At 34.3% G+C, this 72089-nt stretch overlaps 2 protein-coding genes and 2 pseudogenes across 2 annotated transcripts; all 4 read left to right on the forward strand.

Annotated features, from left to right (window-relative positions):
- Nucleotides 1–17685: 17685 nt before the first annotated feature.
- Nucleotides 17686–20772, forward strand: LOC120125995 (annotated as a pseudogene).
- Nucleotides 20773–22232: 1460 nt separating this feature from the next.
- Nucleotides 22233–24200, forward strand: LOC120126042 (annotated as a pseudogene).
- A 6162-nt stretch (nucleotides 24201–30362) lies between these two features.
- LOC120125945 (uncharacterized protein At2g34460, chloroplastic-like) lies at nucleotides 30363–32369 on the forward strand. Its single transcript, XM_039144261.1, has 5 exons — nucleotides 30363–30503; nucleotides 30604–30816; nucleotides 30932–31051; nucleotides 31748–32020; nucleotides 32170–32369. The coding sequence occupies exons 1-5, from the start codon at nucleotides 30396–30398 to the stop codon at nucleotides 32332–32334; spliced, it is 879 nt and encodes a 292-aa protein (XP_039000192.1). The 5' UTR covers nucleotides 30363–30395; the 3' UTR covers nucleotides 32335–32369.
- Nucleotides 32370–47211: 14842 nt separating this feature from the next.
- LOC120126031 (OVARIAN TUMOR DOMAIN-containing deubiquitinating enzyme 3-like) lies at nucleotides 47212–62742 on the forward strand. The gene is made up of 8 exons (XM_039144334.1): nucleotides 47212–47296; nucleotides 47392–47548; nucleotides 47647–47734; nucleotides 48346–48409; nucleotides 61607–61712; nucleotides 61825–61879; nucleotides 62052–62105; nucleotides 62525–62742. Exons 1-8 carry the CDS (start codon nucleotides 47275–47277, stop codon nucleotides 62666–62668), a joined length of 690 nt encoding a protein of 229 aa, XP_039000265.1. The 5' UTR covers nucleotides 47212–47274; the 3' UTR covers nucleotides 62669–62742.
- Nucleotides 62743–72089: the final 9347 nt, after the last annotated feature.

Genomic DNA, 72089 nt, shown 5'->3' on the forward strand with positions numbered 1-72089 from the left:
CTATATCTTTCTGAGAATCGGCATCTAGTTTCCATTGATAACGTTCAGCTTCAAGTTCCTTAACTCTCTGTTTCAGCTCATTATTCACAGCTTCAAACTCTGCCTTGACTATCTCAATTTCAGAAGGGACAGGCCTGAGATGTTCTTCCATGGTCCGGGTGTCTTCACAGTCTGGCTTCGGGATGCTATCATTCTTTCTCAATCTTCGCCACTCCATATAATCCGGAGTAAGCATATCCCTGGCAGCCACGACATCCATCCGGGATACTTTCTTCCATGACTCGGCTGCCTCTTTGATCATCTTCTTATAACTGTCACCGTGATACACAAACTCTGATATAGATAATCCATATATTGCTGGGATAAATTGACGTGCCCATACTGTCTAAGTGCCAACAACGGAGCATACCCAACTGCACCCCAAAGTCCAAGTAAGGTCATAGTTTCAGAATCCCCAAATCAGAAAAGAACGTCACTGAGGAACAACCATGGGGCTCTCCAAGTAATATCCTGGTCATGAAGATGAGTGAAGACCTTCATCCATTCTTCATTCGAAGCGCCTTCATGCCATTTCATAGTGATGAACTCTCCCAATGGTGAATAGGTAGTGCTGAATCGGCGGTAGGCAACCCCGTTAGTCTTCCAGAAGTGGCTATGAATCCAGACTTGAAGGAGCTGAACACATCCAATGAACCTTCCTCCACCAGTTCTTCTGCAATGATTAAGAGACCGAAAGGTCTCGGCTAAGATGGTCGGCGCTGGGTTGACTCACCTTGGAAGTTGTTTAAATAGTTCTACTACGGCTGCGTCGATGCACCCCAAGGTCTTCGGAAAGATAATCAAATTGTACAGACCCAGTGCAAAAAGATCTATAGTCTTCCATTCATCAGGGTGGTTCTTCATTAGTTGCTTTATATGGATCCACTCGATTCATTCCCCGCTACCTTTGTGTCGGAGTCGATCAGTCACCCATTTTTCATCAACCCCTACAATCTTGGCCAGTTCGTTCTTCAAAGGCTGACCCTTGATATGTTTGATATATGCATTCTATAGTTTGATGCTTTCGCAGTGCAGTAGTGTGGTATACTCTTCGATAGTGGGCACCATGTCCTCCCGCTTAAAGGTGAAGCAACTATATCCCGGGTTCCAGAATTGAATCAGTGCTCGGAGCAGGGGCTCATCAGTCTTGAGATGAAGTAAGAGGGCAATATCACCATATCGTTGGCTGAACTTCTGCTTTCTGTCATTCTTCCAACTGTCACAAATGTTTCGCAACTCTTGGACATCATTCTGTTTCAGGCTGACAGAGGCATAGCTAACCAGCTCTGACACGTAGTTCCCCTGAAGACTGTCTCCCTTCTCTTTCTGAGTCATCTCGGACCATAGTCGTGCCTCGGCTCTCTTAATCTCTTGTATTACAACACCTTTGTCTATTAATTCAGATTATTTTGTGTGTAACAAATGCTTTTTAAGGATCAATAGCCTCTTGTTATGATACAAATGCTAAAAAAACAAACACAAAGGCAAAAATGTTAGTAAAATAAATAAATAAATGACGAAAGGAAAAAAAAAGACATGGTTAAGGTAAAAATATCCTAGGTTTTGGAAATGTGGTTTCGGGGTAGGCTCTAATTCTCCATGGTCTCCCAGTTTAGGTTCTAAAAACGGTACCTGAGTTCTCCTTGCCGGTGCCCCATTGGGCTTGCTGGTGCCCCCTTGGGCTTGCCAGACCCTTAGTCCTAAACCCATCAGAGGCTTGTGTGGACTAAGTTAAACTCGAGGGGACACATTCCCTTATACCCGCACGGTGAATAAATTCACACGAAGACATAAGGTATATGAATCCCGTAGGCTACTTGCTAGGCCCGCACGGTGAATAAATTCACACGAAGGCGTCGCTTTCACCCCCACTTAAAGCAGGGTTTGGAGCTCGGGTTTAGAGCCTTAGATGAAAAATCTTTAAGGGCTGAAATCATTAAAAAGCGGTCAGTACAACTATATACTCGAAAATATAATCAAAAGTAAGTAATAAGGATCGAAATGTTACCTTAAAATTTAAACTTACCCTTTTCATTAAAAAGACAACTGGAAATTACCTTAGCCTGACTCACTTACCTGTCTCCCCATTGGAGTCGCCAAGCTATCGGAATCGTCTTTCGATTGGGCCCCGAAATTGGGCTTCAACTTGAAAAAAGTGGATTGGAGTCGCCACCGATCATTTATTTAAAACAAATGGGTTGATCGGATACCCTATTTCTTACCTGATCTGCGTCTTTCCAAAGATGTGTCAGGTTCGGGAGTCAGTTACGGTCAAGGAAGGATTAGCACCCTTGAACCGTCCTTTCGGTACTACGTAATTTCCAATTGTCTTTGATTAAGAAAATTGCAAGTTAAATTAAAAGGTAAAATTTGATCCGAATTACTTACCCTTAATGAGTTTACGGAAATACCCTTAAAAAATAAGATTTTAAAAGAAAATAATAATAATAAAAGAAAGTAACAAAACTAAAGAGTAAACCAAGGAAATAAATGAAACCAATAATAATAAACATAAAATAATTGGATGAAAAAAAAATTAAATTGAATAAAATAAAATAAATGAAGATAAAATATATATACAAAAAGAATAAAAAAAAAGGTAAAGTGTTTTTTTTAAAAAATAATAATAATAAGAGCAAAGAAACTAAAAATATAATGAAAATAAATAAATATTATAAATAAAATAATAAAAAATATATATAAAAATATAAAAATGTATGTATAATATAATAAAATACTAAATAGTAATAATAATAATAAATAAATGAAAAATAAATATACACATAATATTAACTAAAAAAATAGTAATCATAGAAATATAAAATAAAATAAAGTAAGAATATATATATATAACGTTAGGAAAATATAGTAAAAAAACATAGTAAATAAGTAAACATAGATAAAAAAATAATAATAGGAAAATAATATAATATAACGCAAAGAAAAATGAAAACAAATTATAATAAATAAATAAATAAAATATAATTAAATATATACATATATACATATAAATAATAAGGGTTAAATTAAAATAAAAAATAAATTAGGGGTCAAAATTAAAAGCCAATCGAAGAAAAAACGACAAAACACGCGGATCCACATGACCCATTTATAAAAATCCGAATAGTTTTTCAAAAACACAAGCCTCGGGGACTAGATCTACAAAAATAGATCTTGAAAACACCCCCGTTCATCGGCCAAAAACACTTCTCTCAGTTTTCTTTCGAAATCAAAACACATCAAAGGTAAGGAAAAATAACATGCGAAGGTATGAACTTTACCTTTCAAAATATAAATGCTTCGAAAAATGGCTACGAGTTGCTTGTAATTTCGTATATCCTCATCCGAATGTGTTACAATTGTGAGTTACAATGACTATTTATAATGCTTGTGGATCCTATCTTTAGGAGTTTAAATAATAGTAGAACTCTATCATATTTTTAGGACTTTGAATCCTAGCAAAATTATATCCTATTTTTAGGAGTTTGAATCCTAGTAGGACGAAAAGGTGTGTTGACAGAGTTAATACCGAAGTTATCTGGTTAAGAAATTACCAAAATGTCTTTGAGAGGTAAAATAGTTCGAGTTGACCTTAAATGAGAAAATACTTTGAGGATTCATACTTAACTTGATAAATTACAAATTTAATTGTTAAAATCCTATCTTTATACAGAAAATTCCTAATAACCTGTTGGTAACTTCTAAGGAGACAATTAACCTGAAAATCTCCGAGTTAAGAATAGATTATCGAGGATGCTCATTTGTCAGAATTGTTTGAAAGGTTTGGAAAAGATGATACGTTTAAATTAAATAATAAGATCATATGGAAGGAAAGGATTGAAATACACCATATTTGTAAAATGACCAAAATACCCCTGTAATGGAAATGACCCAAGAATATCACTAAGCTCAGGAATGATTGGATATCCTCGAGCTCTGTAATGAATGGAATAAAACTGAACACCAAAATAACCAAAATACCCTTATGTCCTATACTAAGTAAATGTCTTGGATTAATTAAAGAATCCAAATAAGCATAGGTATTGGACTACCTTTAAAAGTTATGGAACACAACTTAAGTGAGTTGATCAATCTTAATGATATATCAGTACCTGAACGACATAGATATTTCTTGAATGCGTGTTCGTATTCTCAAGTATGGCTCAATGATAATTTTGGAAGTATTCAGCTCAGCTCAACTCTATATTGTATTCAGTAATAAGAATTGGATATTTGTTTGACAAATCAACCACGAAAATCGAATTGAGCTGAACGGAAGTACAATATGTATACAAAATTCAGAAAACGTCTCAATTACTATGGAAAATTCTGAAGTTACCGTAATAGACTTGATTGTTAAATGAAATAAGTAACCTTAATGACTGAGGATTAAATAAGTGATTTGGATGAGTCTGGAAACGTTAATAAACATACATGATGTAATGTTCTTATGGGTCATGAAATACAAATAAAGCATGTCAGCATTTCATGATATCGTGGAAGCATGGAAACGAAATTAAGAGCATTAGAATATCTGTTAGTTTCCTTAAGATCTATTCAGCGATGATTCCGAAGATGATCTATGGATAATAATTTTTTGTATTAAAAAGCAAATACCCTGGAAGGAGAATGAATTTACCAATCGAAAAGCATTAGTTCTGGGAGATATTCATATGGAGTTGTTTGATAATGAAATCAATCGACATAGATTGTAAATGTCCTGAACCTTCATTTCTTTCTTATCAGCTCAAGTCATATTCTGATTAACTGATGATTATGTCAGTTATTGAACTCTTCCTATAGTGATTCTAAATTTTGAAATTCTATCGGCAAACTGAAGATCCGTGTTTCTCTGCCTGTTAAGATTATCCAGTACCTTTGAATAATATCTGTAAACTCTGGTGAGTTCCCTAATCACATGAATATTTTATCTGATTTTCGATTTGAATTCTATTATGATACCTGACCTGGATTCTGATATGATACTGACATGGATTCTGATATGTTACATGATTTGGATTCTGATCTGATACATGACCTAAATTATGTTTTGATTTTTGATATATCCGTTTACGGACGGAACATGTTTTATTGGGGGGGTATTGTTGGAGGAAAAATACTTGCAGGTTCCTTGACTTTGTGCTCAGGGCCTTACTGGACGTGACGCGGTTGTATGGTTCAGGGGAACCTACACATTTGTTCGTGATTGATGGGGGTAGTGTTCATGTTTTCAAAATATAGATATATGTTTTAAAAGATTTGTATCTTTTTACTGGTTTTACGGGAACACACTAGATAACCTATTATGATCTCTTGAACCTAAACATCCCAAATATTTTTCCATATGAACTGAATACTATCTGTTATTACCTGAAATATCAATGGGACCTCAGCTCAGCCTAAAAATCTGTAGATATCTGAACCGATAAGGAAATATATGTCTATATGTATTTGCACGTTCTTCAGCATCATATGGTAGTTTTGTATTACTGAGCTTTCTGAAGCTCACTCTATTACTCACCATTGTAGGTTAAAAGAATTGTACCGGTGCAGCTATTGACATCAATAAGGGAGTTCTTCCGGCGTTAGTTGCAAAGTATGGTACATGTGATTAGGGGGCATGTAATTGTATTTTGTTTTATATACGAGCCTGAAAATCTGTTTTATTTCTGCATACTGATAAATCATTTTATAAGTTACATGTTTTAATAAAAGTTTAAATTTTTCGCTATTTTTACAGTGGGTCACTCCGGTGGCCCTAATGTAACACTCCAGATCGAATCGGGTTACCCGTATCAGTCTGAGGGGGTTACATTTCGAACCTTAACCGAGCCAAAAATCAATTTTATAAAGGGATGTACCAATGCACTCTTTGGTGTATCGATGCACACCCTAATTCGAATGCATTTTATGTACCGATGCACAACCATACATCGATGCACTCCTAATTTTATTGAAACATCGAATGCATTTTATGTATCGATGCACATACCATGCATCGATACACTCATGGCTCTTTTGAAACATTGAATGTAATTAGTGTACCGATGTACCCCTAGTGTAACGATGCACTAAGTCTTATAACGGTCGAAATATTTGAATTTTTCACATAGTGTATCGATGCACCCTGATTGTGTACCGATGCACCTATGCTCCTAACCAGATTTTTAATTGTTTTCACACCATAACGGCTCTATTGACTTCACCAATGATCCCCAACATTCAAAAGTGATTCAAGGTGTATTTAAACAAGCTTAGGAGCCATTGATCAATAACAATTTGTGAGAGAAACAAAGAGAAAGCCTTAAACATCAAGTTTGAGCAAATTCAAGCCTATTTTCCATCCAATATTCATTTTGCTTTCAAGAACACCCTTTGTACTCAATTGTATTATTTTTTAGTGTTCTTTCTTTGTTCTAGAATTGTGCAAACATCTTGCATTGTGAGGTTTTTCTGTAAGTTTGTGAAATTTGTATTGTTCTCTTTGGGAGAGAGGGTTCTTAAGAATTTGGGGTATAATTCTTGAGGGATTTGTAAGGTTACTCTTTGTCCTCAAAAGAAAGACAAATTAGTGACTTTTTGGAAAATCCTTAGTGTTGATAGTTAAGGTAGTGGACGTAGACTTTGGTTGAGAAAGTCGAACCACTCTAAATCGGTGTGCAATTATTTTCTATTTTCTGCAAAAGCTTCCACCAAAATTTTTATTGCCAATTAACCCCCTTTTGGCCGATTCGTCGATCAATTAACTCAACAGAATTATATAAGAAAAATAAGGTATAAATACATAAAATATAATATATATAATTATATATATATATATATATATATATATATATATATGGCATAAAATGTATTACATATATATAAAAACGTATAGCATGGTATATTATATAATGTGGGGAATTTTGATATGTTGCCCATATATATGGTACTATAATAATGTATATATATATTTATAGAGAGATGGAGAGAGGAAGAAGGAGAGATAATAAGAAAGAGAGAGTGTGTGTGTATGTGTGTGAGAGAAATGGGGACCAAAATGTAAAATAATGGAAAATAAGCAAAACATGTCGATGTGTGACCAAATTAAAAAGGTGATAACTTTGAGGTCATAAATATAAACAAAACAAACATCAAGGCATAAAATAAAAGATCATATAATAAAAGCACCAGAATCACAATAAAACCATAAATATTATGGAATAAAATACAATATAAAAAATAATAAGCCAAATATGAAAAAAATGTAAAATAGAGCAAACATGTACAAATGACCAAAATAAAATGCACTTAAAATAAGGGGACAGAATAAAAAATCATAAAATCTCAAAGCAAGGACTAAATTGCATTAATGTTAAAGTTTGTAGAATCCTATAATGATATATCCAAAACACCAATTATATGTACTCTAACCCTAAGCCAAAATCCATACCACGTTGAAGGTTTTATTAAAACCATTTTTAGGTTAACATACGCCTTAAGGCATTTTAATCAGCCTCGCCTTGTTTTGTTTAAACATGGGAATTTTTTTTCTTTTTTTATCCATCTTAGATAACGAAATTGAAGGATATAAGGCTTATGAACATCATACAACCTTATCCTTTAAACTTGGAGAACCCAAAAAAAAACTTTTTTTGACTTTAAAACCTCATACTAAACCGAGATCTAAGAAGATAAAAGAGCCATCTTCGATGATTGGAAGGTTTCTGGGCTTCGATGAGTGACGATCAAACTTCTCAAATGAAAAATATGAATTTTTTTCATGTTTATTCTCTCTATTTACTTTTATGTATATCTCTGGTGATGATTCAAGACCCCCTTTTTATTTTTCTCTCTCATCTATATATAACACCCTTCAAAATATAAAAGAGCTTCCTTTGATTTTTTTCATTTTTCGTTTGCCTGTGAGAGGAGGGGGAAAGGTGATAGGTGCACCCAGAGTCAGCGATCAACTCCTTTCTCATTTTTTATTTTTCTCTCCCCTCTATATATATAAAAAACATCTAGACTTTGACACTACCAATACCTACAATCTTACAAGATGCCTTGTTACCCATCAGTACAACATCTGTCGACACAACTTCATGGGTCACAAACCATTCGCAATTAGGACACATGTGATAGGTACACCCAGAGTCAAGGATCCATTTCTTGCTCACCTTTTCATTATTGTCAGAAGCCACTAGAAGTTCACACTCAACATCTTCTACAATGTCTGTAACACTAAATCTCTCTGCAGAGTGTTCTTCAACCTCTCTTTTTTATCTTAGTCTACAACTTGTAACACTCTTCTTTAATATGACCTTTCTTTTTACAAAAGCGATAAAATTTACCTGTGTTGGAAGATTTTTATATGTCACTTCCTTTACTACCAGAAGAACGCTCGCCTTTTCTTCCATGATTTGAGCTAGTTGATCCATGCACCATGAGACCTTCTGTCTCGAACTCAAACCGAAAAACAAGATGTTTCATTTTTTTGAATGAGTGCAGGCCACTGTACACCTCTTCAAGAGTGAGTGTTTCATGACTGTACAAAATTATGTCTCTAAAAGATGAATAGGTAGGAGGCATTAAACATAAGATGATCAATCCTAAGTCTTCTTGATCATATTTCACTTCTAAAGTCTCTAGATCAGAGGTTGTTTCCCTTAATGCGTTTAAGTGCTCTTCAAGAGACGAACCTTCCACCAACTTGAGTGAATAAAGATGTTGTTGTAAGTGCAACTTGCTGGTTAATGACTTTTGCATGCATAGTTTCTCTAATTTTACCCACAATAAAGTAGTTATTTGCTCCTTCAAGTTATGTTACAAAATTTGATTTTATAGGTGTAAACAAATCTACAAAAGATCTTTATGATCCTTACATTTTTCCTTATTCGTCTATATTTTTACCTACTTCTTATCAAATCTTTCTATTGCATCATTGAGATCTAACTGTGTAAGAAATCCCTAATCATCACATGTCATAGCGAGAACCTAGTGTTTTGATCCAACAAAAGTATATCATACTTCATTGTTTTCATAATCTTGAACATAAAGATTTGATACCAATTTGTTAATATCATAATGATTATCGAAAAACAAATAAACATAATTGAAAAACAAAATAAAACCAAGAACACTAAGATTTACGTGGAAAACCCAAAAGGAAAAAAACAATGGGTAGAGGAGAAGAATTTCACTAATATGAAGGAAGAAAATACAAAATGAGAGAAAGAAAAAACATGATATCTAACCATTGTCCTTAGTATCTATTTATATGGATAGATATTTGATTACGAAGGAACCCAAATAAAGTAAAAAAATTACTTTATAAAAAACTACTTTAATAAAGTACTCAACTTTAATAAAGTTCTATAATTTTAGTCAAACCAGGTTTATTATTTTTCCAATTAAATTGTGTCACTTTGAATTTGAGTCAAACTTTAATAGATTTCTTTAAGGCTAATATGTTGAATATTATGAATGAAAAATTGATAGACATTGGTTTGTAGCCATTGAGTATACTCTTAAGTAGAGGAAATGAAAGAAGTTGTCTATCTTAAGGAGTTGTGTTGAAATCTCTTTGTGAAAAAATTGAGATAATTTTCATGTTTTTAGGAAAAGTTGATAACTCCTAATAATTTTTTTATAATATTCATAATTTCCTAAATACTTATTATGAAGAATTAGAAAAAATAAAATTCCTTTTGAATTAGAAAAAGTCATGAATGACTACTGATGAGATATAATGAATTTCATAATCGTTTGAGATTATGCATACTAATCTTAATGATTAGTAACTTCTCAAAATTTTGAGAAGATAATGAATGTGTGAACAAAATTTGCATTTTTTAAAGCATAGTTTTATGGTTAAAACTAATAACAAACTTTACTATATTATGACTGAGTATATGTGTAAGAGAATTTGTTTACACATTGTTCAAGGCACTTTGGATTTATTTATATATACTAAAATATTAGAAATGTGGGGATGTCTTAAATGATGATCAAAGTGAGACATGAACCTAGTTTGTAACACCCTTAATCCGTAAACATGAACTATTAAGAGTTAAAGATGTCACATCAAATATCCAAAACATTTCTTAACCCAAAATGGGAAATTTTTTTATTCCTTAAAAATGTTAAAATTTTAACATTTATTATAAAATAACCAATCAAAGAAAATCAAAATATAAATATTCTGACTTCTATTTCAAATCCGATTTTAAGCAATAACAGACAGTTCTGCTCTAGTTCATATAATAAATAAAATTGTCTGATTTAAAATCTAATTAATTAATATTTAAAACATAATTTAATATCATAATATTTATTCATACTATTAACCATATTTAAGACTAACTACATTAATAATTTACAGACATTTCTTACTTGTATACATGCCAGCTAGAAAATTTTGAACACAATAGGATATCATAACTGATACGTGTAAATATTCCTTGATAATTGATGTCAAGCTCAGCTCCTTACTCCTCCCACTATCTTTTACCTACGCGTGAGAATCATCACATGCTAAGTATATACTTAGTGAGGTAATCAATAGAAATATTCAAGGCAATGCAACACATAAATGTGAATAAGGATTAATATTCAACGCATTATGATTACTTTACCTTTAATTTCAATCATGCTACTAATATTAACGTGATATGAACCACATATAAAATTTCTTACCAGTATACTTGTCATTCATTCCAAAAGCTCCTAAGTTTATTCATATGTTTATCATTTATTAACCAATAAACCATAGCCTAATTCAAACCCTGAGAACCCTAGGTACATGAGTCAAACATATGCACTGTAGTGTTAATATGACACATAAGGTTATGCCAACCATACACACTAAGTTTCTTGGGTATACACTTTAGTGTTGAACCAAATATGACACATAAGGTCGTGCCCACCACCTGCACTAAGTGTCTTGGGTATACACGCTAGTGTTGCACTAAGTGTCTTGGGTATACACTCTAGTACTAAACTGAATATGACATATAAGGTCGTGCCTACCACCTGCACTAAGTGTCTTGGGTATACACTTCAGTGTTGCACTAAGTGTCTTGTGTATACACTTTAGTGCTAAAATGAATATGACATATAAGGTCGTGCCCATCACCTACACGAAGTGTCTTGGGTATACACTCTTGTTCTACACATAGCTTCTTAGGTATACACTCTAGTACTAATACGAATATCCAACCTTGCTGCTGAACTATATGACATGACAACTATGTGTTGTCCCTCAATTACTTACTTGGGCATATAGTCTATTTTTATTTCATCCATGACAATTTATATCAATATAATTTAGCATTGGGCAGTTCATACCCGAAATAACATCCATGACAATATATCATATATAAACTTAGTGATCAACGCATTTTATTTTTCAACTTTTTGACATATTTAAAACATGTCAAATATATGATACATGATATAAATATCATGCCAATATAAACAAGGTAGACTCATCGCAAGTCTTCCTAATGATGTTTAAAACATCCATGTATAATGTCATGCATGAATTGCACTCACTTTGACACTTTATATTCAAGTCAAAATATAAGCCTCACTAAGCTTTAATTTGGTCATTTGCTTTCGATTTGGTTCGATCCCAAAATTCATCACAATTTCATATTCTGGCAGTTTGCACTACCTTCAAAGAAATATTAATTTGTATTAATCTACACACTTAAAAAAGTATTTTGTTTATACTGGAAACTAGAAACCAATACGAATATAAACATATATGGCACTTATTCTAATTTAATTTGTACAATATAAAGTGAATTTTCAAAGTTGACTTACAAAAGTTGTTTTGAGCAGAATATGTTGCCCTGTGTTCTGACCCACCCTCGATTAAAAATTTATATCTTTTTGCATACTCCTTGAAATAAGTATACGTTTATTTTTAAACAAAACAATATTGATATACTAATCCAATGGTATAAAAATCATCATTGAATAATTTCTGTAGAATTTATTGTGATTTTCCAAATTTACTGTTCATATCACAAATCTAGGTAGATTTCACCAATTTGTATTTTCAGCTTATTCACTAATTTTATTATCTCACCAAATGCACATATACACATAAATCACAAAGTAACACAACATTAGGAGTCACTTATTACCATAGAAACCCTGTCACTGGCTCATCGCAATCCAATGTTTATTCGATAACATAAGTACAATTTCAATATGTACTAACCTGGTGTCCTTAGCTTGCACCCTTCCTTAGAAATTCACTTTTCATCCTTAAGCTTCTCCTTAGCTTTAATATTGTTTGATCTTGATTTCAATCCTAATATAAATGAAAACCATTTACAAAACATATACAAATCAAACCACATGTTAGAATCTTACTAACATAAGCACACATTAGAAAATAAATTCCTAAAAATCTTTTGATGCTTATTCGATACAAATTCCATGTCACAACGTAAATATTGAATTTAACACTTATAATTGACCATTCAAGTTCCTTTTTATCCAAATTTATCCAAACGTCACATAACATTTTCACTTAAATTTCCAATTTTTCCATATTTGTGATTTGATCCTCATCTTTTACCAACTTTCCAAAATGGCCCAATTTCACATTCTAACATCAATTTCAACACTCTAACATTAATTTCCAGCATAGTACATTAATTATTGAAAAATTACACATTGATCTCATAATTTTCCATAATTACCAAATAGGTCACCCAATTTTCACAAAATTACAAATTAGTCCAAACAACATTCGAAAACTTGTAGAACATTCCAAATATATTTTTTAAGCCCAAGGAAAATTTTCATATTTTTCCTTAATTTATTTCTCATGGTTGAATAGTATGGGGGTTAGGGTTTTATGGATTTTCACTTGATTCAAGCATGAAATCAACATCTATTCAACATTTCAAAACCTCCATAATCAAAACCCTAACTTAATTTAACCAAATCACCAATTTCCCTAAAACCTAGGGTTAGACTGAATTCAATCTAAGTATTCTAGGTGATTTTAATCATTAATCAAGCTTGGAAATGATTCTATAGCACCAATAACCTCAAAATCTATCATCAACTTATAAAACCCTAAAATTTAGGATCTAAGTACTCAAGCAAGATTAGAATGCAATGATGGTACCAAATGATAGAGCTCTTCGAATAGAACAATTTTCTATTTCACGCTTTAATCCAAAAACCAAAGGAATTTGCTTGAAAATGAAAAATAAATTTTCTTTTAACTTGTATGAAGCTCATGCCCAAAGAGGAGAAAGATGAACAAGTCTCATGAAACTTCTAGTTAATTTCATGTTAATTTGTCATTTTTAAGCTTAAATGAATTTTAATGGGAAATGACAATTTTACCATTAATAAAACTTGATAATTACATCCATACCAAGCCACATGTTACTTATCATCTATCCAAAGTCAAAGATGAACAAATTATTATGCCAACTTTGCTCATGCACTTTTCTAAAAATTTCAATCTTGTCATTTTCATCCAATGGTCCAAATTGAACATGGAAATAAATTCTCAAATCCAATGTTCTATATTATTATCCATCATTTTAAAATATGACTTTAACACTTCCTTGATTTTAACACAAATTTCAGATCTAAAATATGATTCTCATGAAAATTTCACTGTTAGGGGGTTGAATTCATTTATGGAATAAAATTTCTTTTTGGAAAAATTACCACTTTGGTCCTTTAACTTTACCAAATTGTATACTCTTGTCACTAAACTTTCAAAAATTATATTTTGGTTGTAACTAAAATTTTGGGGGTGTTACATAGTTGATCCTCTTACCAAAGGTTAAAGTCATAAGTTGGTTCTTGATTCGTCGATGAGGATGTGTTTAAAGCCCATTTGTTGAGGATTTCACGGTTGATACCCAATTTAGTTATCTAAGTTCAATGTGGTCAAACAAAGCCATGGAAACGATCATAATGTACATTTCTATTTTCCTATCCCTATGACGAACAATGTACACGCACAAGATAAGTTTAATTGCTCTTAATAAATTCATAGCCCAGACTTTGGGTGGTCTTAGTGATAAATACTTAATGAATTTACCAATTTTAGTTGAATATCTATTTTTAATAAGTTCAAAACCCAATGTTGAGTGGGTAGTCCTATTGCAAAAGATTAGATGAACTTATCGCTAGAGAGGATGAGTTTTATTAAAACTCTTAATGAATTCAAACCCAAAAGTTTGGGTGATCCTAGTGAGAATGACATTTTGAATTCATTGATTAAAGAGGTTGAGTATTTATTCTTAATGATTTCTTATCCCAAAGTTTGGGTGGTTCATTTAATATGAACTTAAAGAAATTCACCTTACCTATTATGAGGATAAGTTGTTATAAAAGCTCTTATTTATTTAATTGCCCAATTTCGGGTGTTTATATTGAGATAAACCTGATGAAATAACCTATGTATGTGAGAATGATTAGCCACATTTTATGAAAAGCGTTAGGTCATTTTTCTAGTACACTTACTATAATCCCGAGGAAAGATGGTTATATATACATTCATATATATACTTTGTAGACATATCAAGGACTTTGGTAGAAGAAGGGGTTAGTTGTCTGTTATGAGTTCACCCTGATCGTAAAAAAGTTCAAGATTCGTTCACTTATCTAAGAGAATAATTACTCATCATCACTACGTACTAGTTCTAGATACGTTCACTAGTGTTTAAGCAACCAATCTCATTATTGCTCTTGTAACGCCCCAAATCCCAGGTTATGAGTTTCAGGCTAACCACAAAGGGCCTCGAATAAACCACATAGCTTGTAGGAAGCCTTAACCTAAGTTTGAGTGAAATTGGGCTTGGATTGAGCCCAATTTGGCTTTTAAAAAGAGGTATTTTTGAATTGTGACCAAAGCTTGAAGGACCAAGGAAATAATTATACCAATTTTAGTTTTAAAGGTTGAATACCATTAAGAATGATGATCTCACATCTGCAACACCTCATATATCTTTTTCTTAATCCTTGTCTTCTTCTTCTATTCAAACTCCCCTTTAGCTTCTATTAGGATTTAAGAAAGGTAACAACTTGGAGGCCTATCAAGCTTAGTTTGAAATTCTAAAGTGAAAAAAAGTTGGAGAAAGCTCCAAGGCTAAGGGGAAGGAAAAACTTATACTTTGTTGAACTTTGGGTGTTTCCAACAACTTAGAATGCAAGGTAATTTCTAGCTCAACTCTATCACATGTAGATCTCTAGGTGTGTTTTGGTAGGTTACATGAGTTATGAAGCATGTTCATGGTAGATCTCAGAATTTAATGTTTTTAGCATGATAAAAGACTTATTATGACCCATTTTAACTTACATAAAACTTAACTAACGTTTGAGACCCTCAATAGGGCTTTTGGGTGAAATGGGAAGTCATTTTTGTGCACAAACAAGATATTTCTAGGCTTGAGTATTGGTACGGGAAGAACAATATCAATATTGTTCGTTAGATGGATTAAAACAATGGAGTTTTAGGCAAGAAGTATCAAATCCTTCATTGGATATCGATATTGGGGGTTGAGTATCGATACTCTCAGTAGGAGTATCGATACTAAATTCACTTAGTAGATTCCAGTAACAACTTTTGGTATCATTACTCATGGGAGTATCGATACTGGGGGTAAAGTATCGAAACTCCTAGTACAAGTATCGATACTGAGGTATTTTTTCAAAATATCGAAGCTTAATTTGGTATCGATACTCAAGACAATATCTATACCCTAGTATAGAAATATCGATACTCCATTTAGGAGTATTGATACTACCCTTCCTTCTTAGTTCATAATAGTCAGTTGGTATTTATACCCAGGGGTCAGTATCAATACCTAGAGGATAATATCGATAGTGATGGGCTTAGTATCAATACCCACGAATAATTTTGGATAAGAAATCCATTTGGTTAAAAGTTAGGTTTAAGGGCCCGACAATATCAGATCACCACGGAATAAACTACAAGTGAGAATAATAATTAAGTGCAATACAACTAGAAGCAAATACAACTGGAAGCAATAACAACTACGATAACATAAAACTAGCCTTGTTTGATGCTCGAGAAACAAACAGGGTACCTAAGTTTCTTTAGCATAATACGATCGTCTCAGTTGGATATATCTCAGTTAGTGTCAAGGCACTTTAGTTGCCGGCTAGGCGTATATGACTCAAGATTTGATGGAGTAAGTCAATCAAGTGTACGTTTATGATGCAATTCTAGATCTCACCTCAAATACCATAGGGTATTTTAAGAAGGCTAGAGGAGTGTGTGCTCTGAGATGTAGAACCCTCAGCCACATCATGATGCCTACTTCAACAGTTCATAACAACATTTTCTCATGTCTTCATACCTATGCCATTAGCATGCTTATTTAGTGAATGCATGTAGTACAATACAATTATTAGTGTGGCACTGAGCTCGTAAGCTCAGCGTTTAGAATATGTTTCTGTGTGTAGGTTCTCAGGATACCATTTGAGGAGCATTATCGTCACCATCAGTTCCAGATCAGTCGAGGCATCAAAGTACATCTTGAGTTATTCTTAGAGGGTATGCACTATATATAAACCCTTTGTATTCATTCGTAACTCTGTTTTGGATTTAAACTCAGTATTTATATTTTGGATGTTTTGGGAGCTCCCCATATTTGTAAACTAAGATTATTACGTTTTATTTTATATCTTTATGGATGGTTCTAAAATGATGCTTTACAATTGTTTTAAAAGAAAAAATTTGGGGTTATCTACTTCGGTGGTCTCATGCGACACTTTAATCCTTCGATCTTCGGGTCGGACTTGAATAAGGTGTTACAGGTCTTCTTGTGTTTTAACTTTAATGCTATCATTTTTTACGAAAGAATTCTTTCGCATTAGTAGAGGAATGTTGATAATACTCAAAATTAATAACATTTTTAATGCCGATGAATTTGGTTTAAATAACATTTTAATGCTGTTGAATGAAATGGTGTTTTTGCCTCACTATTTAGCTTATAAATAATGGGCATGTCTTCTTATTTTGTATCTTTAAAAAAGAAATTAGTGTTTGCTTTGAAACACTCTTTGGAACTTTTTCTTGAGTGTTGTTTTGAGTTGAAAAAAGAGTAGTACCACCAAAGTCCACTCCATATTTTGGGTGTATGAAATTTGGATAGCCGTGTTAACCTCGAGGGGCTATTCGTCCATTGTAGCGATTACACACATCGGACGAATTTGCTTTTAAGACATTGGTTAATACCATGACAGAGTTATCATTCTGATTGATTATTTTATTTAATATTTTCCAACCAATACTAATGCCTCATTTTACAACAGTTATATTTTGCAACAATTTATTATTATATTTTAATTTAAAAGGAAGTCAAAGTTCTATTCTAGATTTGTAGAGTTTGAGATATTTTTCGATAAAATAAACACCAAATTCGTGTTCAAGAGGCAAAAAATGAGTGAATTGAAAATTTTGAGATCTAATAGATAACGTAAATGAGCAAAACATTACATTTTTAATTTCAGTGATGAAAAGTGAAAAATTGTGGAGCACAATTGATCCTTTCAGTAGTTTACCCATATAAGTAAAAAGTTGGCATTTATTAATGGTCTATTTTTGTTTGGTTACCGGTGTCGCAAGAAATACCACGCTTTACGGAGGAAACGCAACGAAAGCAAGAAGCAAAGGCTCAAACCTTGGTAGAGTGAAATCAAAGACCAAGAAAGCATTGAAAATGGATGTGATAAAAACTCAACAAATATCGTCTCGACCTATAGAGAAGGCAATAGTTCACCCTTTGGTTCTTCTAAGCATCGTCGATAACTACAATCGCGTTGCGAAAGACACGCGCAAGCGCGTCGTCGGAGTCCTCCTCGGCTCTTCCTTCAAAGGCGCCGTTGACGTCACCAACAGCTATGCAGGTCTCCCTCTTATTCTTTGAATTTAGTTCTAGATCTAATTTGTTTTGTTTGCTTTAATAAATACTGTCTAGGGAAATCTTATGTTCTTTTCTTTTGCACGATTGCTAATTGAGATGTTGGTTGAGTTCTTATTGGTCTTTTAGAGTATTTTTAGGTTTCTAGGGTTATTTTAACTCCGAATGCCGGGTATGAATTGAGTGAGGCAGATTGTTTGGTGTTTTGACCTAAATTTCTCACCTTTTTGCTTGAATTTGTGGAACGGAAGGCAAAGAATGTATGTTAGTGAAGATTATGCAATTAAAGTAGTATTTGAAGAAATATCTTGATTGGAGTTAGGGGTGAGCAAAACCGACTAAAAAAATCGATCTTTCCTATTCGATTTGACTCAAAAAAACTCAACTCGAGTTCGAAAAAATTTTAAATTTAAGTCGAGTTATAAAATAGAACTCGAATAACTCGAAATATTTAGTAATCAGTGGATTGGTTTTCAAGTTTGAGTTGAGTCGCTCGACTCTTTATGATATATGTATATCGAAAAAAATATGAAGAAATATATATGCATTGTATATTGTTATTGAAAATCGTTTAAATTGGTATAAAATATTATCATTATATTATAAATATTTACATTTAAATTTGAACAGAAACTCGAACAACTCGGCTCGACTCGAAAAAAATTCAAATTAAGTTTGAGTTGTAAAATAAGACTCGTAAACTCAAATAACTCGAAATTTTTTACTTGACTCGACTTGATTGGATCGAACGCTCACCCTTACCTTGATCCTCGTTATCTTTTTTGACAATATAATTTCTTATTATTGAGCTTATGTTACACTTGACTGGCTTTTATTAGTTTTATTGTGTTTAAAGAGTTGGATGTTGAATTTTCAGTTCCTTTTGAGGAAGATGAGAAGGACCCGAGTATATGGTTCCTTGACCACAACTACCATGAATCGATGTTTTCGATGTTCAAGAGGATTAATGGTAATTAGTTTCTCAACTTTTAGACTAAAGATGATACTACTTTCAGTTTGTTTATTTATTCTCTCTCCTTTGTTGTTTTCTCTATGAGAATTTATGTTCTCTATCTCTGGATTTGAGTAAATAATTGTTGTAGCGAAGGAGCATGTTGTTGGTTGGTATAGTACTGGGCCAAAACTACGGGAAAATGATCTAGCATTCACAGATTATTTCACAAGTAAGATTCTATTAATCTTCATTTCTTTTACTGTTTTTAACTTCATTTTGGAGTCCGAACTTTTAACCAAGCGCTTTTGGTGTTGCAGCTATGTCCCAAATCCTGTCTTGGTCATTATTGATGTCCAACCTAAGGAGTTGGGGATCCCCAGCAAGGCCTACTATGATGTTGAAGAGGTTAAGGAGGTAAAAACAATTTTTGTATGCATCATTTTATATTTATGGGGATGGAGAAAGAGCTTGTGTGTTGAGGTGGACAGGCAGTCCTCCTGATGCTAAGTGGGACTGCAACTAGCAATGATCTTTTGCAAGAAGCTTTCACCTTTTGTTCGTATTTGTGGAGCTTTTGAACTAATATGCTGGTAACGATGCAGAATGTCACTCAAAAGAGCCAAAAGATTTTCGTTCATGTTCCTTCCGAAATTGCTGCTCACGAAGTTGAGGAGATTGGTATGTCAGTAGATGAATTCTATATCTTCTCTTAAAGTCGCCCTTTTCGATTAAGATTCTAGTTGATTGGATTTGAGCACTAATTTTCTTATACTATAACTCCCTTCTCACCCACAATCAGGCGTGGAACACTTGCTAAGGGATGTAAAAGATACAACCATTAGTACACTTGCAACTGAGGTGACACCCCCCCTCCCAAAAAAAAATCTTTATTTAATTTTCAATTCCAATTAGTAATAAAGCTTTTACTTTTCTGGAAAACTTTAACAAAGGGATTATATTTTAACCTTGATTGTAATGATAGGTAACTGGAAAACTCACAGCTTTGAAGGGTTTGGATGCGAGGTTAAGAGAGATACGGTCTTACCTTGATCTTGTTATTGATGAGAAGCTTCCACTGAATCATGAAATACTGTATCACTGACAGGTACCCTACTTGAAAGCAAAGTTAAAAAGTTGTAGTTACGAAGATTGCATATATCTGGTCCCATGAAGTTATCTACCTGATTTATCTGGAATATAGACAACAGTATATAAATTTAAGCCTATTTGGGTTGGTTAATGTCTGACTTACTAGTGTTATTGATTCTCCATGTTTAAACTGCAGGATGTGTTCAACTTGCTGCCAAACCTAAACGTAAATGAACTAATCAAGGCTTTTGCAGGTAATACAAAATCAACCACGCATATCTCAGAAAATCACTGAACATGCATGCGCATGTTCTTTTGGATTTGAAGAGTATGTATTAACTTTTGAAATTCATTGATCCACTATTTTGCAGTGAAAACAAATGATATGATGTTGGTTATTTATCTGTCGTCTCTCATCCGAAATGTTGTTGCACTCCATAACTTGATCAATAACAAGGCGAGAAACTTGCTCCCGATTTTCCCTCCTACATTTAAACCAGGCTGAAGCTTGTATATTGTGTTTTGACTGCCAATTTCATTTGTTTTTTCAGATGCTAAACAAAGAACATGAGAAAGCAGAGGATGCTAAGCCAGCAACTATTGCAGCTGCCAGTTGAAGGTGAATATCTTCTTAATATTACTTTGGAGTTGTAATCATGACAAAAGCTCGAGCATAGGGTGCTATTAACTTTCATAGGATCCTCATTCTTGAGATTTTGTATCTTCATAACTCAATCAGGGATATTAGTAGGCTCCAGAATTGAGAATTTTCATTCTCTTTGTTTCTCTCACAACTATAGACTGTATTAATGAAGTGCATCATTATAATTATGTTGAATCAATCATTATGTTGTATCTTTATTGGGTTAACTATCATAACCATTATTTTCCTTTCGTATTTTGGTCACTGACATTATCAGTTTATTAAATTTTAGCCACTTACGTTATAGATTGTTATATTGTTGTTATATTTTGGTAACTAAATCTTTAACTCTGGCTAGTTTGGTTTGGTATGATGTGGTATGTTACAAAAGGGGTTAGTTTTTAATTTGACCTTTGAATTTTAGATAGAATACTAATATGGCCTTGTTAAATAAACTATCATTTTGACCCCTAAACTTAAGATAAAATATCAATTCAACCCTTGAATTCAACTAAAATCTTTTGTTGGCGGTTGTCACTCACCATTGTCGTTGATAATCATCGACTGCCATTGACAGTTCTCTTCAATGATAGTTGGATCCTAAAATCTACAGTTTATTCCATTTTGGCCCCTTGAATGCAAATATGATATTTGTTTTACTAAAAAATGTCATAGACTCAACAAATCTAACTTAAAAGCCTTCGACTTCTTTAAAAGTAAACCATAATGATAAATTTATCATTAATATTCATTAAAAAATAAGAACATCAAACAACTAAATCTATATCATAATCAAATCTACAAACTTTTGTTTATAATATTGTTATATTATAAATATTTAAAATGTAATAAATTTGTTTGTTGTATATAAATAAATATTTTATTAATTATAAACAAAACAAAATAAAACAATTATGATTCTATAAATCTTATGAAATTATTATTTCATTTTACTATGTTTTTATAATATTATTAATATTAAAATAAATTAATAAAAAATCAAGATTAATTTAGTTATCGATTTTAGGAGGAGCTAAACTTATAAAATCTAGGGGATGAAAATAGATTATTAATGAAAAATTTAAAATATATGATAATTTTAAAAAAATTTAGAAGACGACTATCACAGCTGCCTCCTTTGGTCCATCATCCCTGTAGGTGTGTAAAAAAAGGCTTGAATGTTGAAACACAGAAAACCGAACATAGCCGCAAAGATCCTTTCTTTTGCGATAGGCAATGGCAAATTGGCATTAATTCCCTTTCCTATGAAGGTGTGCCCACCGGCACAAGCTTATGGCCATTTATCATCTTCTACATATCTCAGTTAATTGCACCAATCATGAAAACGACACCCGCTTCAATCTCACCAACAATTTAACGCTGCCGGATCGAACTGTGTGCCGAAAGTTGCCCCAAAAAATGAATGTCAACCAGGATAAAGACTTGCCTCCTGGGTTTCACTTCTTAAACAAAAGTTCACTATGAAACAAATGTGAGAATCCAAACTTCATTGCTTCATTAATCTTTTAAGTTTTGAGTATCATACTGTTCCTATTGTTCATTGAATCCTTGGGGTTTAAGAATTCTAATGGAAGAAAAAGATATCTGTATGAACGATGGAACGACTGACTTCCGAAACAAACCGGCCATCAAGAACAAGACCGGGACATGGAAAGCATGCCCTTACACCCTAGGTATTGTATATCCCAAGTGCATATTATTTGTCTGATATAAGTTATGTATATGCTCCATTGTCTGGTTTAATGATCCTTGAGGAACATTTGATGCACAGGAAATGAATGCTGTGAAAGTTTGGCTTACTATGGGATCAACACAAACCTGGTTAACTATTTGAAGTTTCAGCTCAATCAACGAAATGTTGCAGCCGTTAGTAATGTCATGAATTGGTCGGGAACGTGCTATGTCATGCTGTTAATCGGAGCATTCCTCGCCGATGCATATTTGGGACGATACTGGACGATCGCTAGTTTCTCCATGATCTATGTTTTTGTAAGTTCAATTTGGTTATATATTGGTTGGTAGTACCATTCTGATTGATCAGATTTTATTTATGTTGTGTAACTCCGTTGCAGGGCATGACAATACTAACATTGTCTGCATCTATTCACGCCTAAAACCGACATGCGACTAGAACAAAGTTTGCCATCCTACAGGACTGCAAACTGGTGTGTGTTTTCTAGGGCTATACTTGATAGCCCTTGGTACTGGAGGGATTAAGCCGTGTTTCGTCCTTTGGTGCCGATCAGTTTGACAATTCCGACGAGACTGAAAAGAAAAAGAAGAGTTCATTCTTCCATTGGTGCTCTTGTCGATTAACATTGGTGCCCTTGTCGATTCTTCGGTTCTCGTCTGGATACAAACCAACGTAGGATGGGCTTGGGGGTTTGGCATTCCGGCAGTTGCTATGGCTATTGCTGTTGCAAGTTTCTTTTCGGGTACATAGGAGGGAGTCCTCTTGCTCGAATCTGCCAAGTTATTGTTGCTTCCATCAGGAAAGTTTGAGTAGAAGTACCAGATGACAAGTCACTTTTATACGAGACGACAGATGAGGAATCTACAGTCAGAGGAAGCCGAAAGCTTGATCATACAAAGCAGTTGAGGTACATAAAACAATCATAGAATTAACAGAATAAGATTCAACACACCGTTCTAATTTCACTAATTGCTTTCATAATGTATGCACCATAGCTTCTTTGACAAGGCAGCTGTGGTATCGCCATATGATCAAATCAAAGGCTCTATAAATCCATGGAGCCTTTGCACTGTGACCCAAGTTGAAGAACTTAAATCCATCATAAGATTACTTCCTATATGGGCAACAGGCATTATATTCTCAACTGTATACAGTCAAATGGGCACGTTACTTGTGCTTCAAGGCAACACCATGGACCTTCACATGGGAGGATCATTTGAGATACCTTCAGCTTCGTTGTCTCTCTTCGATATGATCAGCGTCATATTCTGGGTTCCGGTTTACGATTGTCTCATCATTCCATTAGCACGAAAGTTCATAGGCCATAAAAACGGATTCACTCAACTTCAACGTATCACAATCGGCCTCCTCATCTTGATCTTAACCATGGTCTCTGCAGGAACGTTGGATCTCATCAGATTCCGAGAAGTGAAGAAGCATAACTACTAAGAAGTGAAGCAGCATAACTACTAAGAAGTGAAGCATATGCCGATGTCGATCTTTTTGCAGGTTCCACAATACTTCATAATAGGGTGTGCTGAAGTTTATACGTTCATTGGGCAATTGGAGTTGTTTTATGAAGAAGCGCCAGATGCCATGAGAAGCCTGTGCTCTGCTCTTTCGCTTTCAACAGCTGCTTTAGGGAACTATTTGAGCACATTCCTTGTTAATATAGTGGCAGATTTAAGCACCAGGGATGGTAACCCTGGGTGGATACCAGATAACTTGAACTATGGCCATCTTCATTATTTTTTCTGGCTTTTGGCAGCGTTGAGTCTGCTCAATATGGGAGTTTATCTCATGGTTGCAAGGTGGTATTCTTACAAGAAGACGGTTGCATAATCAAGGGCTTCTTTATTTTGGATTTGCATTATTTAAGGTTCATTCATTTTAGATTTTCTAGTTTTTTAAGAATTAAATTATTAAAACTAGATCCTTCTTGAAATCAAATCGATTATATTTATGTTTTTTTAATAATAAAATATCATTTTGGTCTGAGTTAATTGAAACTATTTTTTTTTTTGAGTTGGTATGAGACTTATCAACACATTTATCTCAATTGAAACTATTTATTTTTTTAATGTGCTGTTATGAATGCGTTCGTAATTCTGACCTTAAAATAGATGTGTGATTGAACCCATCAAGCGGTCTCGGTGACTAAAAGGAGTGTTGTACTCCTAGAGGTTTTGGATTCGAGCTTCTGGATCTGCAGGATATATGTGTTGTTAACGACTAAAAAAGATTATGATAAAATATTATTTTGTAATCATCTCAGACTATTTAGTTTTGAAGCAAACCTCTTCGATTTTGATACTGAATTCCAGAATACTTATCTGGTTTCGAATCTTGACTCTTAATTTTAAAATTAGAGGGTCTGGTTTGAACACCGCCCCCATGGTTTTGAAACCATTGTGGTGGTGCAAATTAAAATTTTTAGAAATTTGATTCTCGTGCTTATTTTTTCACATTTTCAAACAAGACCCCACCCAAACTTTTGAGTTACAATATTTGTGTTTTGAACAATAGAAGTTGGTCAGTTTAACAATTGTTGCAATACCTTCCAACAATCGCTAGAAGTTGAATAAATTACAATCTTCACGAAATTAGTGAGTTAGTCCTTGCACTATTTAAAAATTATAATTTAATCTATCAGAATATTATTGATCATTTGACTTGTATATTTTGATTTAATTGTCTTATTTCTTTTGCATCTTTAAATGCTAAATAATTATATAGTATTTAGAGGGATTTCAACCCTAGTTTTCTCTCCTTTTTTAGCATCGTTAGTATTTTTTTTATTGGCGACAACATTAGTCTTAATGTTGGTTGCTAATCATCGATATTCATTGCTTTTATTTTATTTTATCTTATCATGTTGTATCTTTTTTTAACTTTTAATAACTCTACCTTTATAGGACATTTTCGATTGTTTGGCCGTTATCTTCATTTATTTTCCCCCAAGGTTGAATTTGACATCGTCACGACTTATTAGGATGACTCTTATTTGCTATCATGTTGACCTTCCTTGCTTTAGACCATTAGATTGAATTTTAATTCGAGATTTGCATTCGTGGATAGTTTTCTCATGTCACTTGATTTTTATTTGTGGTTTGTTGGTGGTCTTTCAATAGCTTGATCATCTTTTGTGGTTCATTTGTCAAGCAGTTAGATCTATTCGTATCTACCTTTTATTCGAGTTTATTTGGTTAGATTTTTAACCTTTTTCTTGTATGATCCTTGTGTGATCTCAAATAACTAATTTATTGTGTTAATAATTATAGGAAAATGTCTTTATTACGTATTTTAGTTACGGTTATAATTGTAAACTTTCTTTACAATTTATTTATTTTTTAATTTTAATAAAACTGGCGAGTTTTATATTGTAAAAAATGTTAAATAATTATGAATGGTTTAGATTGATTTTAGTGCTTCTTTAAACTACAACTTACTCCAAATGTAGTTTCTCTTGTTCGTGTGGAGCTTCCTGATCGAGTAAAGAATGTATATCTTAATATTTTTGCTAAAGAATTATAGATTTATCCCTAAAATTTAATGATTTTACATAAAGGCCCTCGCCTCCTCATGTTGACTCACGAATATTTGACTTGTGATTTAGTTTAATTATAACAACATTTTCAAATGATTTTTGCATGAACTAAGAGTTTCAGTAAAATTTTAATTTAGTCTACGTCTTGCACCGATCTCAGATGTAACGTCTCATGTACGTAGAATTATCAAACTGAGCAATGGTGTTACAATTAAAGTATGCAAGTCACAAACATATATTTTTATATTTACTTAAGATTATGATAACTATATTTTGAACTTCATTTCTGTATTTAATTTTTAAATGAATTTAAAATCTTAATTCATATTGGGTTCAATCAAATGTGATGTTAGTCTAAATTAAAACATCTATGTCTTTGCTCGGGTGTAACACCCTCTTCCCGTATCCATCATCAAATTCAAGTAAGAGATATTACATGCTACTCACGAAATATTTCTTATAAAAATTCATTAAAAATTTATTTCTTTTAAACTATTATTGCTGAACAATAAATCATAATTCATTTAATCGTATAAAACACAATTCTAATTGTTTGAGATTCAAATTAAGTTCATTATCAGCCAACAACTTAGCAGTTCATAACTACAAAGTGTAACTAATATAACTGCTTAAAAACTATTTAAACTAAAATTCATTCAAATACAAGTCTAAACTAATTTTAACATATTGTTAACCTACAATTCATTTTTATTTAATAACTAAACATACATTAATAGACTATTTATCCAACTCTCTAACCAATATCCATTATTACAAACATAAGCTACCTTATAACTTATTACAACTATGTTTGAGTAAAGTTTATACTAAATACTAATAATATATGCATGTCAACTAGTAAAATCGAATAAATCATATGGATGTCATTACTGATACTGTAGGCCTGTTTCTCGATAGGTAAGATGACAAACACTCCTTACTCTGGTCTTTCTTCTTTACCTACACATGAAAATATCACATGTTAAGTATAAACTTAGTGATACATAATCAATAATACAGAGTATAACTTATCGATGATATAAAAAAAATCATATAATGAAAATATAAAACATATAATATGAATATATAAGATAAATTTATGCCAAAGTCATTTGAATTAAAGATACCTAAAATCATTCATTCATACATAAAATATTTCATACTAAATCAATTATGATAAATTTTAAGTTCAATTTTCTCACTTATTTTCATATCTTGTACTTTTTAAAATTTCTTTATGTCACAGCCTAAGGTATATAAATGAGAATGCAAGATATGCGAGTGCACTAATAATTTACTTTTAGTGACAATCACTTGTACAAGATACCAACATCATTGTATCAATATACCAATAGTCGGGAATATCATAGTACCATCGTCATTCTACTCTATATTATATCCTAAGAGTACAATAGTATCATCAACACTCTACTATGTACTCAACGCAACTACTAATACTTTATGGCATGTCAACTATACCAAGAACTCTCAATGTACGTACAATGGACATTCCCATTAATTATCGCATGTTCTTCAATTATCAAAGATAACAATTTATCGAACATTTTATACAACAACACAATGGGCAATTCATATCATAGATATACTTCATTTTTACATAATATGAATATATCTTGAAAACATCATTAATCACTTACCTTTTTAATATATAATCAACATGTCTATCATGTGATAAATATCAGAACTATCATGTTAATATATTAGAGTTGACTCATCTCACGCCTTTAAAATGACATATAACATAAATATAACATAAGATGTATGATTTACCACTTATCTTTCGATTATGGCACCTTGCGTTACTCTTAAAGAACTATTATTTTGTATTATTCTACAAGTTGAAATTATATATTCGTTTATTCCACTAGAAACTAAATTCAAATATAGATCTAACCATATAAAGCAATCATTCTAGTTCAATTTGTACAATTTATAGTGAGCTTTCTAATCCAATTTACATAATTTGTTTTGAGCAGAACTTGTTGTCTTTTTTTTCCTGACCTATCATCTGTCAAAATTTCAGATCTTTTAGCATATACACCAAAATCTGTCTCTATTTGTTTTAAACAAAATTATATTAACATACAATTTCAACGATTTAAAAATCACCTTCTAATCATTTTTATAGAATTTTTGGTGATTTTCTAAATATATTGTCCATATCATAAAATCTAGCCAGATTTTATTATTTGACATCTTTAGCTTATTCACTAATTCTATTATTCTTCTAAATACAATTTTAACCTAAATGCATGAATCACGAAGTCACATAATATTTAAGGATCACTTCTTATCATAGTAACTCAGTCATTGACTCATAGCAAGTCAAAGTTTACATTTAACATAAATACACCATAAACATGCACCCACCTCGACATTTTAAATATCAACCAGAATAGGATCTTCCCGAAAACTTTATAAGTGTTCTCTTTTTTTCCTTTGTTATTCACTTTACCTCGATTGAATTTGGATTGTTCACACATATCAATACATAGACAACTAAAATCAAAGATATGTTAGAATTTATTCTGATCGTGCGTACAAATATAAATAATTTTTGAAAAATTCTTTCGATGCTCAATCAGAACTAATTACACTTAATAGGATCCAAAATTTTAATTTCTCTGTCTTAGGGTTTCAATGATCAAATAATGGGTTTTCACATTTCAACCCCAAATTTAATAATTTTACCATCAAAATGAAGCTTGAGTGATGACAAGCAATATAAACATTTCAATTTCATTGAAATCCTAAATCCCTAATTGAAAACCCTAAAAGATGAATATATCATGGCGTGTTCACATTTGATATTTTTACTTCAAACAACATTCTAAAGCTTGTAAAACATTTAATCCTCCATGATAAACATCAAAACATGCTTGAATAGTTTTCTCCAATTTTTATTCATTATGGCCGAATATAGTATATCAACTTATACATGAAATTCATATTAATTCAAGCATGGAAAAGACTATATAATCATCTAGTTCTTCAAAATCAAGCCTTAATTAAATGAAATTCATAAACCCTAAACTTTCTTACATTAAATTCCATAGCATATGCCAATCAAAACCATGAATTAATGGTACCAAGTTCAAGAGAATATAGTGGAGAGAAAAAATTGAATTTCATGTGTAAACCTTAAATCTAAACTAAAAAATTTGAAAATCACTTTGAAACTTACCTCGGCTTTTTCAGGAGTATCACGGCAGCTGCAGGGAATTACAAGAACCTTCTTGAATTACTATTTCGTTTATTTTAGTCCTTGTTGACTTATATAACCTAAATTAAATTCATTTTTATGAAAAATAATCATTTTACCCTTGAAATCCAATCCTCCTAATATATGCTACATGCCAAAATATTCATCCAAGGACTAATATTAATACATGGAGTTATTAGTTACCAATTTTGCCATTGTAAAATTTTATAATTATAATCCTACCATTTTTTATCAAACAACTTAAATTTAATATGAAAAATCAACTTAAATTTAATGGTCCATATTAAATCTTATTATCTCCTAATAAAATATTTTGAATTTTTTATTCGATCTTGTTATCCGAATTTTTTTCTCGAACTTTAACACTTAATAGCTTTTAACATAAAATTCGTACAAAAAAAAAAGATTAATATCAATACGTTATTCTAAGGGTAAACTATTCATTCACCGTATAAAATACCTATTATAGGAAAGTTATCATATGGTCCCTAAACCATTATCAAATTTATATTTTGGTGAACAAACTTTCAAGTTATTTATTTTAATCATTAACTGAAATTTTGGGGTAATACATCGGGAGTCAAAATACTCTGATAACCAAGATAATCTCTCTCTATTTGAACTTTAGACAACATTATAATCATTATGAATTGTTTGCTCAGGATAATTCTATAGGTTACGAACATGCTTAGATTACCAACTAATATAAGTTGTTTTCTGTATTATAATCAATCTTATAATACAATTTACATTCAGTTAAATCACATGTAATCAGTGAGTCGATATTTATTTATCATTTTATCGTTTTTGCAAGTAATATCAAGTTTGAAGATAATGTGCCCAACAAAATACATAAATAGTATACATGCAATATTTAATTTCAGTTCATATAGTTCAATAATTACATAGCTCACCTCACCTAAGATATCAAACTCCATCATTTACTTGATTATTGTCTAATTTAACAGGATAGAAATGTTACGTAAGCTTAGTTCTGGGGATATATTGGAAATTAAAGTGTTTTTTAGTAATTTTTTGGGGGCAGAATCTAAATAAATAAATATCTTTTAGTGACCAAAATGAGAAAGAATCAAAATTACACACTCCTACTAAAAGCAAAGTAAAAAGAGAACTTGCCAGATGGCGAAACCAAAACTCTCCATCTAGGCAAAGATGAGAAAACATAAATTGTGGCAAATGTGGCCTCAGTCGCCATCTCTCTTTAATTTTCACTTGAAACATATCAATGGCCACTCTCTTTCTCAGAAACTCTCCATTTCCTCAGCTCTACTTTCCCAAATCTTTCCCTTCATTTCCCTCCACCATTAGAATCAGGCCTCTAACTTCTGCAAAGGTAACCCATAACCCATATCAAGCTTCATCTTTTTTTTTCTTTTTCTTTTTTTTTGTTTAAATCAATTTGTTCTTGCATTTTCTTTTAATCGCTTTTTTAGATCGGCGGAAGTGTAACAACAGAGCAATTTTATGAAAGAAAAGAGGCAGACGTGGATGTAAAGAAGAAAATATTTGTGGCAGGAGCAACGGGAAATACTGGGAAAAGGGTTGTTGAACAGCTACTTTCAAAGGGATTTTCAGTCAAAGCTGGGGTTCGTGATTTGGAAAAGGCTAAAACTTCGCTTTCAACCGACAAATCTTCTCTTCAAATTGTTAGTTTTCTGTCTTGTTCTTCAAAATTTCATGAATTGAAATACAATACAATACAACTTCGACTTTATTTATTTATTTATTTATTTTTTGAAATGTGAATGGTTGGATTTTTAGGTGCAAGCAGATGTAACTGAGAGTTCAACGAAGCTAGCAGAAGCGATTGGTGATGATTCAGATGCTGTAATATGTGCCACTGGATTTCGACCAGGATGGGACTTGACTGCACCATGGAGGGTCAGATTTCTTTCAACTTAGAAAAATTATGCAGAGAACTTCGAAAATTTGAATATATACGTATCCGATACTTGTACTCAAGTTAGAATAACTAGTTAACATATATCCACATCCATATCCATATCCATATCCCTACTGCTTCCTTTCTGTTTTCTTTTCCAAATTTCGAGCTTTAAAATGGAGTTGCATAATGATTCTTTTGTTTGTTGAATGTTGTTCATAACATCCGTGTATCACATATGATTTCTTTCATGCATTGAAGCACTCACCTATTTAGATGCTGTGGTGAATTAACACCTTGGCTTGTTTTGTTCTAGCCATAGAGTTGCATTAATGTTTTCCGAGTTTAGATTAATCAAGTTCACTGGAACCATATCTTCCGTAGGTCCTCAAGCTTGTATTCTGATGATTTCTCTAAGCTTGAGTATGTTGTATGCATTTAGGGAGCATCAGAGTTAGGTCTTTGGGGTGCAGCCTTTGACCGCTTTCTTCCATTTTTCAGCTGCTAAGAACGCCCACAGATTTCATGTATGTGCAGTCAATGATCAGTTATGATTCTATTATGTATTTCCATTTGATTGTCCCAATCAGTATCTCAATCCATGTTTCCTCTTACTGCCTAATAGTGTTATAAATCGCATGACTTTGTGTTGACATCCTTTGTTTTGATTTTGTAAGTTCTATTATGTTGTGCAGGTTGATAACTTTGGCACAGTAAACCTCGTTGAAGCATGCCGAAAACTCGGCGTGAACCGATTCATTCTTATCAGCTCGATATTGGTCAATGGAGCTGCAATGGGACAGCTTTTTAATCCCGCTTATATCTTTCTCAATGTTTTTGGACTGACCTTGGTAGCTAAACTTCAGGCTGAGCAGCATATCAGGAAATCAGGGATTAACTACACAATCATAAGGCCTGGCGGGTTGAGAAATGATCCGCCAACAGGAAATGTTGTTTTGGAACCAGAGGTAAAGCGCATATTCCATGAGATTTTCCGATTTTGTTTTTGACTTCTTTTCATCTTTCCTCGCGTAGGATAACATTCCATCTTTGCTGTGACTCTTCTTTTCTTCAAATATTTCTTTGTTTGATAACATTTTTTTTGCTTTTTATTTAGGATACGCTTTATGAAGGGACCATATCCAGAGACCAAGTTGCAGAGGTTGCTGTTGAGTGTTTAGTTCATCCAGAATCATATTTCAAAGTTGTGGAGATTGTTTCTCGCGTTGATGCTCCTAAGCGTTCTTACAAGGATCTTTTTGGTTCCATAAAGCAAAGTTGACATTTACATTCATTCTTACCCTATGGAGTACAGCCCTGTAATAATGTAAGATTATGATATGCATGCACACATTTGCATTCGTATTTTTGAGAAGTTTACTGTGTGACGAAATTGGGAGATTCTGAGATCGAGTTTATTCATTGAGTGAGAACAATTATATTGTTCTCTATAAGTTCGAGTAGCTGCGTCTCCAAGATCTGTAAGGCATATATATGTTGTCAATAAACTAAGAAACATTGTGAACATACATTACTTTATAATTATTCCACATTATTAAAAAAAATTTGAAAACACGCTAGCATTGGAGTTTAGAGTTTGAATTAAAAAGAAATTTTCAACATATATTACTCTTTATATATTTTATTGTTTTTTTTTACTTTTTGAATTAATTATTTTTTTAAAAAAATTAACTGGCCTTAATGACCTTATAAAAAAGTAAATTACACAAATAGTCCCCCTAATTATGGGTGCTATTTTGTTGAGTCTCTTCGCTATTGAAAGTTATAAAATGATTAATTGATTATATAATATTATTTTTTTGAGTTCCTTGACTATTAAAAGTTATAAAATGGACAACCAACTTTTGGGATTGTCTCCGGAAAGACGGGTTAATATACGGCTAATATACGGCGTTACTGGATACATTATAATATATTTACAATATTCGGTTTAGCGTTACCGGAAATGTTGAGTAATAATAATGTAGTAGGTCTAAATCATGAAGAAATATTAAAAAAATTGGCAACCGGTAAACTTAGCTTGTCGGTTTGTGTCGATACAAATGAAAATTGGATCGCTCCATAGCAATATTACAAGTACAAATATGACAAAACCGGTCACAAAATGACAAAACCGGTAAAACGCTACCAGATATGTGTCGAGTGTCGATAATTTAATATAAGTATCGAAACTTTCTGAATTTAAAAGAGAAGTTATAGCGCCTATAAAGTGTCGATACTTTAAAAAAAATATATCGATCCACAACAATATAACAGGTAAAAATATGATAAAATTGGTCTAAAAAATGACAAAACTGGAAAAAGTTACCGGATATATTGAAAGTGTCGATAATTTAATATTAGCATCGACACTTTCTGAATTTAAAAGAGAAGAAGTTATAGCGCCTAAAAAGTGTCGATACTTTATGAAAATGTATCGATCCTTACCAATATAACATGTAAAAATATGATAAAACAGGTCTCAAAAATGACAAAACCGGAAAAAGTTACCAGATATGTTAAAAGTATCGATAATTTAATATAAGTATCGACACTTTCTGAATTTAAAAGAGAAAAAGTTATTGCGCTTAAAAAGTGTCGACACTTTATAAAAATGTATCGATCCATAACAATATAACAGGTAAAATATGATAAAACAGGTCTCGAAATTGACAAAACCAGTAAAACGCTACTGGATATATTGAAAGTGTCGATAATTTAATATAAGTATCGAAACTTTCTGAATTTAAAAGAGAAGAAGTTATAGCTCCTATAAAGTGTCGATACTTTAAAAAAATATATCGATCCACAACAATATAACAGGTAAAAATATGATAAAACATGTCCCAAAATTGACAAAACCAATAAAACGATACCAGATATGTTGAAAGTGTCGATAATTTAATATAAGTATCGACACTTTCTGAAATTAAACTAAAAAGTGTCGACACTTTATGAAAATGTATCGATCCATAACAATATAACATGTAAAAATATGATAAAACTGGTCTCAAAAATGACAAAACCGGAAAAAGTTATCGGATATATTGAAAGTGTCGATAATTTAATATTAGTATCGATACTTTCTGAATTTAAAAGAGAAGAAGTTATAGCGCTTAAAATGTGTAGACACTTTATTAAAATGTATCGATCCTTACCAATATAACAGGTAAAAATATGATAATACAAGTCTCAAAAATGACAAAATCGGAAAAAATTACCGGATCTGTTGAAAGTGTCGATAATTTAATATAAGTATCGAAACTTTCTGAATTTAAAAGAGAAGAAGTTATAGCGCTTAAAAAGCGTCGACACTTTATGAAAATGTATCGATCCAGAACAATATAACAGGTAAAAATATGATAAAACCGGTCTCAAAATGACAAAACCGGTAAATAGATACCAGATATGTTGAAAGTGTCGATACTTTAATAAGTACGCATAATAAATTATCAATACTTTCAAAGAAATAGGTAAATATCCTATCGAAAATATCGACACTTGACATAAAAGTATCGACACTTATGTAGTTATATCGATTAAATATAAATAACATATTCGGTGTAAATATAAAGGCATAGCTATCCTCTGAAAATAGATAGAGTTTTTGAAATCGAAGCGTAATTGTTGTTGCATTTCAGAAGGCATTTCTACGTGAAGTTTTGTTTGTTTGTTGCTGCAGTCGAATCGAAAGGTACGTTGTTAAAACCCTAGTCTTTTATTATTACAGTAATGGGAAATAGGGTTTTTATGTTTTGTTATTTGGGGGGTTTCGAAGTAAAGAAGCATTTGGGACCGAATCGATACTTTTAGTTAATATTTATACGTAAAAAATGATATTATAGGTAGAAAATGATATTTTAGGTTGTATAAATGTGCCGACACTTGTTGTAGTGGCCATTCAAATTCTTTTGAAGACCAACCGTTTTACCACAAAGAGTGGTTATTGATTTTTGTATATTGAATAAAGTGTATGTAAGCAGTATTTGATTTGATTTGATTTGCGCAAACTGATATATGAAGGAAAAATGAAGTCAATGGGAGGAAAGCAACCAAAGGGTGGATATATGTACTTATAGTAAGTATTAGTCTTTTTGTTATTATTGTTGAAATGGTAATTGGATTAAAACTTTAAATTGATTACAAATTTTAAATGTTGTCAGTATGGCCGAATGCAAAAGGATGAAGGAAGATGGCACACACAGCGGTTCGGTATGTAAAATGAAATTGACATTGAGTATTATTTAGCGTTAATGTATTGATTAAGAAATATTTACGCTTAATATTAGGTGACAAAAGATGTGAGGTCGAAATGGAATTCGATGAGTGATGCCGAAAAGGAACCTTACATCACACAGTCAAGGAATGATAGTAAAGAATAAAAAGAACGGATGAAAACACATGAAAAGAAGGTATTCATTAAACTTGTAAATACGTTGATACAAGATATATAAGACCAATAACATTATATATTATTAAAAAATGTAGGAAGTGCCGACAAGGTGCAACATAAAAAGAGTGAATTCATTAATTAAACACCTTAAAGAGAATGATCAATTGAATGTGATGAGGGAAATAGGGTTTGGATCGTTGATAGAAGTAGGGGTTCGACCAATTCGGAGGGAATTGTGTCGATCCTTGATGGAGCAATTTGATTTCAAACAATGTATTGCTAAATATGGTGATTATTCATTCCCTCTGGGGGTATCGACTGCTGCAGTCGTCTTGGGGTACAAAATAATGGCAAAAGTGTTGTAGAAGTCTGTAGAAGTAAGAACTGGAAAGCACTTGCCTCCAAATATGGTTTGAATCAGAAGGTGGCACATGCTGAAGTTGAAGAGGATATCAAAAGTGGATCTTACGGGGGGGATGACCTGAAGGCTCGAGTTCTATTGTACCTTGTCGGGATATTTCTTTGTCCAACGGGTGATACATCAACGAACAAGGACGATATGAAGCTCATTTGCGATGAAGGCTTGAAGGGTGAATTCAATTGGGCTGAATATGTCCATTCGAGATTGATTGAATCAATAATCATCTTTCAAAAGGGCAGCCAGAGATACCTCAAAGGGTGAATAGCAATCTTAGAGGTAACTGAGTTGAAGAATGTTTTTATTTTTTTTTATATAAAATGATAGTATAATTATTATATAAAATTATAACTTTTATTATAAATGCAGATTGCACTGTTCGATTTTTGGTCGGGCTGTGATAGTTTGTCGGCTTATGAAAGAAACGGAGTGGCACACATCCGTGCATGGGGGAAGGAAGAGGTGGTTAGAGTGATGGAGAAGTTGAAGTTGGATAGACCGAGGAAGCTAGAAATGGTAATAAATTTAATTAAATAATATTAATAATATAATCAATGTCTTAATACAAATTTAATTTTGAAGGTTATTGTCAAGAAGTTAGAGGAGGCAGAGGAAGCAGAGGAGGCAGTGGAGAAGGAAGAAGAGATGGTTTGAGGGGTGGATGATGGTCGGGGGGATTACGGTGAGGGAAACACAGTAAATTCGATATTTTGATGTCTGAATTGGCTGATATTAAAAAAATCCTTTTTGATATTCATCAAAGACAATCAAGAGATGAAGAGACACTTGAGAGGCATAAGGGGGAAGTGGAAGGAAAGATAGATGTAGTGGTGAATGAAGTTGAGGTGTTGAGGGAACTTAATATGTTGACGGGTGGAAAAATTGATGTAGCTGTCAAGGAGGTTGTGGAATTGAGGAGTGAACTTACGGGGATGAAGAAGGTGGTTGAGAAAAACTTGGATGAAGAGGAAAATGAAGGGTGAAATAAAAGAGATGAAGAGCTATGTAGAGCAAAAATATGATGAACTGAAAAAATTTGAAGAAGAGAAGATGGAGGAAGAATAAAAGATGGAGGAAATGAGGAGAAAGGATGTCACTAACATCTATACACCGGAGAGTGTTATAGATGCAGATTTGGATTCGGAATGTCTTGCACCCCAGAAGAAGAAGCAGAAGGTAAGTTGAATAAAAGAAAACATAATTTGATTTTTATCATGTTGTTGTGACTAAAATTTGTAGGCAAAACTATAGGTTGAAAAAGCGGTTATTCCAAGCGGAATTGAACCGGTCGAAACTGCAATTTGTGATTATTTATGGAATAGTGGGTTAGAATCGGGGTAAGTTAAATATATTGCTTTGTGAGTGATATTTAAATATTTCATGACAATATATTAATCCTAATGATTCATACAGATATTCTATAATCTCAATGGGAAATCAATACGCTAGTGTATCCGACGTTGCAACGTTGAAGCCTAGTGAATGGGTTGGCGGTGTGGTAAGTAGACATCGATTAAAAGTTAAAACCTATTGAATATATTCTGATTGTGTAATTAATTTTGTTAGTTTATTGATTTGCTCGCCTGGACAGTATACTACGATTCTAAAAAGTCAGGCCGGACGATTGGCTACATTCCATACCACTTAGCGGTGAGTTAAATTAATAAATGTTGAAAAGTAATGTTATAGACGATAAATTAATAATGATTGTCACGTAATTGTAGCAACAGGCGTTGGACAACGTCTGTATTGAGGGTATTGTGAGTTTTTGGGGTCCCATGTTACATAACTATGTGAAATTCACCAACTGTGAGAAGGTAAGACACCATACGAATAGGCATAAATGATGTTTTTGGATATATAATGTTGAATTTTGTCAAACTGGGTGTGAAATTTGTTACAGATCATGATCACAATAAACCACAATAATTCACATTGGTATCTGTTGGTGTTGGATATGGTAGACCGTGTTGCAACTGTATATGATAGTTTGTTTACATATGAAGCAGCTAAACAGAGAGTGAATGATGCTAAGAGATTGATATGTATGAAAGGAAATTATGTCAATTATAATGCATAATTTGTTTGGATCATAACTTCATATTTTTTTAATGCAAATGAAAATATTAGATAATTATAATAAGAAATGCATTTGGGTAGAAGCATATGGATCTCTAGGAAATTTCCCTTTGCAAAGATTCAAATTCGCGGAGCATAAGATGAACGAGCAATCGAATGGACATGATTGCGGCATTTATGTGATGATGTGGATGGAATCGATTGGTTCTAGAGGGGCTATTTGTGATTTTGTAAGTAGAATTAAAAATTTGTTTGCGGTTAAATTGTTAAAAGTCGTAGATTGAATGTTGTGGTCTACAATACTTAACGTACTGACAATTTGAATATAGGTTGTTGGAGAATGGGATCGTATGCGAATATTAAACGATCTCGTAAGCCACAATCAAAATCAACTAAGAGAGAAGATGACAAAAGTTGCCATGCTACACAAGAAAAACAAAAGGAAGGGATGATGTAAATGCATGGTTAATTTGTATAAGATTTTTAATTTTGTATAAGATTTATAATTTTGTATGTGAATGTAATTATGTATGAGATGAGAAAAGTTATCCAAATGTTTTTTGTACATGTTTCTTATACACAGTAGGAGTCATGTTTTTTGTCTGCATTATTCCAAATATCACTAACATAATTGTCATCATGTGCGGGACTGAATGACCATTCCATATTTAGGTATGTTCAATAGCTACAAAATGCAATAACTTTAAAGTAATAGGTAAATTTACAATGTAGGTGGCAAAAATAGAATATAATAATGACAAAATTAATAAACACAAAGATTTGATTCTAACATTTTGTCCAAGTTTGGGAACTTAATAGGTAAAATATACTGGTTTAATGAGAGAATAAGTAAACTTATGTGTCGATACATTTATAACAAGTGTCGATCCCAAAAACATCGAAAACAATAATTATAATGTAATAGGTAAATTAGCAATATAACCGGTTTAAATATATCGATTTTGAGAAAACATGTGTACAAAAAGTATCGACACAAATCAAACAAGTGTCGATACTTTTGGTCCAGAATGTATTTCAAAACCAAGTGCACTAAAAAGTGTCGATACATTTATAACAAGTGTCGATCCCAAAAACATCGAAAACCATAATTATAATGTAATAGGTAAATTAGCAATATAACCAGTCTAAATATATTAGTTTTTGAGAAAACAGGTGTACAAAAAGTATCGACACAAATCGAACAAGTGTCGATACTTTTTGTCCAGAATGAATTTCAAAACCAAGTGCACTAAAAAGTGTCAATACATTTGTAACAAGTGTCGATCCCAAAAACATCGAAAACTATAATTATAATGTAATAGGTAAATTAGCAATATAACCGGTCTAAATATACCAGTTTTTGAAAAAACCGGTGTACAAAAAGTATCGACACAAATTGAACAAGTGTCGATACTTTTGGTCCAGAATGTATTTCAAAACCAAGTGCACTAAAAAGTGTCGATACATTTATAACAAGTGTTGATCCTAAAAAAATCGAAAACCATAATTATAATATAATAGGTAAATTAACAATATAACTGGTCTAAATATACCAGTTTAAATTGAAAACATGTTACCATAATGTATCGACACCTTTTTAAATTACTCATTTTTTCATTTATTATAAATATGATACAAACTCCAAATAAAAAAACCCTAAACCTAAAGGCAAAAAAGAACTCATCGACTCCAATGAATACCAGCGTTCATAACTATTACGATCAGATATTCAGGTAGATTTTTTGATATTTTGCCATAAATTAGGGTTTGTTTGATTTACAGATTGGTCTTTTTTTTCCTTAATGTGTTTTTGTTCCAATGTAATAGCATCCACACCCAAAATGGCTCCAAAACGTCAGCATCAGAAGCGGGGTCTTTCTCAAATCTCTTCTCAACCCACCTCTTCCCAACCCAGCTCTTCTCAACCACAACCTCATTCTCAAACAATCGCCCCTTCTGAGGAAATCAGGTCGTTCGAAACTGACAACTTTAGATCCGATACGGAGAAAGAAAGATGGCAAAGGAGTTTTAAAGTAAGGAAGATTCGTCCCGAATGTCTCATTGACTTGGGTTTCTTGTTCGATGATAAATATTCTTTTAGTTTTAAATCTACGTTTACATCCTGGGGTTGGCTTGAATTCCTTGGTCTAGAACCAAAATATTACCCTAACCTAGTTAGAGTCTTCTACAACAATGCTTCATTCGAGTATGAGCCTAATAAGAGTAATATAATAGGAATTAATACCCATGTAATGGGGAATGATATATATATATATCTCCGAAAACTATTGCGAAGGATTTAGGTGTAGCGAATAAAGGGAATTCAGATGAAAATGATGTAGATTGGTCTACAATTAAACGGGTTGCTAGAAATAGCCCAATTCACCTAGATCTAGAGTACAGAGTGTTTCACAAAATACTGACTTGGTTTATTCGGCCTAGTGGGGGAAAACATTCAATGCTTCGAGACAGCGATTATTGGTGGACAACAAAGTATAAATCCAAAGCCAAAACGGCTCCAAACATTGCTAAACTGATTTTTAATACAATTGTATATATAGTCACAAAGGGAACATCAATTTCAACTTCACTACCATATGGATGTGTCATCACCCATCTGTTGAATAAGAAAGAAGTTGATTTTTCGTTTGACTCCCCTATTCGATTAACCCACAATATTGACATGTTATTTGTTAAAAAATGGGATATGATTTTTTTGAAAAAGTCGGTTGGAAGCGTGTCAAGGATGTCAGATTAGATCTAGAGAGGGAGGACAATGAAGATGACCAACCAATGGGAGACGCAATGATGGAAGAAGCTGCAGAAGCTCCAGAAGCTCAAGTTGGACAGGATGTCATAATTACGACAGTGATGGAATACATGGTCAATTTTCGGGAGCATATTGATTCCCTTGTGAGCGGAATACGAGCCGATATTTCATCATTGCGCGTTGAAGTCTCCATGTTGCGTGACGAATTACGACAACGATATCAAACGAGTTAGGTAATTAATTATTGATGTTTCTAAACATGTACACGTTCTGAAATGTATTTTATTTTCTTTTAACATATGTGGACAACCAAGCGGTCAATGAAGATGACGAAGAAGAAGATGATGATGATGATCCAAACAAGTATATCGTGTCTGCAACGCCGCTTGCAAGAAAACTAGTAATTTTTGATGTCAATGGTGTCCTTGCCTACATCCCAAGACATCCAGAAGGTTTCAATTCTGTTAATTTGTATCCATTATTTTAACATATAAGCGTACAACTTTAATCTCATTTTCTTCATGTTGCAGATGTTATCCTCATAAATGGATTATATGAATTTATGCAATTTTGTTTACATAATTTTTTTGTTGCCATTTGGTCATCCAAGATGAGGTTAGAACTATTGAGCAATTCAAATTACTATAGCCAAAATCGTTAATATACAATTAAATGTTAACATTAAAACTTGATTACAATCTCAGGCATAACATGGACCGTGTACTTGATAAACTACGTTTGTTATCTAACCACTTTCTATTCGTTTGGGTAAGATGATTGTCATTACGCTTTGCTAACTTTAATTTCTCTAAGATTCCTACATATTTATGTTCGATTGTTTGTAAGCAGGATCAAAGTAAGTGCAAAACAGAAGATAAGTTTACCTACTGTAAAGATCTCAATGATGTTTGGAACGAGTTTAGTGATTTTAACGCCCTAAATACACTGTTGGTCGATGATTCATCGCAAAAAATGATTCATAATCCGGTCAGTTACATTCATGCCATATTTTCATAGTTAAACAGTTGTTCATAGATTGATTGATTAACAATTTATGTTTTTTATTAGATAAACAATTACATATGTCCACATTCTTTCGAAGTTGCTTCCCATTCGGACGACGATGCTCTAAGTATGACATAAATTTATTTCTGATTATGCTCATTTAGTTTCTTGTTCCTTATCAAAAAAAATTTAGTTTCTTGTTAGTAAAATTGCACCTGATTAGTTTGATAATTGAAATTATTTATTTATGTCCTCAGCAAAAGGTGGTAAAATACGCGAGTATTTGGAAATTTTGTTGAATGCGCCTAATGTTCTGGACTTCGTTAGCGATAACCCTTTTCAATCGGATTAATTTCGTTGTAGGTACATTATTTGAACATTGTTATCTAAAAATTTATTGTGTATGTATGTTTTGGTTTGATTACACAGTATGAATCAATTATGCAATTTCCATGTTCAATTTAACATGGCATTTCATTTTCATTTCATTTATAATTAGAGTTTGAATTTAAATGTAAATTTTAGTCCTAAACCGAAATTCCATCCATCCTAAAAACAACTTACTCAATGGATGCATCGGGAGAAAACATCAAATTCCATTTCTAAGGTAACAACTTACCTTTTTCAAATATCAACATTAGTGATAATGTGCATAATGAATTTGTCCATAATGTATTTCTAAGGTAACACTTACTTACCTTTTTCAAATATACGGGTTTTTGAGAAAACAGGTGTACAAAATATATCGATACAAATAAAACAAGTGTCGATACATTTAAAAACAAGTGTCGATCCCAAAACATCGAAAAACAAAATAATGTAATAGGTAATTATTCATGTAAAAGGTCTAAATATACCGGTTTTTGAGAAAACATGTGTACAAAAAGTATCGACACAAATCTAACAAGTGTCGATACTTTTTCTCCAAACTGTATTTCAAAACCATGTGCACTAAAAAATGTCGATACATATATAACAAGTGTCGATCCCAAAAATATCGAAAACCTAATTATAATGTAATAGGTAAATTAGTAATTAACCGGTCTAAATATACCGATTTTTGAGAAAACATGTGTACAAACAGTATCGACACAAATAAAACAAGTGTCGATACTTTTGGTCCAGAATGTACTTCAGAACCAAGTGCACATAAAAGTGTCGATACATTTAAAACAAGTGTCGATCCCGAAAACATCGAAAAACATAATTATAATGTAATAGGTAAATTATTCATGTAAACGGTCTAAATATACCAATTTTTGAGAAAACAGGTGTACAAAAAGTATCGACACAAATATAACAAGTGTCGATACTTTTTCTCCAGAATGTATTTCAAAACCAAGTGCACTAAAAAGTGTCGATACATTTATAACAAGTGTCGATCTCAAAAACATCAAAAACTATAATTATAATGTAATAAGTAAATTAACAATGTAACCGGTCTAAATGTACCGGTTTATGAGAAAACAGGTATACATGAAGTATCGACACAAATACATCAAGTTTCGATACATTTTTGTCCAGACTATATTTTAAAAACCAAGTGCACAACAAAGTTTCGATACATTTATAACAATTGTCAATCCCAAAAACATCGAAAAACATAATTATAACTAAATGTCTCTAACATCATGTGCTGGAGGTTCATAACCATTTCATTCCGTCTTCAAAAATATCAGTTGAAGTAGACTGCGTTCTTGTATTCAAACCCAGCTTGACTTGAGGACATGTTAGTTTGTTATGTCCCTCACCGTTGCAAAACTCATATCGCCTAATCTTCTTCTCGACCTTGTTCTTTGTTACTTCTTTTTGCTTGCGTTGTTTCCGTTGAGGGTCGCGAACGTTGTTTAATACATTGCTTCGATTGACTGAATCATTCAAACCAAATGAGTTCTCAAATTCTTCTGTTAGTCTTTTCATCTCATCTCTTGCGGTTTTGAAAGACGCGTCTGTCTTTGATGCAGCGTAGCATAACATACTTGCTGTTGCACGTAGAGAAGCAAACCTTGCCATTTGCATTATTTCTTGAGGCACATTCAAATCAACAAAACTGGGGCAGAAGCCTTCACATCCTTAGTCCACATACTTTGAATCAAAGACCCGGGCAAATATGTGTAATCTAAGTGCTTCAAAATGTAAAGTTGATGGCGACATAGAAGTCCAACGGTCTCGAATTTTTTGCATGAGCAATCTAGAGTTTTCGTACGAGAATCAAAACTAATTTCAAATGTCCTATTTTTTCTTTGTACTTTTTCAAATAAAAATATTGACATTCATCTGATAAGGACTGAATCTCTTACTGAATCCGGTACAATGTCTCCCGTTGAAGTTCTTCTTGGAACGCATGAAAAGATTTACGCGTAAAAATCTTAGAAGCATGACTTTCAAATTCAACCAGTTTTGTGATCTGGAAGGGCTTCGTATGGGAACTTAAGTAATCCGCTTTCAACTCGTTCAGACGCATTCTACTAATTCCATCTTCAATTGCACGAACAACATCTAAATAAGTCTTCTTGTGTTTCAGTGCAATTGCGAGTGAAGCGTTCATAGACTCGCACCTTTGTGTTGAGCGAATATTAGCAAATAAATGACCGGTTAGATATGCTTGTGCCCATAAGTGCCGAGTATTTCCCTTCTCAATCACCCATGGATGCTTTTCGACGTTGAATTCTGAAACAACTGAACGCCATTGAATATCAAATTCGTTAGTTGTCCACCAGTAAGCCATGCATTTTGAGAATACTGCTGTAAATTTTGTGTCACCAATGTTAGCTTGTGCATTGCGAGAAAGATGCCAAGAACATAATTTGTGCTTAGCATTAGGGATAGCAGATTTGATAGCCCTCTGCATTGCCCTATCCCCATCGGTGACAACTGAAATAGCCGATTTGTTCATCATGGCTTCTAAAAAATTATGTAGCACCCACTCGAAAGATTGAGACGTCTCGTCAGCGATTATGGCAGTAGCAAACACAATTGTGTTATGGTGATGATTGACACCGACAATAGACATAATTGGTCGACCATACAAATTATCTTTGTACCTTGTGTCGAACGTAATTACATCACCGAAGCATATGTAATCTGATCTCGATGTAGAATCCGACCATATAAGATTATGCAACGCCCCTGATTCATCTACTGAGTATGTCACAAAAAACCCGAGATCATCATGTTTCTTATAATCAAAGTAAGCAATAAGCGCATTCACATCCCCATCGATGATTTCCTTTGCTTTATCTCTTTGAAGCGCATTGTAGAGGTCTTTATGTGTAAATCCAACATTATGATAGCCCCCTGCCTGCTGCGTTAAATAGTTCATTACTTGTGACGTGCCAACACCGACCTTTTTCAATGCTGTTGCCTCATCGATATCAGCCTTACTTACAGCTCTATTAGAACGTATAAATGGTGTCATAGTAGGTGTGCACAATTCATGATTATGTTTATGATAAGACTTACTTATAACACACTGATCGTTTGTATTTGTTGTTGTAACTATGACTCTAAGCTTGCATCATGTTCTTTTGATTGGCGTATGAGCACGTTGACGATCAACGGTATTGACTTTTGATTCTCGAAACCCTTCTTTCGAACAACAAAATTCTTGTGTCTTCACATTCCCTTCCATGTCAAGCCGTGTTGTTCCCCGACGTGCACTAAACCCATGTTCTTGTGCGAATCCCTTGTAAAAGTACCAAGCTTGATCACGTGAAGAGAAGAGCTTACCAACCAATATGTCAGATTCATCAACATTATGTAGTTCATGGCATTCATCGATTAGCTTAACATTGTCTGCATCAGTATGATCCATGGCAAAAATTTTGTTGTGCAATTTCAGTGGTCCCAACAGGAGTTGATGGAGATGTAAGTAAAGGTTCATTGAACAACATGTTTTCAGTGGTGCTTTCAATAGGATGTGGTATTGGTAGTGGTAGTTTGGAGGGTGGGTACAACATTAAATTTGTAGGACATATTCAGGTATGTACAATAACTACAACATTCAATAACTTTAAAGTAATAGGTAAATTTATAATATAGGTGGTAAAAATATACTTTTTTAATGACAAAATTAGTAAACACAAAGATTTGTTTCGATACATATGTAAGAATATGTGTCGATACATTTTCAAAAAGTATCGACCCCAAAAACATCAAAACAAATAATTATAATGTAATATTTAAATTAACAATGTAGCCAATATACATATATACCGGTTAATTATAAAACAGGTCAACATAAAGTATCGACACTTTTTAAGTTTGTGTCGATACTTTTTTCCAAAAGAAAGCACAAACACGTTCACGCATAAAGTGTCGATACATTTAAAATTGTATCGATTACAAACATCGAAACCGATAATTATAATGTAATAGGTCAATTTACAATGTAACCGGTTTAAATTTACCGGTTTTATGAGAAAATATGTCAGAATAAAGTATCGACACTTGTGTAATTTGTGTCGATACATTTTGTCCATAATGAATGCCCAACGAGGTGCAAGAATAACGTGTCGATACATTTAAAATTGTATTGATCCCAAAAACATCGAAACGAAAATTACAATGTTATAGGTAGATTTACAATGTACCCGATATAAATATATCGGTTTTATGAGAAAATATGTCTAAATATTGTATCGACACCTTTATAGTTTGTGTCAATACTTTTTTCCAGAATGAATTAGGAATGCCCAACGAGGTGCAAGCATAAAGTGTCGATACATTTAAAATTGTATCGATCCAAAAAACAACGAAACCAATAATTATAATGCAATAGGTAAATTTGCAATGCTACCGGTATAAATATACCGGTTAAATACCTATTTTATTATATAAGCGCTACCAATTACATTATATAAGCGCTACCTAATATGTTATTGTGCTTGATAATATTTCCGGTTAAATGATATAACATAACCGGTCTAAATTTTAACCGGTCACTTCTTTAATCGGTCACACCGTTTTTAGCCATTTTTAGGTGCCGTACAGCAGAATCACCCCAACTATTTATGTGTTCCAAAGTCTTCATTTTTTGGGAAAAAATGGTGGTCATTTGAGTTGGATTTTAAAATTTTGACTGCGATATGATAAAATCTTATTCGAGTACTGTTTGAGTTGTGTTTTGTATATTGACTATCTGTTTACATTATGTCGTTGACTAGTGCTTGAAAGCAACGACAATACTAATAGAATACTATTATAATATGATTTTATAATATCTCATTCAACTTATAACATTAAACTAAGACAATCATCAATTTATTAACGAAAAAAGATGAATTTGATACATTTTAATTGTTAAGTAATTATTTTATAATTTTTAATAATTAAAAAATTCAACATGATAATATCTTATAATCAAAAGATCATTGTATAACTTTTAATAGCAAGGATAATAAAATATCTCCCTATAATTGGGATCAATACCCTTAAAAAAAAATATATTGGGCCACAAGAGTGATTTGTATATATGTAACTTGGTCCGGTTCAGGATCCCCTTCTCTTATCCGGTGTTTCTCATTTTCGCTACAGTGAGTGTGATTTATCATCTTCGATGGCCAACAAACTTTTCAATGGTATTCTTGAACTTGGGTGATTTTTTTTTCTTGTTACGGATTCTCAGACAAATTACTAATTTCCTTTCCGTTGTTCTTCTTTTCTAAATAAGCAGAGAACATTGTGGAGCAACTCAGGCATGGTATTGCGAAGTTTGAGCTAGTATCTTCCCCTGTTTCTTCTATTTCATCCCCAGGCGTCTCTCATGCATTCCCCACAATTTTACCGGCAGATAAAAGCCATCGATTCTTTGCTCGAATTGGACCTTCTTTGTAAAGCTATTATTTTACCACATATTTTTTTGCCTTGGCTTTAACCCCAAAATTCCATCTTCTCTTTTACCAACTCGCATTTTATTTTATTTTTGTAGAGGTGGTGGGTTGCCAGCAACAAAGAAAGTTGAGCAGTATTCTGTTCATAGGGTTACCGGGGATGGCCGCTGCCTATTTCGAGCACTGGTAACATTTGGTCTTTGTTTCTCTTTGGCGTACCTTTTAATTTGAATCTATTTAGTTAGCTTTATAGCAGTCTCTTCTGTCTGAGTTCTTACATTATCAGATATTGGTTTGATATTTGTCTGTGACTATATAAATACCATAAGTACTATCCTACTACCTGATTTTACACTCCATTTGATGCCAAAAGTGTTTCTTTCTGGTTATAGACATTCAGATTTGCAGTTGTAATAATGAAAGAACAGATGAGTGTTCAAGTTACAAGTCAGCAAGTGTCGGTTAGTTTTAGAGTCCAGTTGTAATAATGAAAGGGTAAGTTGCAGCAAGCTTAGTTGACAAGAAGAGAAATGAATAGAGAAATCTAGAAGATAAGGTGTATTCAGCGTATGTTTAACTTCATGTTACAAGTACTTATATCAGAGGTTAACGGTTGATGGTCTGCTACAACAGCTCAAGTGACGGGAATCTAACGACTAACTGACAATTGCTGATGTGTATATTCCTTTCCTGAAATGCCTTTCCTTGCTGACCTGTATACCATTAGAGAGTGACCCCAGAATGTTAGAGTGATATCCTTAATGGATCATGTACTGAATGTGAACAATGTGAATCAGGTCAAAGGGATGGCATTAAACAAAGGTATTGATTTAAGCCCCCGCAAAGAGAGAGATGATGCAGGTATGATTCATATATTTCATAACTACACATTGTAGCTGAATTCGTACATACCATCTTTCTTTATTTTGTTTTTATTTTCTTCTTTATTTCTTTCAGCAGTTACAAGTATCAAGTTGTTGTACTTGGCTTGATCCACAATCTATTTTTTATAAGAATAGGTGGCCTCATTAAAAACCTCCCTCTTAGATGTCCTTTACCCTAGGGTAAGAACCAACAAGCGGAAGGAGGAAAAGAGTGCCAGAATATATTAATTGCAAATGAAGTACATAAGACTTAAAAATAGTCCTGCAAGATACATAAAACTTAAACACACTCCTAATAATCCTTACTTCTAAACGGCCCAACTCGCTGAAACAACAATTACTATCACCCAATCCCCTCCTTTACTAGCTTATCAGTCTCGTAGTTATAGCACCTGGGAATCCACCTCACAATAATCTCATACACTGAAATTGTAGACACTATCTCCTTAACTAGATTAGAAAGAAAAGTAGGAACTGTGGCTTGATCTTTCAACCATTCCACTGCTAATTTAAAATCAGATTCCAGAATTATTCTTCCCTTCGATACCCATTCTGAGGAGACAAAGATGTCTACTCCTTTTTTGATGGCTTTCAACTCTGCTAAGATAATAGGAGTAGGATCAACATTTTCTGAAAAAGAAATCAGCTTAGTCCGATTCCAATCTCTGAGAATACCCCCAATTCCAGCAATCATCCCAACAGTACAAACAGCTCCATCCATATTCATCTTATAAAAATCGGTTGGAGGAGGACTCCAACAGACCACAGGCCTGTTGAGATCTTTAATAACAAAAAAATTGTCTGCCACTGAAGGATCACCAATTAACAAATCCACCTGAATAGAGAGGTTAGGATACTTTGCTAGGGACCATTTCGCTAACCTTAGCCGAACCGTGAAAAACAGTGCGAATCTGTTCAGCTTTCCTCCATCAAAGATGATTTCATTTCTAAACTTCCATAAAGACCATAGGACTGCCGTTGGAATAAACTTCCACATAGTAGAATAAGGCTTCAAATCTGTCCAAGAGCTAAGAAGAGAGGGAGGATCAGAAGGTATAACTAACGAAATACCCCAAAAGCCTATAACTTTATTCCATAGTTCCCACGAAACCTGGCAAGAAATAAAAAGGTGACGAACAAATTCTTCACAGTGATTACAAAAAGGGCATAAAATATCATCCCCTAAGGGAACCCCCTTTTCTTCAATTCCACTCTCACCGCTACTTTTTTATGGGATACTTGCCAAAGGAATGCCTCAACTCGAGGAGGAACTAAACCCATCCAAACAAATTTGTTCCACATAAATGAATCCTCATTAGAATAGGAAAAAGACTTCCTGCACGCTTTTACAGAAAACAACTCCTCCCCAACTCCATCCCATAGCAAACAATCCTCCAAAGATTCGGTTAATTTAATGTCTTTGAGTCTATCCAATAGCTCTACCAACTCAACCACTTCCCAATCACAGAGATTCCTCCTCGTTTTAATATTCTACTCCCATACATTCAAATCATAGCTCCCAAATTCAGCAACCTTGCCCCATTGAATTGGAGAAAGTGAAAAAATCTTAGGGAAAAGAATTTTCAAAGGAAAATCCCCTAACCAAGTATCATTCCAAAAGGAGATCGATTTGCCATTCCCTACTTGTAGCTTCGCATGGTCTCTAAGGCAACCTCCGATAAAATCATCTTTTGTCCCTACTTGTAGCTTCGCATGGTCTCTAAGGCAACCTCCGATAAAATCATCTTTGATGAAGTTATTAACAATTCCCCTCCAAATCCAAGAGTCCTTTTGGGAGAAGACCTTGGAAATATCCATGGAATTACAGCTAACATCATGTTTGGTACATATGAAACTCTTCCACATGGAATTTTTCTCATTAGCAAACTTCCACACCCACTTTCCCAACAAAGCTCGATTAGTATATTTCAAGTCAGCAACTCCCAGACCTCCACAACTCAGAGGTTTGCAAATCTTATGCCAACTTACTCAGTGCATTTTCTTCTTCTCAACCCCTCCACCCCATAAAAAAGCCTCCATCAAAGAATTTAACTTCTGAGATATAGTAGATGGCATCTTGAACAAAGATAGAAAGAAGACAGGTAAAGATGATAATACCGACTTAATAAGCAGTAATCTGCCCGCCATTGACAAAGAGGAAGCTTTCCACCCCGCTAGTTTCTTGTTGAAGTTGTCAATAATCGGCTCCCACAATTTCTCACTATTTCTTTTTGCCCCTAACGGAAGTCCTAAATATACGGACGGAAAAGAACCAATAGTACATCCAATAGCCGAAGCCCAATCCTCCATGATATCATCTTCCACATTAATGCCAAAAAGTTTGATTTTAGCTAAATTAAGATGAAGCTCTGTCATTAAGCTAAAAATCCTCAAAATTCTTCTAACATTCTTAATCTGAGTAATGGAAGCTCCACAGAAAATAATTAGGTCATCTGCGAACTGAAGATGAGACAAAGTGAAGTTGTTTTGGTTTTTGCCAAATGAAAACCCTTGAAATAGGCCATTTTCCATAGCTTTGGTTAACATCATATGTAGTTCACCAACCATGTTAAACAAAAGATGAGAAAGACTACATCCTTGTCTCAATCCTTTAGCAATTGAAAACCCCTCTGTAGGCGACCCATTGACTAAAACCGAAATTGAAGCCGTGGAAATACACTGTGAGATCCAAGAACACCACCTGTCATCGAAGCCCATGACTTTCAATAGCCTTAGAAGAATTTGCCAGTTAACTGTGTCATATGCTCTACTGAAATCGACTTTAAAAACAACTCCTCTTAGCCCTTGTTTCCTCCAAAGTCATTGCCTTCGTTAGCTAAACATGCACAATCCAACAATTGCCTCCCCGGAATAAAAGCAAACTGAGTTGGGCTTACAATATCATTAACACATGAAGAGAGTCTCTTAGAAAGAACTTTTGAGAGAATCTTGTATAAGCTGCCCACAAGGCTATAAGGGGATGTAGTCTTCAATACTCTCTGGATTACCTTTTTTAGGAATCAAGTTAATAAATGCATGATTTACCCCATGAACCCATTCCTTTCCTTTATAAAAACCGGAGAAAAACTCCATTATCTGCTCCTTCAAATTCATCCAGTACTTCTTATAAAAGCCCATGGTAAAACCATCCGGGCCAGGAGCTTTAGAGCTTTTAGAGGAAGCAATTGCTTGCCAAACTTCTTGCTCCGAAAATTCTGCTGCAAGACAATCCCTTTGAAATGCTATCAGTTGCCTAAAATCAAAAATTAAGCCTGCTGATTTTGTTTTCAGTTTCAACATTGAGAGAGATAGTGACGTAGAGAGAGAAAAATTGAGAGGGAAAGTTTCTTCAGAGAATGTTTGGACGGCGTTCGTTGATCACCTCAGTAAACGAGTGTCTCGACGAGAGTTAAGGGAGTTGTTTTCATCTCACGGTCCGGTAGTCAGAGTGTTCATTCCCAGAGAAACAAGGAATCCGAAATACAAATTCTTTACTTTTGCTTTTGTGCATTTTGGCAATGAGGAAAGTCTAAAAAGGGCGATAGCCAAACTGAATGGTTCGATGATTGATGGTTGGAGGATTTCAGTGGGTACTGCAAGATACAAGGATGCTAGGGTGAGGTCAGTCGGGAACAATACTTCCATGATGTTGCCTTCAAGGTCGAACACAGAAGATCATTCAAGGTCCAAAGAGAAAGGTGTTATTAACAGGAGTGTAAGAGATACAAGATCTTACAAGGAGGCCTTACTGTCTGATAGATTGAAGAGCAATGCATCGGACCATAGGGATCGGTCGATCGATGGTTTCAACAGGAGGAAAGGTATAAAAAATAGTTGGGAAATGCATATTCCGTCAGAGAGCTCCAGTTGGGTGAAGAGATCATTAACGGGGATCATCAAACATTCTTTTGAGTTCGAATTAGTCCAGAAGGCCTTAGTTAATGAAGGTTTTGATGTCCAGATTTCCAGATGGGGTTATGTCTGGAATTCTTGTGTTATTATATTTAAGTCGACGGAAGAAATGATGGATGCATGGCTAGAGAAAAAGGATGAGTTATTTTTCTGGTTTGATAGATTGGCACTTTTATTGAACGATGATGGTGTTCCAATGGCTTTTTGCCTCGTACATCTGTTTGGGGTTCCATTGTTATGTTGGCAAAATTCTTTTTGGAACGGGTAGTAGGAAAGTGGGGATTGGTGGAAGAGATTCATGAAGATACAGTCAACAGAACAGACCTATCGATGGTGAAGATTTTGGTTAGGGTGGCCAGCCCTTATGATGTCCCTGAGGAGATAACTATTGGATCCTATGGAAGGTCGTTCAAAGTCAAGATTAAGCTGGGTTCGGTGCTTGAGTATTCTTCAGTTTCCTTTAACAAGTCGCCGGTGGGAGGCTCCGATGAGAGAAAATTTGGAGAGAACTTTCTGGAGACAGTCTGTCAGATAGCATGGAAAGTGCTGAACGTTCAGAAGAAAACAGCAGACAAAAGGTAGATATTTGGTTTGACCAAGGAACTAACACGGGTTTGTTTGGAGTTGGTGAGGAATTTCAACTCCCAACGATTAACAAAGTTGGGAAAGGCATTAATGGTGTGAAGTCAGCGTGTCAGGATCTTGGGAATAACAATTATGGTGAATACGCGGGTTTGGGATGCAGATTTTCAAATTTTTCGGCTGATGGGTCTGTAGCCCAATCATCAGATAATGGGCCACTTGGTTCCCACCTCTTAAAATTATTCCAGCTGGGCCTTTGTTAAGCTGGATAAATTTGGGAAAATGGACCAGAAGCAGTTTCTGGTTGAATCTGCAAACTTAGAGGAAGATAACAATGGAGGTCTGCCACTTTCTGGTTTGAGAAAGTGTTCTAGAGGATTGGAATCAAATTTAGAGGAAAAGCCGATTGACTACATTCTATGTTCTGGAAGTAAGATTTCCAGGGGAAGAACGCTTGAGCGATCCAACTCTCCATTGTCTACAAAGAGTGAACCGTTGGAAAAGAGAAGAAGTATTAGCTTCAAAAGGGTCTATAAGAGATCCAGGGAGAGAAGACATTGGTTAGAGAAAGATGAAATTGTTGTTCCTCGAGAAGAGGAATCTCTAGAGAGCCCAAATGGGAAGATTGTGGATACTAATTCAGTTCTGCTGGTCAGTGCAGTTGCAGAACCTAATTTGGAAGGCTGTATGGGGCTTACTTTGGAAAGGCATGTTGTTGATAACAGTTTGGAAAGTATGGGTGAAGGGTGGCACTTACAAGGAGATAGTTATTCTTTCAACTCTAAGTCTTCTAATAGAAGAGCCAAAAGATTGTTGACCAGACTTGCTTTGGACCAAGTTAGCATTGAAACAGTTTCTTCTTCAGATTTTGCTGTTCTTTTGGAGGAAGCTCTAGCTACTTGGGAAATTAGTAATAGATTGGGTGTGTCTTTCAAGGGTGGGAAATCAGCCTTTTTGGAGAAAATAATAAAGTTGGAGGAGGAGTTGAGGCTGGTCTGATTTTCGGTGCTTATTGGGTTTTCTATTACTTATTGGAATCATGATGAAGTTTCAATTAGCCATTATTACGTGGAACGTTAGGGGCTTGGGAAGGAAGGAAAAACACAGAGCTGTTCAAAATCTAGTTTTAAAGAGACGTCCTATTTTTCTTCTATTGCAAGAAACTAAAGTGGAGAAGGTTCAGAGACAATTTTTAAGGAGAAGTGGTTTGAATACTCTTCAAGGCTTTGCAGAATCTCCAGCAGTGGGTTCTGCTGGAGGGCTATTGAGTTGCTGGGATGAGTGCTCTTTTGAAGTTGACAATCTTATTATAAACAGGAGGTTTATTGCAGTTTTTGGAAAGTTTCGAACTTCACAGTTTAGGTGTGGTTTTATTAATGTTTATGGGCCTAGTATTGAAGAAGAGAAAGCAAGCTTCTTTGAAGAGTTAGCTGTTTTTATTTGTGGACTGAATATCCCTTTATGTGTGGAGGTGATTTTAATGTGCATCTCTCTGAAGAGGAAAAGGTGGGGAGAGCTCCAAACAGAAGTTCAATAAGGATTTTCAGCCAGTTTCTGCAACAAACAGGGTTAATCGATTTACCTTTACATGGGGGCAGATTCACGTGGTGTAACAACCAGGATTTACCCACCTATGTTAGACTGGACAGGTTCCTCGTTGATGTTCATTTCCTAGAAGCATTTCCTGATGTTACACAATACTTGCTGCCAAGGTCAGTGTCAGATCATAATGCTGTTTTTCTGGAGAATGAGGGGGTCAGTTGGGGGAAGAAACCCTTCAAACTCTTTAATTATTTGATGGAAGAGGACGGTTTCCAGAACTTAGTAGAGTCTACTGTTAAAGAATGCAAGTCTGATCAGAGGAAAGCAGGAATTCTATCTATCCTGAAATCTATTAAACTGTCGATCAAACAATGGGTGGGGAAGAGAGACCATTTTCCTTCTGTAGAGATTACAGATTTAGAAAAGAGGATTCATTTGGAAGAGGTAAACCAGCAGCAGAGGCAAGGTACATATGGTTGGGACAGAGGATCAGATTTGAATAATATGAGATCAGAATTATGGAGGTTGTATAAGATTGAATAACAGATATGGTTTCAAAAGTCGAGAGCTAGATGGGTGGAAGAAGGGGACCGCAATACAAGATTTTTTCATACTTGTGCGTTGATTAGGAGAAAGAGGAATTCCATGTATGCTTTGAATGTCAATGGAGGGATAACCCAAGATCCATCTGTCATCAAAGCTTGTGTCAAAGACCATTTTTTTGGAATTTACAACTCTAGTTCTACTTTGGAAGTAGAAGATATGAAGATGAATTTTTCAAAAATTTCAGTGGAGCAAAGTAATATTCTGGAAAAAGAATTCACGGAGGAAGAAATATGGGAGACTCTACAATCATGTGATAGCAACAAAGCTCCCGGCCCGGATGGTTTTAATATGGGCTTCTTCAAGAAATTTTGGGTTGTTCTTAAGGTTGATATTCTGAAATTCTTTCATAACTTTTATTTAGGGAAAGATTGGGAACATGGAGTAAATCATACTTTCATTACTCTTATCCCCAAGGTGGCCAATATTGGTGGATTAGATGACTATAGACCTATAAGCCTTGTAGGAGGTTTGTACAAGATCCTCTCAAAATGTCTTTCGAGGAGATTAAGGAATTGCATTTCCGATGTAATAAGCCCTATGCAGTTTGCTTTCATTCCAGGTCGTCAAATTCTGGATTGTTCTCTTATAGCCAATGAGGGGATTGATTTCTGGAGGAAAAAGGGACTTAAAGGTTGTGTGTTTAAAGTGGATTTTAGAAGGGCTTACGACACTGTGGATTGGTCTATTCTTTTTAAGGTTATGGAGAAAATGGGTTTCGGTTCTAAATTGAGAAGTTGGATAAAACAATGTGTTACTACTGCTTCTATTTCAGTATTGATAAATGGGGTACCTTCTCAGGAATTTCCTATGGCTAGGGGTCTCCGCCAGGGCTGTTCTCTTTCGCCCTTGCTTTTTAACTTAGTTGGGGAACTCCTAAATGTTTTGCTCTTAAAGGCTGTCTCTGATGGACTGTTTTCTGGTCTGCATATTGGGAGGAATGAGACTGCTTTCAACTTATCTCATCTGCAATTTGCAGACGACCTAATTATTTTCTGTGGGGCTTCGAAAATGGAAATTTCAAATGTTAAAAGGGTCTTAAGAGTGTTTGAAGTTATGTCTGGTCTGCAGTTGAATCTTAAGAAAAGCAAGCTATTTGGTGTTAATACGGCTACAGAGGAGGTGGAGGAGTGGGCGTCGTCTATTGGCTGTGCAGTGGGGAAATTTCCTTCTGACTACCTAGGTTTGCCTCTTGGTGCAACACGGAATTCAACCGCTCTTTGGGATCCAGTTGTTTCAAAATTTAACAACAAACTAGCAGGTTGGAAAGCTGCCACCCTTTCCTTGGCAGGGAGACTAGTTTTGATTAAATCGGTTCTCTGTTCTCTTCCTACTTACTACTTGTCTATATTCAAAATTCCATCATCCGTAACTTCTAAACTCAACTCAATCATGTCTAAGTTCTTATGGGGAGGAGGAGCGGAGAAAAATAAGATTCATTGGGTTAGTTGGCTTAACGTGTGTAAGCCAAAGGAGGCTGGTGGTTTAGGAGTGTTAAATATTAGCAATATGAACAGGGCACTATTGGGGAAATGGTCTTGGAGATTTGCAAATGACAAGGATGCTGTTTGGAGGAGAATGATCTGTTCAAAATACAATATTGATCCTTTTTCTTTATTGTTCAATCGCAAAATCCCAGCTCAAGCTTCTTGGATTTGGAGCTCGGTGGTGAATTCTTATTTTAAAGAAGACTCTTTTGGTTGCTATTTTCGCAGCATGTTCAGACTAGAAGTTGGGAATGGTCAATTTATTCAGTTTTGGCAGGACAAATGGGCAATGGACTGTCCTCTTAAGGTTTCTTTTCCGAGGTTGTTCGCAATCTCTACAAACCAGCTTGGAAAACTGATTGAATTTGGCGAGTTCAGCTCTTTGGGATGGATCTGGAATATTCAGTTGAGGAGAAGCTTAGCCGATTGGGAATTTGAACAGTGGGCTAACCTGATGGCTATCATTTCTAATTTTTATCTGTCTAAAGAGGCAATCGATGGTCTGATTTGGAAAGGAAACGGAATTGGTGTCTATTCTGCTAATTCATGTGTGAAGACTTGTTCTTTGGCTCAGAAGGAGGATTATGTTTGGAAGAAATTTGTGTGGAAAGGTCTGGTGCCACCAAGAGTTGAGGTATTCATGTGGCAGGTAGTTCTTCAAAAACTGCCAGTGAGGTCTGAACTGGTTAAGAGAGGGGTTACGGGTATAACAGATCCTTCTTGTCCTTTATGTAATTTGGAGGTTGAATCTTCTTCTCACTTATTTTTCTCGTGTTCAGTTGTGTGGTCACTTTGGAACAAATTTGTGCAGTATTGGAGTCTTTTTGTGGTTTTTCATACAAATGCGCAGAAGTTTCTTCAAGCTTGGGAAGATCTTAATCCTAGGTCTGCCATTTGGAAGTTCATTCCTGCCGTTGTTATTTGGACTGTTTGGAAGGTAAGAAATGATATTGTTTTTGATAGAGGGAAGTTTGACCATCTTAATCTATTTTTCTTAGCAAGAGTACGACTTGCATCTTGGTTCTCAGCTAAGTTTGCAGATTCTGGTATTTCAATGGATTCTCTAATCGGGGACCCGTCTCTTGGGGATTCATGCTTCCCTCTCAACAAATCGATGGTTACTACAGTTCCTTGGTCCCCCCCTCCTAAGGGCTTTGTAAAATTGAATGTGGATGCTGCTACAAATTCGGATTGGAACAGCAGTGGAGTTGCGGGTATTCTAAGAGATGAGGAAGGTCTTATTCTAGGATCTTTTAAGGAGGCCACGGGTCCAGGTCCACCTATTATGATGGAGCTAAGGGCTATTCAGAAGGGCTTAATTTTCTTTGATTCAGTGAAAGGAGGTATTAATGGTCGTTTATTGTTAGAATCAGACTGCAAATTGGCCGTGGATTGGGTTAAGAATGGAACTTTCTGCCCTCAGATTTTTGTCAGTCTTGTAAGGAACATAACTATCAAGCTAAAAGAAGTTGAGGGTGTTATTAGATGGGTTGCTAGGGCAGCCAATATTGAGGCTGATGGGATGGCTAAATCTGCCATTGGCTAATTCCAGTGTATCTTAGGGGTATTTTATTTTGGGTTTTTTCAAATTGTTGTAAGGGGCTTCTTCTTGTTGTAATCTTAGGTATTATCATTAATGAAGTTTAAGGCACTCTTTTCCTCCTTCCTCTGATGAAGGAACTCATTATAAGTTCCTTAATCAAGAAGGGGGTTTTTAATGAGGCCTACAATTCCTATCAAAAAAAAAAAATAAATAAAGCCTGCAACTTCCAAAGTTGATTTTACATTATATGCATTCTTAAAAAAATTGAACACAGTTGCTTTAATCTGTTTTGGATCTGAAATTACTCCCCCTTTAGACTTCAATGAATGAATGAAATTAATTATGTTTCTCTTCAAAGCACAAAGGTGAAAAAACCTTGTATTTCTATCTCCATCTTTAATCCATCTGGTTCTGGACTTCTGAAACTAGATCCTCTCCTCGATTCTCAACAGCCTCCATAACTCTTTTTTAAAATCAATCAGCTGATCCCACTCCCCTGAAGACAAAATTCCAGCTTGAGATTTTCTGTCCAAATCATTGATTTTTAACTCCAGCTGCAAGGTGGATTCTGCCAGCCCTCTATGACTGCTTCCAGACCAGTTTTTGATTTTATTTTTGGCAGCCTGTAACAACTTGAAAATTCCCCCTCTATTCTTCTTCCTTTTCTCTACTGCTAGTGATTCTTCAACCAATTCATCAAATCCTTGTTCTTCTAAAAGAAAATTAAAGAACCTAAAAGGTTTAGGTCCCCAATTTATAGAAACATCCTCCAACAAAATTGGATTGTGGTCTGAAATTGAGTTTGGAAGAAGACTTTGAATAACATTAGGAAAACTGTTAAGAAAACTGGCACAAATTAGGAACCGATCTAGTCTCACCCATGTTGAAAATTCTCTATTGTTGCACCACGTGTAAGTTCCTCCTGCCAAAGGCAAATCAATGAGATTAGCTTGCTGCACAAATGATCTAAGGATATCGATTGAATTCCAATTTTGTGATTTCCCGTTCTTTTCTTCCGTATCAATATACGCATTAAAATCTCCCCCAATACATACTGGTAAATTCTGAGAAATTACAAATTGCAGCAGCTCCCCATAGAATTCTTCCTTTTCAGATTCGATAGAAGGCCCATAATCATTAATAAATACAAACTCCATTTGACCATTCATCAATTTCCCCACTACGGCCAGAAACCTTTTGTGAACATGCTGGTGTATGACTTGAACCACACTTTCATTCCACATAGAAATCAACTCTCCTGATGATCCTTGAGCTGGAGACACCAAGACTCCCTTTAGCAAATTACCCCTTATCCTCCTTGTAATCGACACATGTACTTGTTCCAACTTTGATTCTTGAATGAATAGAAAAACCGATTTTAATTTCCTTACTTGCCTTGCAACTGCTACAGATTTCTCACTTCTCCCAAGGCCCCTTATGTTCCACGTTAGAATACTAAGTTTATTCATTTAAAAAAGACAACACCCAAACAACAAAATACCTTGGGTACAAGCACTTCTCCTTGCTTACCAAGAACATTAAGCTGAACTGCTTGTACTCCCTCATTATTCTCTTCTATTAAGATGTCTCTTTTATCTTCCTTTGATTCAAGAGGAGACTGAACCTTGGGTTGAAATTCTGTCCCATCCCAATCCAATTTCACAGTAGGCCCAACAGGAATTAATTTAGTAACGGGGGAATATGACTCCCCATTAGAGTCTGAATGGGCTGAACTACTCTGATCCACCTCCTCTCGCAGCCCAAGACCTGCATAATCCCTATAAGGACTTGCACCAAATTCAAATCTGTCTAACATCCCATTAATATTGGGTTGTGTGAGAGACTCTTTTTCCAGAGAATGTTCCCCATTTCCCACCATTATCCCACTTTCTTGACTTTTGTGTAAGCACGTGTACAACTTTGACGAAATTCCTTCAGCTGAGTTTCCTCGATTATCTTCTTCCTTCTCTGCACCTTCTCCCTCGTCTTCCTTTGAATAATCAACGCTGTAACCATCATTTGAACAGTTCTCCAACTCGACTCCATTCGTATCAGAACTTACGTTACACGACAGACCCAAATTAACTTTAACTTTAAAGGATCTACCATATGATCCCACAGTAATGGATTCGGGTACATCAAACGGACTTGCTACCCTTAACAACACTCTTGCCGTTGAGAGATCCTCTCTATTTCTTGTCTCCTCCTGGATGCTAACAAACTTTCCCCACCTTCCTGCAAGTTTTTCCAGGAAAAGTTCATTCCAGCTAAGAAATGGTAAACCAACCAGCTCCACCAAGCAATATGCCAGAGGAACACCATCTTCATTCAACAACGGAGCTAACCAATCAAACCAGAAGCAAAACATATCCTGGAAACTCGACCACGCCTTTACTAAATCTTCTTTTGAATTGAACACAATAATACTGGCATTCCTTACATATCCCCACCTTACTATTTTTACCTCGAGGCCCTCATTTGCCAAGGCCTTCATCACTACAGCAGGCTGTAAGTGATCTTTGATAACCCCTGTTAAGAAAATTTTCACCCAGCACGAGTCTTGTGATGGGATGTGCATTTCCCATACGTTCCTTACTCCATTCACTTTCTTATTTTGACCTCCCCTGTTTTCTAGAATTTTATTATCCATCATACTTCTATTCTCCACATTCAAAACCTCCTTATAGGTTCTACCATCCCTCAGACTTCGCGGTTTCTCCAGTTCAACCTGCTGCCTACCATCCCTCAGACTTTTCGGATTCTCCATTTCAACCTGCTGCCTCCCATTGTCCCCTCTAATTGACTTAATTCCTCCCAACTGAACTTTATTTTCCTCTGTTGCTCTTTTCCTGCCCTTCTTGTACTTTGCAATCCCCACTGAGACTCTTTTCCCATCGATCAGCGTTCCATCAACATTCTGTACTGCTTTTCTAAAGCTTTCCTCTATCTCATATTGCACAAAGGCAAACGTTGATGATTTATAATTTGGTTTAACCATAAAATTTGGAATAAAGACCCTCACTACTCTTCCATAATGAATAAAAATCTCTCTTAACTTTGATCTAGTAACTCTCTTACTAAGATTGTCGACAAATACAGTCCATTCCTCATCAGAGGATGAACAACCTCTCAGACTGACTCTCTTTCTCTCTCTACCTTTCTCGCTCATATTTTTTTTAACGAAACAAATGAAGAAAACAAACAAATACGAAGAGGCCACGATCTGAAACCGTGGGATATAGGATAGAAAAAGTTCCATTCATAGGATTAATTGTTTATCTACGAGAAAAGTTTGGTAGTGTTTAGTCTTTTTCTGCCCCTTTTCTTCCTACGTTTTTTATGGTTGAGAAGCCGATTCTTGAGTTTGTTCATTCAAGAGCCTTGGAGAAACCAAAAGCATCGGCATGATTACGAATTCTGTTTATTTATTAGTTATCTAGCAACTCGGCTAATATGCTTCAAACCTTTTTGGTGCATCACTATGCTCTGAATCATTTTGATGCAGATGAATTACGAATGGCTGTCAAAGAAGTTCTATGTGACAATGCTAAAGACCGGCAGCAGTATGAAGAGGCTTTGGTTGCAATTACAGTTGAAGAATCTTTGAAACGGTTAAACTCTAATCTTACTTACAATTCATGGAGTCTCTTTTAGACTTTTTGTATCTATTTTTGATAGACTGCTTAGCATATCCTTGTGATGAGAATCTATCAACTTCTGCAGTTACTGCCAACGCATTCAACGACCTGATTTTTGGGGAGGAGAATCAGAGCTACTGGTTTGTATTTCTTTCAATGCATACTTATTAGATGATCTTTAAGTTGATCTTCACTGCTAATATATGGCCAAGTTGCAACGATGATGAGACATTACTATGCAGATATTTGCAACTATCTATTGTCATGTTTTGTTGAAACGACTTTGATTAGCGGCCATGATCTCTGTCCCAGGTGCTTTCAAGATTGTGTGGTCAGCCAATAGTTGTTTATATCCCAGAGCACGAGGTATGTTCCGTGTCTAGGGCATAAAAACGGATGTTGCTTTAATATTTTAGGCTGGTTTTGAGAATGGCTTTTCCTGTTTAGTTGTGTTAGGCTCTGTGTCTCCACGCCTACACTGAATTAAACTTGCATATGTAGTGTTTTGGTGACATCCACAGCCACAGGACCGAGTTTATCTTCACTAAACGTGCATTACCTCAGATGTGAAACTTTTATTTCAAGTTCCATTTTATGAATAGGAGCTGAGGTTCAAATTGTATATACATACACATCCTCTGCCACTGGCGTTGCTTCATGCATCTTGAATGAAAATGGAACATTGGAACTGCTGCTAGGGCCAATGCATGCACTGACCATTTTTGTCATCTTGATTTGATGCTTGCACTGATTTACTTGTTTATTTGATGTTTCCAATTTGGCAGCATAGAAAGGGTGGATGGGGCTCAGGTTTCATTCCCATTGCGGAATATGGATCTGAGTTCCGCAAGGGCTCTGGAAAAGGAAAACCCAGGAAAGTCGTAAGGCTCCTTTACAGTGGTAGAAACCATTACGACTTGCTTGTCTGAGAACATTGTATCCGCATCAAATCGATAGGTTAAAACACTGAATTTTACCGATTTGAAGGTCCATTCTTTTTTATCATTGGTGTTCATCCCCTAGGTTCATATAAGCTACCAATGGATTTTGCCAGTTGATGTTTGAACATTGAATGAATGTGTTATTGAGTTTATAATGGTCCATGGCTTATGTATGCTTGGGTTAGTATGTTGTTTATTTTTATCATGGGTAATGTCTATTAACCGGGTTATGTTTTTATTTTAAATTTTACACTTTTATCATTATAATTTATCTATATACTTGTAGTATATATATGTGATTCTAATGAATGAGAAATATAATAAAAATCATATTCTTTATTTTTGTTAATTTTGTTTTATTTTATTTTATTTTATTATACGTTCACAATTCTCATAAGAAAAATTTATCCATACTTGATCGATTATAAAGTAAAAAATTTCTTAGTTGATTAAGGGTGTTCATTGTTTGATTTGAATGGAATTAACTGATTAAATTGAAATATAATTTAATTAAATTAGACGTTAGCGATTAAGAATATTTTTAAAGTTTGAATATCTGTTAATTAAGTTCAAAATCGATTAATTAATCGAATTAATTGAATATATTAAATATTTAATATATTACATATATATTTTAAGCTCATCATCGTTAGTTGTTATCAATTAAGACTCAATTAGATTTTAATCATACTAGACTCATTAAACTTATATAATCCAATCAAATTTTAACTTGAATCCCTCTTTCATCTCATTCAATTAATCCAATCAAATATCTATTAAAGTCAATTTAATTTAATTAATATTAACCACTCTTTCATCTCGCTCATTCCCAAGAAGTTGAATCCCTCTTCTCTGGAGGAGTTTCGCCCAATTTCCCTTGTGCTTATAAGTCCGTATCAGTTTGCTTTCATTATGGGAAATATTGGATTGCTCCTTTATAACAAATGACACCATAGATTATGTGCAAAAGAGGGGTCTAAGCGACATTGCTTTTAAAATTGATTTTTGCAAAGCTTACGACTCTGTTCCTTGGGACTTTCTATACCGTGTGCTGGAGGAGATGGGGTCTGGGTCCCGTTGGCGGTCTTGGATAAAAAGATGTGTTTCTACCGCCTCTATTTCGGTTCTTGTTAATGGTGCAGCAACAGAACATTTTGCCATATTTAGAGGTTTACGACAAGGGTGTTCCCTTTCTCCGTTATTATTTAATCTCGTGAGTGAAGTCCTCGATTTAATGCTGTCAAAAGCTTCATCGATTGGGCTATTCTTGGTATTCATATGGGTCGGGGTGAAAAAGAAGTGTGTATATTAAATCTCTAGTTTACTGACGACATGTTGATCTTTTGTGAACCTTTTGAGGTTCAAGTGATCAATGTGACGAGAGTTCTTCACATCTTTCAATTAGGTTCGGGTCTCCTGATTAACGTGAAAAAAAGCAGTCGCTTTTGGATTAATGTCGACCCTACCCTCATTGCGAATTGGGCGGCTATAATCGGTTTCTCTAATGGGAGTTTCCCCTTGGATTATCTTGGTCTCCCCCTCGGTGCTAAAAGAAACTCGGGGTCTCTGGGATCCGGTCATCTCCATGATTAATTAAAGACTTGGGAGTTGGAAATCAAATCTTCTATCATTCAGGGAACAGTTAACATTGGTAAATCTGTCTTATCTTGCTTGCCCATTTATTTTATGTCCTTGTCTAGAATGCCAATTTTAGTTCATAATCGTCTTGTTAGTATGGTATCCAATTTCCTTTGGGGTGGTTCGACGGATAAAAGGAGAATTCACTGGGTTATATGGTCAGTATTATATCTTCCGAGCAATGCCGGTGGGTCGCGGATCCCTGATTTCGACAACATTAATCGGTCCCTTCTGGACAAATGAATTTGAAGGTTTAGTGCCGAAAAAGACAACTTGTGGAAAAAAGGTAGTGGCTAGTAAATATAATTATGGGTGAGCGATCTCTTTCCTCCCCAAGCCCCGCCTCAAAATATCTTATGGTGTTGGAAAGATTTGTTGAAATCCTATTATGCAGATTATAATTGTTAACTCCGTGAAAAGGTATATTTCATGACTTTTTACTTGGATTATTGGTTGTTTTAAAGCTAATTTAGTTGCATATAGCTACATTTAACCTATTTAGTTGCATATAGCTACATTTAACCTATTTAGTCGCATATGATGGTGTTTGCTTACTGAGTTTTAGTTGTTTATGAAATTGATGCTTGCTGTCACTGTTTTTCGTCCGGACGGGGAAAAATCTGTACCGATTTGGGTTTTTTCTTTGAAAAGAATTTTGAAATGTGAGGAGTCGCCACCAATCATTTAAGGTGCGATTGGGACACCATAAAAAAACGGGTGATTTTAATAAATATTTTATTTTTATCAAAATACCAAGTTTTAAGGTCTGCGAAAATTCAGAAATCAGGTTCGGGAGTCAGTTACACGTGGGGAAGGATTATCATCCCCACAAGTTCCCAAAAATTAGCACCTAGTTGATTATCCTATGTTTAGAATAAAAAATTTTAAGTTCGAACTTTATTTAATTTAAAAAATCATTATGGATGCAAATTTGAAAATAGATTCGTTTATTAAGGCTAATAACATTAGACCCCTAGCATGAATGCGGGATATAAACTATTGTTCCCAATAACCGAATATTACCTTGATTTTTTAGAAATTATGATGCGGTTTTAAAAAGGATGTCAACCAATTTCGGGAATCACTAGTAATCACCCCCTAAGCATACTTGCAGGAGATATACTATTAATTCACTAATAAGTGAACATTGGCTTAGGTTTAAAATAAAATGCAATCAAGCAAATTTTCATTCATCCTAATTAAGCTAAGGGAAAATTAAGGTTTTTTCTAGCTTAAAATGTCAAATTATGAAAATTAAAGAACCTAGAGGCTCAAGCCTAAAATGTAGGTTCTAATATTAACCCTATTTTATTTTTAATCAATTATTGAATCGAATAATCAAGATGGTCCCTTGAGCATTTAGGTGAAGACCGACTCAAATTATTCCCTAAATTAAGAGGATTATATTGAAATCTAGCTAAAAGTGGAGGCTCTATTTAACCTATTTGATTATGTTAATCTTAAAAGTCTAATTGAAGTTCAGGGACTAAATATAAAATACTGAGTTCTAATAGACTAGAAGTTGAAGGGCCTAAATCAATAATTCATAAAGTTTACGGACTAATTAAAAAATTAAAAGTTATAAATAGTATCTAAATTAACCTATTAAAAATTACGGGAATAAATTAAAAGAGTTTTTTTTTTATAAAATTAGTCGATAATGAACAAATTTTAAAAGTCGAGCAATCAATTCGAGTAATCGGACATCTTACGCAAAAACTCGACTCAAATTGCTCCCTAATTAAAAACTAGGGTGCCATCCTAATTTGTAGCTCCAATTTGGTTTATTAACCTAATATAAGAACGAAATCTAAAAGACTAATTAACCAAAAACTATGAAATACTAGCTATAATAATAAACACAATTAAATATATTCAAATAAACAAGCACACATCAAAGAAATAAAAAAAAATAAGGATTAAATCACATGAATACAAAATTAAGAGCATTAAATAAAATAAATTAAACATGTAATAAGGGCTAAATTAAAACAAATTAAAATGTAATGGCTAAATCTAAATAAAATAAAAAATTAGTCAGGGACTAAAATATAAAAACAAGCGAAAGTTAGAAGGACTAAAAGCTAATTATCCATTTTATTTAAGCCTAAAATACCCTATCAAGCGAAAATGGGAAAAATTAAAAAATTAGTCCAGACAAATTAAAATAAAATTTAAAAAGTCACTACATATGACCAAAGTGTAAAAACACGCTAAACTTATAAGGACTAAACAATAAATAACCTAATAATGTTATAACATGCAAGGAAAAGGGAAAATAACAATTTAGTCGTCATAGATGACTATAATGTAAAAACACGCTAAACCTAGAGGGACTAAATAGTGAATACACCAAAAATAATATAACACGCTCCAGCCGATCGTCTCGCACCCCGCTCCAACCGCAACATGCGGCGGTCGGAAATCCTAAACCAACCTAAAAGGACCCAAAAACAAGATCTACTAGCCTAAGCCCCTATTTGGGGCTAAAAATACCAAAAAAAAAACTCCTAAAAGACTTCGAAAAACCCTTTAGACCATTTGGTTTCCCCAACTCCAGCGACCTCTCGCGAAGCCCTTTTTGGACTCAAGGTAACTAGATCTAACCTCTTTTTTTATTTTTTACTGCGAAAAAAACTTGAATGTTGTTTTATTTCAAAAATGAAAAAGGTTACCCTTTTTTTGTGTTTACTAGTTATTCGAAACTAAATGATTTTTTTTGTTATTTTTCAAAAACTAAAAATATGATTCTTCTTTCTTTTTGTTGATATTCGAAACTAAAACGAAAAAAAAAATACTACTACTCGAAATTAAAAAAAAGAGAAATATAACCTTGAAATTTTCAGTTTATTGCTTCTGGAAAAATGAAAAAACCGAGAGCCTTTTGCATTAATTATGTTCGGAGTTTTATACCCATTTACACAGAAAAGGAAATCATTGCATTTTTTTGTTTGCTTGTTGTCTCTGCAGGTAGTGTGGAGTGCTGGGTCGTGGTGGCGTGCAAAGAGCAACCCTCTTGCATTGGGGTAGAAATTAGCGGCAGTTGATAGGGTGATTGGGGACGACTACACTAGGGTTAGGTTTAAATTATAGTAGGCTCCGGGTAGGGTTTAGTTTAGTTTAGGCTATGGGTAAGGTTCTGTTTTGGGATCCGAGTTGGGTTTTGGTTGTTTTTAAGTTAGGGTTCTGGTTGGGTTTTTAGGTTGTGGTTTTGGTTGGGTTTTAGGTTTGGGTTGGGCTTGAGGCATGTTTGGGGGTGTTGTAAATGGGGTATGTATGATGAAAAGGGAAAATGACGATTACAACTGCCCCTCTTTGCTCATTACTGTGGAACGAGAATGAACCAAAGATATAAAGCGACATTTTTCTAGCTCAATCTATGTTCTTCAAGTAGCAGTTCTTCTCATCATGAACTCTCTACTGGAATTGTTGATCCCTCGAGTGAGGCGTCGTTCATTCAATTCCAAATGTGATGAATCAACCAAAGATTAAACAAGTTTTTCTCATTATGAACTTCTTTTCCCTTTATCAGATAAGTTCTTATGAACTCTCCATTGGAAATGTTAATCCCTCAAGCGAGGCATCGATGATTCAACTCCATATGTGATGAATCGACCAAAGATTGAACAAGTTCTTCTCATTATGAACTTCTTCTCCCTCTATCAGATGAGTTCTTCTCATTATGAACTTCCCATTGGAAATGTTAATCCCTCAAATGAGGCGTTACTGATTCAACTTCATATGTGATGAATCGAGCAAAGGTTGAGTATGTTCTTCTCATTATGAACTTCTTTTCCCTCTATCGAATGAGTTCTTCTTATTATGAACTCTCAATTGGAAATGTAAATCCCTCAAGTAGGTGTCGCTGATTCAAAATATGATGAATAGAGCAAAGGTTGAACAAGTTATTCTCATTATGAACTCTCCATTGGAAATGTTAATCCCTCAAGTGAGTCATTACTGATTCAAAATACGATGAATCGAGAAAAGGTAGAACAAGTTCTTCTCATTATGAACTTCTTCTCCCTCTATCGGATGAGTTATTCTCATTATGAACTCTCCATTGGAAATGTTAATCCTTCAAGTGAGGCATCATTGATTCCACTCCCTATACGATGAATCGAGCAAAGGTTAAAAAATTTCTTCTCATTATGAACTTCTTCTCCCTCTATCGGATGAGTTTTTCTCATTATGAACTCCCCATTGGAAATGTTAATCCCTCAAGTAAGGTATCACTGATTCAACTCTATATGCGATGAATCGAGCAAAGGTTGAACAAGTTCTTCTCACTATGAGATTCTTCTCCATCTATCGGATGAGTTATTCTCATTATGAACTCTCCATTGGAAATGTTAATCCCTCAAGTGAGGTGTCGTTGAGTCAAAATACGACGAATCGAGCAAAGGTTGAACAAGTTTTTCTCATTATGAACTTCTTCTTCTTCTATCGGATGAGTTCTTCTGATTATGAACTCTACATTGGAAATGTTGATTGGTTTATCTTCTCTTTGAAGAGTTTTAAACCTGCAAAAGATTATCACATGTCAGTGATTTGTATTTAAAGCACCTGGAGGTAATGACCAGATGGTCTTTAATTTCACTGTGATCCGTTTCCTTCAACGGTGAAAGGAAATATGGACTGATTCTTCTTCCTCTTGAAATCTTTGTTGACTCCTTGAATTCCTGTCAGACAATCAAAACTTGATGTCAAATGAATGTGTATGTTCCTATTTTACAAATGCTTGAATATGCATGATGTGATTTTCTTGTTTTAACTTTTAAGGTCTCGTAGGCCTTTGTTTTCATTTTTATCCTCATCGAGTCTTTGTCTTTACTTACTCCTTGTCTGATTTGTAATCCCGAAAGACTGATCTCCTAAAAGTCTATGCGCCTCTTCCTAGGAGCGGCCAGAAACATGCCTGGGAACGAACTGTGTCATCGCCTTTTCATTATTTACTTGCCCTTTGTCAACCACTTGCTTCAATGAGTGTAAATATCGACTTGGTGGACTGCCTTGGATTCCCAGTTTTGTATAGATTAATTTAAAAGTAATACCGAGAAATTACTCATTTGGAATTTGGATTATGTTAGGTTGTTCGTTACACACAAAAATGAATGATTTGAAGATTGAAATGATAATCATGGAATTCATTGACTAAATATAAGTTTTACACAAAGTCATGGCATTCAAAAGAATTGAACAGAGATTCTAGAAGCAAAAAGAATATGTCATAATGAATTCTAGCACAAGTGTTCCTGATTCAGTTAATTTGACATCTCAAGGTGATCTTTGTCTTGGAGATCTCATGGTAGCGGAGCTCTTTTCAGATGTGAAGTCTTTCATGAACTACTAGTATTTCGAAAGGTTTTATTTTTCGGATGCCCCAACATCAAAATGCATTTGAGCCGCCTTTTCAGGTTTTCAACTCAAATCCTTTCTTTGGTTTCAATACTCCCTTTGAGGGTTTTCACCTTGAACCCCTTATTTTCTTTTTTCTTTTTTTTTTCTTTCTTAGGCGTAATATTTCTTGACAGAGTCTGAATTTATTGGGTTTCTCAACACTCTTCCGCTCATCTCTGCCAAAATCAATGTTCCTCCAGGGAAGGTCTTTTTAACAATGTATGACCCCTCCAAATTGGGCATTCATTTCCTGAGGAAATATTTCTAGATTGGAAAAATCTTTTTAAGTACTAGATCCCCCTCTCGAAACTCTCTTGGGCGTACTTTCTTATCTTGGGCTCTCATCATCCTCTTTTGGTACATTTTTCAATGACATATAGCTTTCAGCCTTTTCTCTTCAATAAGATTCAGTTGATTAATACGAGAGTGAACCAACTCTGCCTCATCTAACTCTACTTCTTTCAAGACTTGCACTGATGAAATTTGAACCTCAATGGGTATGAGTACTTTTGTTCCATATATCAGAGAGAAGGGCATTGCCCTTGTCGATGTATGCACGGCCGTCCTATATCCATATAGGGCAAAGGGTAATTTCTCATACCAATCTCTGTAAGTTTTTGTAGTCTTCGTAATGATACTTTTGATGTTTTTGTTCGTTGCTTCTACTACCCCATTCATTTTTGGGTGGTAGGTTACGAAATTGACATGTTTTATCTTGAACTGCGCACATAATTCATCCATCATCTTGTTATTCAGATTGGTAGCATTATTGTTGATGATTCTTTCTGGCAATTGATAACTCTATAAAAAGACTCAATTTTTAGTCTTTTCACTTAAGTTATTGCTCGTCTAAACAAAGTATGCACAACATCTTAGTTGCATTTAGTTGCATTTATATTATATTTGTTTGTGGTGGATAAGTTTTGCTTCGGCAAAATTTATTTGGTTTAACTGATGCTTCTGAAGAGAAAGGGTTTGTGTGGATTGTGTATATGCAGGAAATTTACTGAGGGAGAACATTTTAGTTGCGACAACATAATTTGTAAGGGCCAATGAAATAGAGAAGTAAAAGAAAATGAGGAACATATTTATCTCGCCAAGGAAAGGTTTATCTGGAAAGTTTGAAGCAGATATGATGAAATCGCCTATGTCATATGCCAGATGTATGAATTCCTTCACGTGCAAACAAGCCCTCAAGATTCTGACAACAGCCAACCATCTTTCCTTTTTTAGCCTGGATAAGACAATAACGGGTATCTAGGGAATTTTTACTTATGTAAAACCCTAGGATATTTCCCTTTATAAATACCCAGCCATAACGCCAAAAAAATGAGGCAAGGAAGTTAGAAGAGCTTTACTTGAAGTGTGAGCGAGCAACCACAGTACTTCCCCATCATTTACCAACCGAATTTCCTTGGTGTCCTCCATAACCAGACTGTAGCAGAGCGGTCAGGTCTCGAGAGAGGCTAACTGCCAAGGCAGACACAATCTTGATCAAAATTGTCACGACAGAGCCCCCGATTTTGGGAGTCGTTATCCCTTTGTTCTTAATTTCCTTACGTATTTAGGGTTGTATTAAAACGATGATACTTGGTTGACTTTTTGATAACACCATGAACTGTCTTACTTGGTGTTTTTCCTGAACAATTATTTTATGCTTTATGAATGATAAAGTATGATTCTGCTTAAGACTGTTTTGTTCATTATTTGAATATTTTACCTTGACACTGAAAGAGCTTCGAGAGATTGCCTGGGGTCTAGGTGAAACATGTCTTTGCAATGTAAGAGCTTCGAGAGATTGCCTTTTGTCTAGATATTGATTCTTAGATTCGAGAGAATTAAGATAAATCTACGTGAACAATAGAATGGATCTAGCATGGTGATGTTCTAACTTGTCTACCTTAGAGATAAGGAGCGGGTTTCAATCGACTAAAAGGGATAGACGTTAAAGTAGGATAGACAACGACTATAGTTTACACTGAGAGGTATTGCTACAACAACAGTCTGACAAACCAAGGGTTGTAGTTAACGCTGAGTAGTATTACCATAGCAACCGTTTAAGAATACTTAGTCATCCTGTCGGACAGCTTAAACATGTCATAACAATTCATTCTGGACATAGAATAATTGCTTGTCAATACAAAAGATTACATTAGTTCTATGTTATAAGTCTGAATATGCGAGGTTGTTTTGAATATATTTGAATCAAAGTTTGTTTTTGCTTTATTTATTTTGCTTCAATAGTTCTGTATATTTATTTTGTCGCGACCAAACTTTTATGCAATCATACTTTATAATATTTTCTTGCTAATAGTTTTTTTAGTTTGACAAGATAGTAGGAATTAGTGTTTGATAACTAGTTCTGGTTGTG

Source organism: Hibiscus syriacus, unplaced genomic scaffold (assembly GCF_006381635.1).
Source record: "Hibiscus syriacus cultivar Baekdansim isolate YM2019G1 unplaced genomic scaffold, ASM638163v2 tig00110450_pilon, whole genome shotgun sequence".
In the NCBI taxonomy this organism is placed as follows: domain Eukaryota; kingdom Viridiplantae; phylum Streptophyta; class Magnoliopsida; order Malvales; family Malvaceae; genus Hibiscus; species Hibiscus syriacus.

Bases quoted from the DNA above. Each gene is read 5' to 3' on its own strand.
- LOC120126031 (XM_039144334.1), top strand. From the start codon at position 47,275: ATGGCCAACAAACTTTTCAATG. The intron at 48,410-61,606 runs GTATGATTCATA...ATTTTGATGCAG, and splicing joins CAAAGAGAGAGATGATGCAG to ATGAATTACGAATGGCTGTC. The intron at 62,106-62,524 runs GTATGTTCCGTG...CCAATTTGGCAG, and splicing joins TTTATATCCCAGAGCACGAG to CATAGAAAGGGTGGATGGGG.
- LOC120125945 (XM_039144261.1), top strand. From the start codon at position 30,396: ATGGCCACTCTCTTTCTCAGAAACTCTCCATTTCCTCAGCTCTACTTT. The intron at 30,504-30,603 runs GTAACCCATAAC...TCGCTTTTTTAG, and splicing joins GGCCTCTAACTTCTGCAAAG to ATCGGCGGAAGTGTAACAAC. The intron at 31,052-31,747 runs GTCAGATTTCTT...TATGTTGTGCAG, and splicing joins ACTTGACTGCACCATGGAGG to GTTGATAACTTTGGCACAGT.